General features: G+C 46.6%; 5 protein-coding genes across 6 annotated transcripts; 3 read left to right on the forward strand and 2 right to left on the reverse strand.

Moving 5' to 3' along the window:
* Nucleotides 1-158: 158 nt before the first annotated feature.
* On the reverse strand, nt 159-8,393 carry LOC115404486 (up-regulator of cell proliferation-like). Its single transcript, XM_030113828.1, has 3 exons — nt 8,317-8,393; nt 8,158-8,227; nt 159-5,548 (listed from the first exon to the last, which is right to left on the reverse strand). The coding sequence occupies exons 1-3, from the start codon at nt 8,341-8,343 to the stop codon at nt 885-887; spliced, it is 4,761 nt and encodes a 1,586-aa protein (XP_029969688.1). The 5' UTR covers nt 8,344-8,393; the 3' UTR covers nt 159-884.
* Nucleotides 8,394-10,057: 1,664 nt separating this feature from the next.
* On the forward strand, nt 10,058-13,886 carry klhl42 (kelch-like family, member 42). The gene is made up of 3 exons (XM_030113864.1): nt 10,058-11,138; nt 11,217-11,410; nt 12,163-13,886. The coding sequence occupies exons 1-3, from the start codon at nt 10,375-10,377 to the stop codon at nt 12,615-12,617; spliced, it is 1,413 nt and encodes a 470-aa protein (XP_029969724.1). The 5' UTR covers nt 10,058-10,374; the 3' UTR covers nt 12,618-13,886.
* A 2,051-nt stretch (nt 13,887-15,937) lies between these two features.
* On the forward strand, nt 15,938-39,184 carry nrip2 (nuclear receptor interacting protein 2). 2 transcript variants are annotated; one of them, XM_030113882.1, is made up of 6 exons: nt 15,938-16,514; nt 28,560-28,874; nt 34,405-34,487; nt 34,779-34,894; nt 35,224-35,276; nt 37,245-39,184. In XM_030113882.1, the coding sequence occupies exons 1-6, from the start codon at nt 16,359-16,361 to the stop codon at nt 37,359-37,361; spliced, it is 840 nt and encodes a 279-aa protein (XP_029969742.1). In that variant the 5' UTR covers nt 15,938-16,358; the 3' UTR covers nt 37,362-39,184. The 2 variants fall into 2 exon arrangements, with proteins under 2 accessions (XP_029969742.1, XP_029969744.1); XM_030113884.1 differs by having other exon boundaries at nt 15,941-16,514; nt 34,797-34,894.
* Nucleotides 39,185-48,399: 9,215 nt separating this feature from the next.
* On the reverse strand, nt 48,400-54,608 carry itfg2 (integrin alpha FG-GAP repeat containing 2). The gene is made up of 12 exons (XM_030113867.1): nt 54,208-54,608; nt 53,747-53,842; nt 53,582-53,623; nt 53,329-53,506; nt 53,112-53,251; nt 52,057-52,205; nt 51,883-51,977; nt 51,745-51,798; nt 50,973-51,064; nt 50,766-50,883; nt 49,811-49,984; nt 48,400-48,537 (listed from the first exon to the last, which is right to left on the reverse strand). The coding sequence occupies exons 1-12, from the start codon at nt 54,301-54,303 to the stop codon at nt 48,470-48,472; spliced, it is 1,302 nt and encodes a 433-aa protein (XP_029969727.1). The 5' UTR covers nt 54,304-54,608; the 3' UTR covers nt 48,400-48,469.
* A 3,045-nt stretch (nt 54,609-57,653) lies between these two features.
* ascl1a (achaete-scute family bHLH transcription factor 1a) lies at nt 57,654-59,149 on the forward strand. Its single transcript, XM_030113886.1, has 2 exons — nt 57,654-58,275; nt 58,358-59,149. Exon 1 carries the CDS (start codon nt 57,654-57,656, stop codon nt 58,260-58,262), a length of 609 nt encoding a protein of 202 aa, XP_029969746.1. The 3' UTR covers nt 58,263-58,275; nt 58,358-59,149.
* Nucleotides 59,150-69,752: the final 10,603 nt, after the last annotated feature.

The following is a 69,752-nucleotide window of genomic DNA, read 5'->3' on the forward strand; positions in this document are numbered from 1 at the left end:
GAGGGCGAGAGCTTTTTCTCCTAAAATTCCACATGAAGAAATAAAAAAAATTATATATACAGTATATAAATGAAGTGATGATTTTTCTGTTCACTTTAGGAGTTCTGTACACACTGTGACTCTGATCTGGGAATAATTAAAGACACTGAAAGCCAGTCTGCTCGTCTTGTCTCTTTATTCATTCTGACATATGATTCTGTACTACCATATCGAATTAAGGCCAAAACATTTAAAATCAACAAGATTCAGATTTTCACTCTGACATTGTGAGTTCATGGATTCTACCACATTCCACCTTTATTTTTGAGCCTTGATTAAACGTTTCTAAAGTACTTCAGAGTGAAACACAAATGAACGCAAATTAAATTCTCAGCATGAAGTCCAAATCATCCAAACATGTTGAGGATGCAATAAATCAGCTGAATGAAACTTTACATCCTCAAAGGTATGAAAACACACACACACTTTTTATCACGGTGATTAAAATAAGAAAATAAAAACAGATCACACGTCACTAACTTCATTAAAACTGATTTTTTTTTCCAGTATCATGATAACATCACCCACCAAAACCAGAAAAGCAACAAAAGATGGTTCAAACTAACATTCAACATGTTCTGAAAATGGACAAGGACATTTTAATGTTTCTTAATCAAAATAATCATGAAATATAGCCATACAGGAAAAGTGATCAAGATAATGGTGATCACATCGTTGCAAAAGCTGATTAAACAAAGTACCTCTGTGCTCTGATGGTGTTTCTGTCATTCAGGAGAAAGTTACTGGGAATTTTCTTCGATAAGAGTCGGATCTAAGAGAATATGATGGTGACTAGTTCAAAGGATGTCGCTCTACAGTCACAGGAAGTGAAGAAAATTAAAGTCTCATTGCATGTAAAAAGACTTTTTAAGGCTTTCTTCTGCCTGCTGATATGTGATCTTTCTCCAAGTTTGAGGAATGTCAGCAGGCTTTGCAAAATACTTTTTAGCAAAGTTATGATTGTATTTGGTCATGATGTACTTCCAGTAGTCTGAAGCTTGAAGACTTCCATCTGGAAGAATATCCCAGTTGGGGAAGATTTCCCTGTATCGTTTGTAAGGATGCCTTTTATTGTTTGTTTCAGGACAAATAAAGCAAATGTCACTTACGACAGAAGACGAGCAGATGTCAGTGCAGAGTTTTTCTGTGTAAATCCCCCGGTATCTACCCAGACCCTGTGGCCGGTGTAGCGAAGCCCGGTGCTGGGTATGAGCTGCTCCTCCAGCCTCGCAGGGAACGCCGCAGAACGGACACTGCCTGCCACATCCGATCACCCTCTTGAAGAGCTCGTTCTGAGGCTGCAGGTGGAGACGCTGCAGTTTGTCCTCAAAGGTCGAGCTTCTGAACTCCTCTCTCAGAGTTTCCATCATGTCCTTCACAGAAACCGTGAGTGAGTCTGCAAACTTGTCCTGGTCGGCGTTGTTCAGGATCATAAACGCTCCAAGAGCATCATGGGATATGACCAGTTTATCACCAAGCCCCCTGCAGATGTCCTCCACAAGAGTTTGCACGTTCTCTCTGCTTTGTGTTTTGGCCGTCTGGATGGCGTCGTTGATGTGGCTGACACTTTTCTCCAGATGTCGGTTCTCAAACTCAAATGTCGTGGAGGAACTTGAAAAATGTTCCTGTATTTTTTGGAGGATCCAGTTCTTGACGAAGCTCTCGTAGGAGGAAGTGAATCTCAAGTAGTCACTGAAGTTTTGCTCTAAAAGCAAATCCAGTAGAATGCAGTACTGGAATTCCACTCGTGTGCTGAACTCGCTCTTCTTCAGCATTTCGTCCACGATAGAGAGACCCATGTGACTATTGACGAACTGCTCAACAGCAGGCTTCAGGCATTTGTTGACAAACTCTTCGGCTTTCTTCTGGCACTGATCTCGTTCATGAAACACATCTTTGAAATCAGCGCAGAACTTTGCTTTGTACTTCAGAAGACATCTGTGAGGATCTTTTTGTTGTAGGAAATCTTCGTGCATCTTCTGAAACTTTCTGGCTACGAATCCACAGATGTGCAGTTTCAGAGAAACTTCAAACTCTGTGTCCTTCTTGAGCTCTCCGTTTGTTTCCAGATGCTGGTCGATGATCTGGAGGATCTCTTCAATGTACGTGTCATGGTAATTGTTTTTTTGGTTTTGCTTTTCATCCACATATTTTGCACAAGTTTCGATGATGAAGTCGGCATTTTCTTGCATGATTTTGGTGTGCTTTTCAATATTGAAATAGTTCAACATTTTCCTGAATAATCCTTCTGCTTTATATTTAAATGGCTCCTTCCCACAATCTTTCAGGCTTTTCTTGTGGAACATTTGATGCGCCTGACTTCCCCTGTGAGCCAGATTTGCTCGCAAATGCTGAGTAACATTTGCAAAGACATCTGTCACCATTTGTTTAGGAAAAGACAGTTTGCTCAGTGTTTCAGTCCACATCTTGTCGAATTTCACCTCGAGCTCGCCGTCGCTCATCTGAACCTTCTTCTTTCGACACACGTCAATCAGCTTGCACACTGCTTTTTCTATTTCCTTGGTGTGGTTTTCCTTAATTCTGTCGAGCGTCGCCATGCCCTGCTTGATGTCCACCGCTGCCTGGAGCTGATCGAGTACAGACCTCTCCGTTTGCTTTCGAAGGCTTCTTGCACTGTTTGCAAACTCTTCTTTGTATCCTACAACCAGATAGACGTGGCCGCCTGTTTGCTTGAAGTACCGAGTTACATTGTCCAGTAGCTTGGACTCCCAGTCAGACATCACTATGACAGCTTCACTTTTCAAATAACTGTGAAATTCTGCCAAGTCAGATATTGGTGATTTTGCAGCGAGAGTACCAAAATTGGAAATCTGTGTTTCTGCATTTGTGACCCAGTCGTACATTTCTTTCTTGAACTCCCATTCCCACTTTTTGAATTCCGTGCAGAGCCTCACGTAGGCGTCCGCCACGAGGCTGTTTCTGAAGCTGAAGAGAAAGTTTTCATGCTTCACTGCATTCCACAGACTTGTCATCCATTCTTTAAACTCCAACACGTTGTTGAGAGAGGAATCGGTGTTTCCCAGGAGCTGGACGATGTTTTTCTTCAGCTCGTAGACGGCCTCGCTGTATCCCGTGTTGACGGGTGCCATCGGGGGGTTTCCAGTCCAGAGACCAGGGATGTAGCAGTTGCCAGTGTCGGGATCGTAGGCCATCACGTCAGTGAAGCTCTTGTTCTGTTCTTTCTTTTCCATTCTGGCTGCCGCCTGCGTCATCTCGTTCAACTGTTGGAAGAGCAGCTTCCGATCTCGTAAGTTCTTCTCATGGGCTGAAACATCGGAAACGTTTTGGTGAACAAAGTAACATTTTGGCTTTTTGCCCACTTCCTTCATCCGGAGGAAGGCATGCACGACTATCTGGAGGATGTCCTTCATTTCTGTTGAATTCTCCATTGCAATGTTGATGATCGTGACGTCGCTCAGGCCCACGACAAGCGTGGCCAGCTCGTTGTCGTGTTCGTAGCTGTTGTCCAGCTGGGTGAGTTCTGGAGACTTCAAGCCTTCGGTGTCAATGATCATCATGAAATCACAGTCCAGCTCTTCTTTGAGCTCTTCATCAACCCTGATGAGCAGCATGAAGGCACCGCGAGTGCATCGACCGCTGCTGACCGCGAACTGCACTCCGAACATGGTGTTCAGGAGAGTGGACTTCCCCGTGCTCTGAACTCCCAGAACCGTAACGACCAGGATCCTGTTCTTAGGCCCGACCAAGCCATTGAGCTGAGAGAGAACATCACTGACCCAGCTCAGGGGGATGTTAGAGGCGTCTCCGTCTACAAGCTCCAGGGGGAATCCGTCCAGTAGCAGCTGTGCACAGAGTTTGGGCAGGTGATCGAACTGTTCCCGTGATGAATGAGTTTCTGGAAGAGCGCGTGAAGCTTCGTAGATCTGACCCATCTCGCGGAAGAAGTGTTCGGTGCCCAGTGAACTGCTGGAGAGCTGTCGGTCGATTTCCCTGATCTCTTCATTGTTCTCAGCGTTCTTGCTCTTTTCTTTGTACTGCTCCCTCAGTCCAGACAGTTTTATGCGGGACATGTTGTCAAGGTTGATTCGCATCCACTTTAGAAAAAAGCATCTCTCCAGAGCGTGGCTTGACAGTGCGCTGATAAAGGACGTCATCGCTGTGGAAGTTTCATAGGAGTTTTGTTTCTTTCGCAGTTCATTTTTCTGCAGCTGCAGGTCACTTTTGTACTCTTCTATCTTTTGATCTCCGACCTGTCGCAGTCGAACTTCTTCCTTCTCCAAGGAAGTCAAATCTTTCCATATTTGGCCTTGCAATGGTAGTTGGTCTTCTTTGTATTTCAGGATGTCTTTGATTTCCGCAGTGATGTTGTCTGCATTTTTCTTTGCAGCCTGGCACTCTGCAGAGTCTTCATCCACCAGGATTCCCAGTTCATGGGCAACCTCAGCCATCTGCTCGATTCGCATCTTCACCTCTGTTTTCTCAACCACGTGAGTAACTGCTTTCCTCAGACGTACGACAAAGTCCGCTTCATTGATGGACTTCTTCTTCAAAATGATGTTGTTGTTTGTCAAGGACATGCCCGCCGCTACTTGTTTTAAAGCATCTGGGCTAAAGCTCCCGCTCTGCTGATTGCCCACTAAGAAAATCTCCGCCTTGCTGTTCTGGTTTGTCAGTAGTTTACACTCGGGGTCTAGACTGTCAAAGAACACAAAGACCGCTGCAGATGTTTGGCACAGAAAGGAGAACTGTGTTTCGAAAGAGGCAATGTCTCCCCTGAGGTTAGCCAAAGCCACTGGGTGGCTGAAAATATCAATGTTTTCATTGCCACAGGGAAGGTACCAGGTGATTTCAGCCAGTCCATTGGATATCCTCCGTGGAGAGTCTCCACAGTCCATGTTGTGGTGAACAAAGGTGTCGTGGTACTGCTGAGAGCTGCTCAGAAGCTTGTTGAGGATCTCTGACTTGGACAAAGAGCACTCACCCAGCCTCACAAAGGAGATCAAGGGCAGCTCAGACAGAACGATTCTGTCTTCAATGAAACCTTTGGATTCGGAGAGCGATTTGGGTCTGTACTTCTTGACAATGTCTCTCAAAGCCCACACCATCAGGGTGCTCTGATTATCGTCACAACCAGCAGGAAGCAGCAGAGGCACAGAAAACTGACACATGGACATTTTCAGGGCCAATTCCTGCTGCACAAAACCATCAGAGCACAGAAAGAGGGCAGTGACTATGTCGAGAGGGTTCAGCGCGTCAGCAGAGTCCGAGCTGCTCATGAGATGGTCCAGATCGAACCCAGTGTTCTCCAACTCCCCACATTTACATTCTGATGTACAGTTCACATTTCTCGCTGTTACATTCACCATCATCAGTTTTTTTAAGAAATACCAGGGGAGGTCTGCTTTACACCTGGGAGGCTCGTCGTCAGTGGTCTTCTTATCGATCTGAAGTATCTGACTGAGGGAAAGCTTCTTTTTGTAGAACTGCTCCAATCCCAGATCCTCCAGAAAGCTCTCCAGGGGGGTCTCTGTGGAAATCAAGTAAAACGTCAAAATTCATGCAAATGTGAAAGTAGTGTTACAGATGAGGACTGACGTCTCTCTCAGCAAGGGTACTGAAGCCTTGCATTCCAAAGTGTTCCAGTAACCGAGGGTCGACCCTGTCTCATTTACAACCCCAAACTATTTTAAAACGAGACTGTTAAAAACATCAGTCAAATGGCAATGAAAAGTAATCCAAAGACAACATGTTGAAAGTGGAAACAGTGAAATTAAATGGATTTCAAAATAAAAAGCCCATCTGGAAAGTATAGACCAGGAGTCTGCAGCCTGTGGCTCTTTAGCCCTGCTGTAACGGTTCCCTGCATTGACGACTCCCTGAAGCTGTTAGGAAAAGAAAAGGTATCTTAATTTTATTTGCACATTGGCAATTTCCATTTTTTAATGACTTATCTTCTGATGAAAAATGGATGAAAAAAAAATCGAACAGCTAAAATGACAAATGGAAAAAATGCTCAAATGCCTCACATTAAAAAATGTCCGATGTTCTAAACTGTAGTAATGAAACACCTGACATGCTTCTTTAAGAAAATTTCTCAATGGCTTCATGATGGGAAATGTCATTTTGCTCCTTATTCATTTTAGCTGAACAGGCTTGAACTTGTTTATATACTATAATGTAACATGATCATCAGGAATTTTTCAAGCTCTGCCGAATGTCTGACAAATATTGAAAAAGGATTTTGTGGATTATGTCAATCACATTGCGAGTACAAGATGAAGCAAACCACATGATATTGCTGCAGTTACTGTTTCCCATTTCAGAGTTAAACCTTCCAGTGGATTCATGACAATAAACAATAAAAATGATATTCAAAGACTTGTTTCTAAATTCTCAAGAGCAACGGCTCATCTCACTGAGTTTGTGAAGCTTTGCAGTCAATAAAATACATCATATTCAAAGACAAAGTCTTTTCTGTATTATTACAAAATAGAAAATAGAATTCTCATCAGAAAGTCCTTAGGAATCTGCTTTGATGCAAACTTTATTCCTTTTTGGTGTTTATAATGTTTCCTAAATTTTAATCACAAAGAAATTTGGTTTAAATTTTTTTTGTATTTTGGTTTTATCTTTATCCGTTTCTGTGTCATCTCCATTGATTGTTGTATATAGTTCTCATCTATGCATTTTGATAAGAGATTCCTATCACAGTCCTGATTAATGAATTTTAAGTATTTCACATAATTGGTGTGTTTCATGTAGAAATTTGCTAATACTTTTTTTTTTAAGTTCAAAAGTCTTCCTATGCTCCTTTACAGTGAACTTTGTAGTCATTTGTGGTTGTTTGTGGAGGTTAAAATAAATAAAAATGACCAAAATCCTGGCCGTTGGTCATGTTCTGCAGGTCAGTCGCTTGTTCAGGTGATATTTACTGAGAAACATGTTAATCCAGGTCAGAAGTCACTTGCCAGGGATCACTATGAAAAACATAATCTACGTTATCGCATGTAATGAATTGTTCTCGTACATCACCTTGTTTGACAGCGGCACTTGTGGTGCGACTGTTTGTTCTGTTCATGGTGAAACATATTGGGCTGAAACTTGCAAGACCCATTAGGACACCCCTGAACTGCCTCTTTCTGTCTCCTCCTGCTTCTCCTGTCAATTCAACCCAGGAAGTCACATTTCGTTCACTACACAGAGATCTGAAGGGATTGTGGTCATATTCTGATTCTGTGTTATCCCGACACTTCTGCTCTGTTCAGAGCTGATTTCCATTATTTCATTTAGACAGACTGAAATTGTTTGTCATTTATCGTCAGAAAACAAATGTCCTGTAATTTATGCGATGTCCTGAGGACAATATTTTTCTTCAGAAGAGACATGGTTCTACATATGGAAACTAAAGTTGTGTTCCGCCATGTTTGACTTTATTTTTGTCACTTCCACAATAGGCTGATTTTTCTAAAATGTTGACTGTGACGAGTTGGTGTCATGGAGGGCTGCAGAGCCAACTCTGTCTGAGCGGCACACCTGAGAGCCATCTTTAACAACAACAGCTTAATGACTCACCTAACCAGTCCCTCTGTGTGTGTGTGTGTGTGTGTGTGTGTGTGTGTGTGTGTGTGTGTGTGTGTGTGTCAGTTTTCATTCTATCTGTGCTAACCGCGGCATTATGTTCGAACCTTTCACTCAGCAAACACAATGCCATTCATGTTCAGAAACAAAGTCCATTTTTAAAGTAAAGGGCACGTAAGGAAATAAACCAAGGTCAAAAGGTTTGTTAATTTGAACAATATATATTTATATACGTAGAAAAAATTAAAATTTGAAACTAAATGTTCCAGCTTTGAAAATAAGTGTACGAAAGGATTTCAAAAATTCTTTTGATAAAGTCTCTTATTTATATTTCATTCATAAGCACATTTTTTTTTAAATTAAGGTTTTTTTTCCCACTTATTTAAATGGAAAAAAATGATCATACTCATTTTTATTTTTAATACAGTGGGTTAAAAAAAATCAAGATCAAACTACATTTTTTTTCCCCCTCAGTCATTTGAACCTGTCCTTTGTAAATAGTGAAACGACAGCGTTGGCTGATGTCGGGGTTATTTGACCTGCACTCCAGTAACTTACTGTCACATCGAGAAGAGTCTGTTTCCTTCAACTCCTGATCAAATGAAGCATCCAGTGCATCGAAGAACACCTTGTTAAAGACAAAAAGAAAACATAATTGCTCAAACTCTCCTTTGACCTTTTCAATCCATTTGTTGTGATAGAGTTGTGTCTGTTTACCTCTCCCTCCTCCTCTGAGCTGTCCATCCTGTCTTCTCTCTCGGTCCTCTCACACTGATCTGGATCAAGCTACTGACTGAAACAGTCTGAACTCTTTCACTTTCATTTCTACAGCAGCACTTAAACGCTTGATCCAGGAAAGCAGAACTTAAGCTAACAGGGAAAACCAGTTGGCTTCTTGGCACTGATTTCTAACAGCCAATCCACATTCTGAGTCATATTCAGGAGGACACAATGTCTTCTAGTGTTGCAGGATTAAATTCAGTAAATTTGTGTTAAGATTAGGACATTCCAGATCCTTTCTGTGTGGAGTTTACATGTTTTTACTTTGGCCAAAACTATACAAGCTGGACTATTAAATGTTGATATGGTGTTTCTCTGCTGCAGTGTGCTCTCTCTCTGCTCTCTCTGCAGGACATCTGGAGGTCCGTGGTCTGAATCTGAGCCAAGTCATGTCAGCCAGTTGCTTTTTATCTCTGTTCTGTCCCGATACTCACACCCAGGGACTGACGAAAAAAAGAGAAAGATTCACAAACCATAGCACTTTGTCTGGCAAATAAAAAACGTGCCCATCAAACAAATGTGCTATGAGTCAGAGACAAATATCCAGCGGCGTCTCCATGTGCAAACACTTGGAGGGGCGAGGCGTGTGTGTGTGTGTGTGTGTGTGTGTGTGTGTGTGTTTACAGTCAGATCAAGCTCAGAGCCGTCAGCACCACTGAATGCCACAGTGAAGAGAGGACAGACATATATAACCATGAACACTGGATCTTCTGCCGTCATAAACATTTGATTGATTTCACCACTAAGTCCTCTGGGGTCTGACCATCATTGGAGTTTCTGGTCCCTGAGTTCCCTCTCGTGGTCCCTAACTCAGAACATTCCCCTTCTGCCATATCTCGTCCTTCTTTGCTCTCTGATGTCTTGGATTTGTTCACATGACTGCTGTTCTGGTGATGGTGAGCTCCATTTGGTTTCCAGCTTTGGTTTGAATGGTGTTGTGAATTTGTCTAAATTTGAGTCCTGGGGGTTTCTCCGTTCGTCCACACATAGTTCTACTTTTCCTTTTTGTTCAGCGTCTCTGACAAGAACATCTGGAGCTGCTGTGTTTGACACGAGACGCCTGCTGGACTTTTGCCTGGGTGGGATGTTCAATGCTCCTGTAACTGGAGCCTCATCAACCGCCTCAGATTCATGCTTCAGGCTCTCAACACAACTGACTGCATGGAATAAAACAGCCTATTTACAGGAACACCTCCTCATGTCAGACCTGACTGTACCATTTTATCTCCTGAAAAGTAGTTTACCATGTCTTGAATATAACTTTAACACAAACAGCACACATTCCTGTCTTACTATTTATTCATGTTAGGAATAAGAGAACTGCCACAAACTGAACATATTCAATTAAATGTGTGCATATGCTGTTATGTAAAAAAAAAAAAAAAAAAAAACACACACACCTGAATTAATCACAAACAGGTAAAAGTGACTTGAGATGACCGTGTTGTTTGTATTTATTTATTTACACAAATAAAACAGAATTTTCCATAATTACTTGTTTAGCAGAAGTATCTAATGATGCCTCACGTGGTTGTCGTCAAAACATTGTTGGTTTGTGAGAAATTTAGACATAATTTATTTCCCGTTTCAAATTGCGGCGCTGGGGGGCAGCCGAGAGCAGCAGGAGGCAGCAGCGTCATAGACATCCTCCCACGAAGAAGAAACCCGGAAGTGACGCGCGGTGCAGAATCAAAACAGTTGGAATCTGACAGCTCTCCATCGTCTGTTTCTCTCTAAAATATGGTTAAAATCTGACTGACACGACCAGAAATCGCCGTTTGCAGCTAGACTGGTTTCTACAGCGCCTGGAGCAACATTGTCACAGATGTTAAAATCCGTTTTGTGGGTTTTTAATCACGTCTCCGGCGCTCCGGGTCGATCCATGGGCCGAGCATTACCATATATAGCCCGGCCGCAGAGCTCCCTGTGCGGGGAGATGTAAACCGCTCCAGGCTGACGGAGACACCAAAAAGAGACCAAACCTGCAGCTGCACCATGTCATCCGACCAGGTTATCGCCATCGTCATGGAGGACAAGATCTACGAGGTGGACAAGAAGAAGCTGATCGAGAAGAGCGACTACTTCCGAGCTCTGTACAGCTCCGGGATGAGGGAGTCCACCGAGGACTCGGTCCAGCTCCAGGGGCTCAGCGCCCCCGGCCTGGAGCTGGTCCTGGAGTTCATCAACACCTCCAAGGTGCAGGTGGTGAACGAGACCCTGGAGGACCTGATCGAGACCGCCTCCTTCCTGCAGGTCACCTCCATCCTCAAGCTGCTGTCCTCGGAGATCCGCCTGGAGAACTGCGTGGAGCTCTTCAGCCTGTCTGAGATCTACGGGACTCACGACCTGCGCACCGCCTGCCTCAAGTACATGACCTGCTACTATCACCCCATGCTGAGGAGGCCCGAGTTCAGCTCCCTGCCCCCCGCCGTGCGGGACCAGGTCAAGGAGATGCGCATGAAGGGCACCGCCACGCTGGTGGCCATCGGGGACTTCGCCTGCCTGTCCCTGGACGTGCCGGACCAGGACGAGCCCTGGTCCATGCTGAGGTATGGAGAGGTGGAGCAGCGCTGGAAGCCGCTGGCCAACAACCTGCCTCCAGATATGATCAACGTGCGAGGGTACGGCTCGGCCGTCCTGGACAACTACCTGTTCATCGTGGGCGGCTACAGGATGACGAGTCAGGAGATCTCGGCGGTGCACTGCTACAACCCCTGCAGGAACGAGTGGAACCAGGTGTCCCCGCTCAACCAGAAGAGGTAGCACATCACAGAGCCGCACCGAGCCCTCCCCGATGCTCCCACACTCACCCCGCCACGCCCCGCCCTCTCTTTCAGGTCCAACTTCAAGCTCCTGGCGGTGCAGGGGAAGCTGTACGCCGTGGGAGGTCAGTGTCTGGGCACGGTGGAGTGCTACAGCCCCGAGCTGGACTGGTGGACCTGCGTCTCCTCCATGCCCGACCCTCTGGCCGAGTTCTCCGCCTGCGAGTGTCAGGGGATGATCTACGTGATGGGAGGATACACCGCCAGAGGTGGGTGAGGAGTCTGGGAGAGCATCCTCACAAAGACACATGTGGCCTCCACTCTTCTACCGATTCCTCTTTTCAGCAGATCACAAAGCAACAAACATTTCAGATTATCTCACATCGCCGATAAACTCCTAAAGACAGGTATACATCTCTATCGCTTATAGACATAGCTCGAGTACTCACCTCTTAAACTGCATCTTTACTCGAAAAGTTACTTTTTTTTTTTTAGCAAAAGCTGAAGATGTGCAGATTATTCCTTCTCAGATGCAACAAATGTAGTTTCTCCCCAACAAAAGAGATCAGCTGGCCACAATATAACATCACTCAGTGTTCATCAGCATATTTCTGTTCAATAATAAAAATAAATCCTCAGTTTTCAGTTGTGAAATTTTCTAACTCTTAACATTCTGATGAATTTCAGTTTTTTGCAGAAATTTCTTCTCAATTTGAGTAAAATATTCCTTTTAACTGTTTCTTCTCCGACCGTACCACAATGAAGAGTTGTTGTCGTCTCTGTAGATCTGTCACAAAATGTACAAAGAGCGTTTCAGTCTTTTATACCGATGACTTTGATAATATCTCTCAGTTTTTTCATCCTGAATAGCTCATGTTAAACCTGTTAGTTAGCTCGTTTGATGGTTTGTTTGGCCGGATCGGAGCCCCCTGCGAGCTGCTTTTGGCCCACAGGCCTTATGTTCGACTCTCCTCATTGTGGAATCAAAGCGGGAATCTGTTTTTTCTGCGCCCTCTGACAGACAGGAACACGAGCGTCCTCCGATACTGCCCCACCTCCGACACCTGGACGGCGTTCCGCGCCTGCTCCGTGCACATCCGCAAGCAGCAGATGCTGTCGGTGGAGGACACCATCTACCTGGTGGGCGGCTACACCCACGAGCTGGAGGCGGGCCGGCGGCAGCGGCGCCCCAGCCAGACGGAGGACGTCCTGACGGTGCAGTCCTACAACGTGACCACGGGCGAGTGGGTCCAGCTGAAGGAGAACACGTCCAAGTCGGGCCTGAACCTGACGTGCACGCTGCACAACGACGGCATCTACATCATGAGCCGGGACTTCAGCCTGCCCACCAGCCTGGAGCACCGCGTCTTCCTCAAATACAACATCTTCTCCGACGCCTGGGAGGCGTTCAGACGCTTCCCGGCTCTGGGTCAGAACATGCTGCTGTGCTCGCTTTACCTCCCCAACGTGCTGTGACTGACGGGAGCAGGGCGCCACCTGAGCGGCGTGCGGTGGCGGCGGCGGCGGCGGCGTGGCTCCCCGCTGACCTCTGTGCCTCACACACAAACGCACTACACTCTACAAACTGCTGCGAATGCAAAAACTAAAACTTCAGTCAACAACACCACAATCTGCTTCTCTGAATTCTCCAGACTGGAGGTCAAGTCGGTCGTGTTACTGTGTGTGACCACTAGAGGTCACTGTATGATGCCAGAATACCGGCTGGATTATCTGCTAGAGCAGTTAATCTGAACCTGCAGAGTCTGACATGCTCTGACTTCTAGTCTGGAGAATACGGTGATCAGAAGCTCGTCAATATCTTAACGGAAAACGCTCGCTGCTGCTTTCTCTTCAGAAATGGACTCTGACCAAATAATCAGCAGGTTTTTGGTTCTTTTTATTGCTTTTGACCAGATTATGATAGCCTGAACGCTCAGTAATCCATGAAAATAATTAACTGGGTTTACCTTCATTTGGAAAAGATCAAGTTCTTCATCTGGAGCTTCAGGAAAGCGGGTGGGTGGGGGGTCATCTGAAATCACAAAGGGGAAGAAGTTAATTATTTTATTAGAGCAGAATTTACTGTAAGTGTAAAATGATAAAGGTTGATCTAAATCCCTCAGATAAATGAGCTAAAAACACATTTTTTTAAAGAAGAGTCGAGATGTAAAGTGTCATTAAAAAACCCACCGAACTGAATAACTCTCGACTGAGCAGCTTGGAGGAGTTTCTGGAATAACAGAGCAGCAGGAAGTGTTTTTGACGGCCACCGATGAGCTTCGAGCTTAACAGCATGTTTAAAAAACTCTGCGGGCCATTTATTCCTAATGTTTACACTCCAGATGTGGCATTTCCCACACTTCCTCACTACACTCCTCGTCTTTATGTGCGGAGCGGACGGTCAGGAGGATCAGTTCGGTTTTACACTGCCAGTCTGGGAGACTTTTCAGAGCTTCTGGTGTTCTTGATCAGTCTTGTTTCAGAGATACTCCAAGTGGAGCCGCTCCTCCTCCTCCTCCTCCTCCTCTGTGGGCAAAATCAGATTTGCACATGTCAAAGAAAAGCAGAATCAGAACCTTTCTTAATAATCTGCCCGCTGATCGTTTGGCTTCGCTGCTTCGGATCAGACTCGGAACTGAAAGAGGAGACACCGAGCCAAGAACAGCCCGAACCACGATCCTGTGAAGTGAACGACGCACACGTGCCTTCTGCAGCCTCCGTTAACTCCAGCTCCGTCTTTAAAAAGTGAAAGCAATGCACAAGACGCAGGACTGTATTTAACTCTACATTGCCAGCAAACTGACCAAAACTGCTGTGGTTCTCTTCGTTTGTTAGGTTCTCTTGAACGTTCTTGGGGAAACGGTGTCGTTGGGTGTTCTGTTTTAAGAAACGAAAGCCAGTGTTCAGTAATCAGATTACCTCTGTTGTTTGATTTTCAGAGTTTTCTCGACGTCACTTGTTTGGAAACTTGGGTTGTGATAATAAAGATGGAGCTGGGCGAGTCTGTCTGGTCTCATTGATTCACTGGACTGAATTCACTTACACCAGGGGTGTCAAAGATAGGGCTCATGGCCCAAAACTGGCCGCCCTGAGGGTCCAATCCGGCCAGCTTGATGAGTCAACAATGTGTGAAGGTATTTTTTTAATAAAATTACTTTTTCTTCGTGTTTCTGCTAGAGTTGGTGAGCAACACCAGCAGCAGTTCTACGAGCTGAAAGGTTTGAGTTTGTGCTAAATGCTAAAGGATGCAAAAATTAACCTGGAGAGAAACACTACAGCAGCTTAGAAAATGGTCAAAACTGCATAAAATGGAAACGTGTACTCATATTTTATGTGCACAAATGAAGGAAAGATTTAGGAATTGTGGGTATTTATCGATCACTCTGTTCCAGTGAAGAGCATTCAGAAGGTTGAAGCGTCTTTTCTCTTCAGTGTAGCTTCTAGAGATCACAGGCTTTTAATAGCATGAACCATGTTTGATGGGAAAAGTCCAATATGTCCGAAACGGGACCTGAAATCTGAATCCCGTCTCTGGAGGATCGTCTGCTTCATTCCTTCCCAGGAAACATTGGCATGAACTCCTACGTCGCTCTCAAATTTAATCTGCCGTGTTCCAGAAAACACTTTTTAGAGCTGCGAGAATGAAGGATGCTGCTTTTAAATATCTGAAACAAAGCGAGGAAACTGCTGAAGTTGATGAGGTTTTTCTTTTTAACAGACCCAAAACTCCTTTTACTCAACTGAGAAGCTACGGCGGCCACAAAACTCTCCAAGAAGACGTCATTTTAACAGGATGTCATTTAACAAACACTGTCAGATTGTAGAAATGTTTTTCATGAAAAATTCAGTTTTTCATTTCCATGTATTCAATGATCATAGTGAAATTTATTTCCTTGTTTGGGAAAGATGCTTTGCATACAAGTATTCAGAATCAAATCCCTGTTTTTGGTGATGCAAATGAATGTGGCGACAGATGTTGATTTAACAGTGATTTTAGTCAAAGTCAGTATAAAGGACTTTAACAGCGGATCCACTTAAGATTTTAGTACTTTCAAAAAGTACCAAATAAATTGTGATATTTAAAAGGTATCGATAAAGAATGAGTAAAGGTTCAAAAGTATTGCTAAAGAATCAAGTGTGGGAATGAATGTGATGATCAGGTTTCCACCAGCAGGGGGCAGCACATGCTTTCCAAACAAACAGCTCAGGGAGGACTCAGTATTTTCCACTTCACCTTCACAAGGTCCCCTGCCTTCACACATTCTCTCTGTCAGAAAAAAACATCTTCCTGTTGTCGTCTGAAGCAGCAGAAAAGACTTCGTCAAAGCTCACACGCCTGCGGGCCGAATCCCGCACGAGTCGTGGTCTGAAGGTCGAGGGATGGAGGGAGGGATGGAGGGATGGATGGTGTCTGTCACTGGAGGGGATCGATATTCTCCATCAGTGGTGTGGATTGATCCTCTGTGGGGTCAGACGGCAGCGGTCGCTCTCACGCCTCCACAGAGCGCCGCTCCGGAGGCCGGAGGAGGAAAGAGAGGGAAACGGGATGAAACGTGATGTCTGGATGTTGACGAGACGCTGGGCCGAGGTCTCTCCACCGGCTGACATCAGAGCAGGGACAGACGAAGACGATTCGAGGAAAATGGGCTCAATGTTTCTGTAGAGTCTGTCGAGTGTGTGGTGGCAAAAGGAGAGAGAGGAGGAGGGAGGGGGTAGAGAGAGCGAGAGAGAGAGAGAGCGAGCGAGCGAGGGGAGGAGAGAGAAAGTCAGAGAGAGAGACAGAGAGAGAGCGAGCGAGGTCCAAGGACGAGTCTGAGAGGAGGAGGAGAAACGCTCAGATTCAGTCACACCATCCTCTGAGACTCAGACAGAAGACGTCCTGACATCGAGTGAGGAAGATGATCATCAGAGGAGCATCCAGGACTGGACAATAGCACACACACACACACACACACACACACACACACACACACACACTGTCTCTCACACACTCTCTCAGCGAGGCAGCAGAGGGAGCCCAGAGGGAAGGACGGCAGAGAGCAACACAGACTGCAAGAGGATCGTTCTGCTTCTGAACGGAGCTCAGCATCAACCTGAGGAGGGTTTCTCCTCCTCCTCCTCCTCCTCCTCCTCCTCCTCCCTCCGTCTGCTCCTCCTCCTCCTGCTCCTCCCGCCGGGCGACAGTCTCCGTGCGGCGTCGGAGACGACTGCTCCACCATGAGCGAGGCCAAGAAAGGCGAGCTGGCCATCCGGGACAAAGCCATCCTGCACCAGCAGCGGCGTCTGAAGCAGGCCACGCAGTTCACGCACAAGGACTCGGCTGACCTGCTGCCCCTGGACGGGCTCAAGAGGCTGGGGACCTCCAAAGACCTGGTGAGTGCCGCCAAGCCGTCCGATTGGACGGGGCGTCCACACGCTCAGGCCGAGCTGCAGGAGCGGAATGACAATCGGGAGTCACACTTCTTTGGAGGATGCATTTATGGGATGAGCAGCAGTCGAAACGCTCTCTCTCGGGCTGGCGAGAGGCCAAACGAGGGCCTCACGTGGTCCACGGACCACGTATTGCCCACTGCTCCAGGATAACGTCACGTTCTCCAACGTCCCTGTTCCTGTTGCTCATCCCACAAATGCATGCTGCTTTTCGGTACATAAGAGATAAAGACACACCTCTGTCGTGCTCAATCGTTGATACAAACTGTCACACTGCCGTTTTACCAGCGAAGAAGTGGAAATGTCAGAAACACTGACATGACAGTTTCCATTGTGCTGCGTTCAAGTGCTCCAGCCACAACCCAGAGTTATCGTGCTTAAGAAAGAGAATCCAACAGCAGAAACAAACTGCTTTTTTTAAGAGATGTTTTCTTGTTTTGGCTGTTGGACGTGATTGAATAGGCTTGAAGCGACGGACTGATCGCTCTGACAGACGGGACAGAGAGGTCGTTTTCCAGGTGCGAGTATACAACGCTAACATGACGGGTCTTCCTTGTGCTGCCTTCAGGTGCTCTTCCGACAATGAAGTCCTGCTGACAGTTCTGGCGCGTTCATGTTGTTGTCTGGAAGTTTGCTTTTGAACAACAGTTCAGTTTTTAGCTTCCTTCACATTTCTGATAAATCCAGTGTTTTTAGTGCAGGAAAGAAAAATCTGATCACCTTCAGCAAAGCAGTACGATCGCATCGGTAACTTCATCTTCCTCCTCTAACATCCAGATTATAGAGCATCTTCCTCCCTCTAACTGATGTAGCATTTGCTAACACCTGCTCAAAACAAGCAGTCTTTGTGTTTTCCTACTGAAACTGTGTCCGTTTCCGATCAGTCTTAATTTCCGGATCAATTCTGTCTGTTTTGTGTATACACGAGTGGGATTTTGTAATATCTTCTTTTTTGGTTCATTCATTGAGTAACTTGGTTATTATAATCTGAGCCGTTGGGACTGTGGCTCAGTCTGCGTGACAGAAAGTTAGTAATTGTCACCTTGAAAGCCTCACTGATGATTTACCATTCAGATAAACTATGAGAGAAACAGATCAGTCATCAACCTTGGATCCTTTTTTATGCTGTTTAAAACAGTAAATATACTCAATATACAGTTGAATCAAAGAGCAGAAAGCTGCTAATTCTCTCCCTGACCAGCATTCTCTTTCAGCGTTGAGGCGTTTCTGTACTATAGGTGCTGCAAAGTGCAGCCTTGAAATGTAAATTCTTCATCAGACGGAGGCATGAAAGATTCAGAGAGCGGCTCTTTGCATACAGAAGTGGGGAAGTGGTTACAGTTCACTGTGTGGTGGCTTCACACACACACACACACACACACACACAGTAGCTTCGACATGTAGGATGAATGACAGCGCTGTATGTAAAGAGCGACCGTCCCTTCCACTGCTCCCAGAAGCCTTTGCGAACCCGACCTGCCGCGTGCTCTCCGGGGGAACTCCCTGTGATAGTCTCAACAAATCATGACTGCAGCTCTGCTCCCACAATCCCCCCCCCCCCGAGCCTCCCCGAACCCCGGCTTCCCCCGCCAACGCCACACTGCGGAGCATTTAGCGTCTGCCAGATCTGAACCCCACCGTGTGCAGCTTGAAAAACGCTCCTCCGGAGACGTTTTCCCGCCTCCGCTCCGGTTCCTCCCGCCGTCAGACTCCCCCCCCCCCCCCGCCCGGCGTCGTTTTGATGCTGGGAGGAGAGACTCGAGACCCCCCGCTAACTGAAAATGAGGATTCATGGGATGGTTCCATCCAGCTCGGGGTCTTTTCCAGCTTCGCGTTTTCACTTGAAAACGTCATAAACGTGGAACATAACGACGCGTCGCTCCGCTCCATTAAGACAGGCAGAAATAAAAAGTTATGGCAAAAGGCGGATATATTAAAAGCATAAAGCAAAGTAACAGCTGTGCAGTAACTGCGTGGTGGGAATAAAGCTTCCCAGCTTCATTTCACCCCCCTCCAGCTTGTTTTTCTCTTCTCCGCAGCAATAAAGCTGCTCTGCCGCAGGCGGCCATGTTGCCTGCTTGGTTCTGTCTGGAAACGGGATCTTCCCAACTGGTAACTCTTCCAGTTTGAAATCAGCATTAACGCACCTGTCTGCCTCCACCGTGATGCATTCAGGGTGTTAACGGCTTGCAGGAAACTTCGCAGCTCTGTCAAAAAGGTTTCCGATTACTGTAGATCTGCTTCTTGGTTTTAATGAGCACATGTGTGTATTTGTGTGTGTGCTCCATGAGGAGAGGGGGCAGATTATGGGCTGCTTGTTAAATGTATTTCATCTTTCTATTTGCCGCCTCGTTGGCTCGGTGACCGTTTTGAACGAGGTGTCCAAACATTAACTTGTGACTTTGGACGCAGGCTGCTGTTGTACTCATGACTCTTTAAAGGCAACACAGAGAAATAATGAGGAAACAAAACCGTACATTTCCATAAAACTCTTATATTCGGGGGCTTAATGTGCAGAGTCATCCGAGCAGCAGACGTGATTCAGAGGCTCCTGCGGGGCCCGAGGGCCTTCTTATCATAACACCAATTATCTTCTCCTCAAAGACGGAGCCGAGCCGCTATCGAAAACTCAATCTGCAGCACAGACGAGGCCGCGAGGAGCTCGGCGTCTGGAACGAGTGTTTTCAGACGGCGCTGTGGGGAGACCGACTGATGGAGGAGGTGAAACTGACCACTTCACTCCTCCACCTCTGTGACCATGCGCTCTGCAGATCATCACCTGTATGCTGGAAACAGCCTCTGCACGCTGAAACACTCTTTTTATATGCAAATCAGCCTGTTCTCTGTCTTCAGTGCATGTCAGTGCTTTTCTATGTTCTTATTTTTTATTGGACTCATGGAACAGTGTGCCGGCATGTTGTTGATAAAAGCAGGATTTTCCCAAACTGGGATTCATGAAGAGCATCTCTCCGTGTGGACTTTGCAGCGTGACCTTGTTTGTGCCGGTTCTTGCTGGCCGCTCCGTCCTGGTCAGTGTGTAATTCAGGCACACAGCCTGTTATGTAAGTGTGAATTTGTTGCCGCTCTTTAGCCTCGGGTCCTTTCAGGCTCTGCAGCAGCAGCAGCAGCAGCAGCGTTCCAGCCGTGTTGTTGTGCCATGGAATCGGGGGAACAGTGAGAACCGAGCGGTGGAGGGGAAGGAAAGACGCGATCGGAGAGGAAAACAGAACGTATGGCTGCACACGCAAGGAAAATGAACAATTCTGGTTCATTTCCACCTGAGCTCAGCGTGGAACAAATCATTGGATAACCTCGCTGATTTTTAGTCTCTGCTGATTTACATCCTGCTTGTTGAATTTGAATGGGAGTAAAATATAATTAATGAACTTACTTCATTCCTGTTAAGATTAAACGACATAAAATGATCCATATTAGATTAATATTCTATCTTATTGATTGCATGACCACTGTAGTTTACCTGAAGAAGCTGGTTTTTTGTTTTCACCTCAACATAACTACACAACATGAGTCAAAGTGGCTCCAGCGCAGCTCTCCACACAGCTAAGTGTTGCTGGAATGACCCTAAATGAGTTCTTTGACCAATTTCCAAAACACTTTCAGGAGTTTGCTCCAGTGAAAAAAAACATTTTATTCACTTTTCGTGCTGCTGTGAAGTTAAGCAACAAATCACGACACATAATGAGTCGAATTAGCTCCACTGCGGTTAACTTACGGAGTAAATGCTGCAAACGTGAAGCTAAATGTGTTATTCTGCTTATTTTACGGTCATTTTAATTGTAGTTAATTAGATAACAGCACACTGAGAGTCAAACTGAGCTTTTCTGCCGTTAACGACAGTAGATGTTTCTAACATGATGCTAGTTTATTATTTTCCAGCGTTGCCACTAATCATTGTGTTTATATTCAGTAAAATTGATTATTTTTGTTTTATTTGCTATAAGAAAATAGAAATTTCCTGACATATTCATATTTCTCCCAGGCAGCATCACATTTAGAAGCATTTACAGCTTTCTTTTTTCAGTAATCGGGAGTTTTAGTGTCAAGATCGTCTCGATGTCGGGATGTTGAGGTGAAGGGAAGGAGAGGATGGAGTCAGCAGAGTGAACTCTGATCGTCACTGGGTCATACTTTTCTCCCCTGGAAGGTGAAGCAGCACTTTGCCAGTGCAGGACGGAGAGCGCGGCCGGGCTCGGCCCGCCGCGGCGAATCCACTCCGAAGCAGCTGTTATTCTTAGCTCCGGGACAATTAGGTGGGCCGAGCGTGAACCCGTCTCTCTCTCTGTCATCTGGAGCCCGTGGAGGGGCGGCCGCACCGCCTCAGCTGCGAGGAGGAAGACCACCGCGGCTAAAAATACCGCGCCAAACAACAAGAAAGCAACAAAACAAGGGAGGGGGAGAGGAAAGGAGACGCCAGCACTGGAATCTTCTGAGCTCTGACACTCGACGTGTCTGCCTGTAGCCTGTAGCCTGTAGCAGCTCGGAGGAGTTCAAAACTGTTTAACTGAGAGAAAAAGACAGAAGTCAGAGAGCTGACCGTGATCGGAGTCTGAAGTATGATATATCATCACACTGCGAGAGTTAAACAGGAAAGTAGAGGAAATAGATGAAGTAGATCAACTGGGTTTTAAAGGTGAAATAGTTAAAATGGAAAAAACAAAAAGAAAATAGCTTCATTCTCTCACACACCTAAAAATACTAAGGAAACTAAATGGGGGGGAATAAAAGCTAAAATTCCATTTAAAGGGACTTAAGGCAAGATTTGTGAAAAACTATACATGCATTTCCAGTTTATTCAATGCCAACGGGCCGTGAAGCATTGAAAACCTAAAATAACAGGCCAAATCCGCGTATCTCTCTGTTGCCTTATACAGGCTGTGTGCCACACAGTTGGCTGCAGTTCGGCGTCCGAATTTCCCGCGCAATCGTGGGGATGCGACGTAAATTGATGCTGTATCAAACGACCTGCATCCACTCAAAGCCCACAAAAGAAAAGAAAAGAAAAAAAAGGACTTTATCAGCGTTATCTCGTGAGTCAAAAAAAAAAAAAAAGTGTTTGTGCGCGCTCCCGTGCCGCCTTGGCTGGTGGCTGCAGTTCCCCACAGCGCCTATAGCGGCAGCACCGAGGTAAATTTTGTAAAGTTGTCTTAAGTACCTTTAAAAAAAAAAAAAAAAAAAAAAAAAGGGGGGGGGGGAATTAACGAAACTGCTGGTAGAAACTGTTCGAGGAAAAATAGCACATTAAAAAAAATCACACGTGGAATAAAGGCTGCTAAAATTGTATCTAAACATTGTTTGAAAATAGTAAAAAAAAAAAACAGTAAAAAATAGATAAAATAAGATAGTAAAAAAAACAAAAACAAAAAAAAAAACAGCTCAAACACCTAGAGGAGTTTCATCGGCTAAATCAGCAAAAGTGGTTAAAGTGGCTCAATGAAGGCACAAAAAACCCCCCAAATAAATTAATCAAAAACTGCAAAAATAAAAAATAAGCAAAAAGAAGAAAAACGAAACTTTGAGCAGGAGTTAAACAGCCCAAGTAGCTCAAATTGATAGAACACCTAAAATGGCTTAAAACGGCTCAAAAAGGTCAAACTTAATGAATTCATGAAAAATTCTATAGGCTGCTTAACTGTTAGACTAAAACTTCTAAAAGTGGATAAAGTTACTGAAACCTCTAAAAAGAATGTGAAAAGAAAAAAAAAACGGTTGAAATTGTGAAACACAGCAAAGGAACAACAGCTAAACTTCTGAGAAAAAGTAAAAATAGCTAAAACTGGTTTCAAAATATAAATCAGGGAAACCTTCTATAAATGCTAATAATGGTAAAAGAGCTTAAAATAGATGAAATAGCAAAAACCATTCAAAAATAATAAAAGGGAAACTCGGAAAAATGGCTAAAATGACAAGAAATGCCTGAAGCAGTTAAACCTGTTAAAACAGCTAAAACGGCCGAAAACGCTTTGCAGCTTCGAACTAATCTGTCGTCTGGAAAAGCAGCTCGGTGTTTCTGTCCTGCAGATGTTTCATCTGAGCAGGAAGACAGCAGGAAGCGCAGAGAGACGGTTTCCTCCCCAACGTCTTCCACGCCGCCCGGCATTCGCCTCCACGCCGCCGCCGAGTCGGGAGGAGCCGCTCATGATAATGCTGATTTTATGCCAACAGCTTGTGGAACCGTCTGCTGGGGGACGGCGGGGAATTCAGGCTGGAAGAAACAGAAAGCTTAAACATCTTCGGATGTTAAGAAAATGAGTCCGAATCCAAAACGAGACAAGAAATCTCCATAACCGGACGTTCAAAAGAAATCGAACATGAATCAATTCATGCATTCAGCTCCATTAACTCGGCTCCAGCAGCCTGTCGGGTAAAAATCTGGAGGATTTTATCAAAGCAGGGTCAGGGGAAGTTTCCTGGCATGATTGTGGATTTTTAAGAAGAAATCCTGATAAAAAAAGAGCTAATTAGAGCTAAAACTACGCATCATTTCATCAAAACACCAGCTGAATTTATTGGAAATGAACACTGGAGACATGACAACAGCAACACACTACATAGAACAAAATTCCAGGTGTTTTAACTCAAGAGCATCAAACTCCTGAACAATTCGTAGCTGAAATGTGCAACGCAGTGATTTGCTTTATGACCAGGAGCATTTAAACCAAGGTTCCGCTTGTTAGACCCCGTTTATAGAAGAACCATCTGCTACAACTGGTTTTGGTTCCGGGTTCATTTCCTCATGTTCACCAGACTGAGGCAAAAATACTCAACAAGCACCAACCTGTGTTGTAGTCAAGGCCAACTAACCTCAGACCAGGTCAAGACCAAGACCAGAGCATCCCAAGACCAAGACCAAGTAAAGACCAAGATCAGAACATCAAAGATCAGGGAAAAAAAAAAAACAAGGCCTTAAGGGACCAAGACTGAGTCAAGACCAAGACCAGAGGATTATAAGACCAAGACAAAACTGAGATTTTAAGGGCTGGAGACCAACACAAGACCAACCTTTAAGGGGTCAAGATTAAGTCATGACCAAGACTTCAAGGGGTCAAGACTGAGCCGAGACCAAGATGCTGAGTTTGAGACCAGTCTGCCGTGTTTTCAGTGTTCATTTACAATAAACTCAGCTGGTGTTTCCACTGATCAGTTCTTTATCGTCATGATTTCTTCTAAAAATCAGACAGAAGCACCTTCTGCAGCAGCTAAATACAGATTTTAACAGAGAAAGAAAGATTTCACAGGATTCAGGAACTCATTACAGAAAAACTGAAACATAGAGGAAGAAGCATGATCCAGTAGCTTTACCGAGTTCATAATAAAGCCAAAGGAAGTGGGGATGTTTGAGAAGCCGGAGGAAAAAAAAAAAGATGGAAATGGAGATGGAGAGGAAGTGGAGTGTCAGGCGGACAACAGATGTGAAACAGCTGGAGCTTCCCGGTCGGTGAGACGGGAAGTGAACCGGCGGGGACGTCCATCAGAGTGAGAAAGAGGACATTAAGAGGCTCACGTGACCGGCGGAATGAGAGGGACGAGCCTGTTGCAGTCAGATAATTAGTCCACATGGCAATCAGGAAGGAGGAGGAGGAGGAAGAGGAGGAGGAGGAGGAGGGGGAGGAGGAGGAGGAGGAGGGGGGTTTGACTTCATGACCCACCGGCGGCAGACCGGTTTCGACCGGCTGGTGTTCAGGGGTCGCCACAGGACGCACATCAGCAGAATCAGCAGCTCGCCACGTCTGAGCGGAGTCAGAGGAACACCAAGTCCCGGCGGACGGCGTCGGTCTGGACTCGCTGTGACCCGGTCATGTGTCGCCCAGCATGTGTAAACAGCTCCGCCTCCATGTTCAAACACCTGGACCTGCTGAGAGAGGAGCCAGATCCCCGATCCAGTCCGGACACGACGGAGAGACGGCGGGAGAAACGAGAAAATGACCCGGTTCAGGTTTTTCAGTGAGTCATCGCCGTGTTGAAAAGAGACTGACTCAGCCGTGGACTCAGTAAAACCGTGCCGCCGAATAAAGACGCGTTCGCCTCCATTAGTTCTCCACCTTCTTAACGGTTAGTACAAACCAGCTTTTGGTCAGTATGAGGGACATTTTATGTTGTTACTTCATCCTAAATAGATGTTACCACTCTTCTTCACAAAACTGTGCTAACGTGAGTCAGTTTAGAATATTTTATTACACTGCAGAGAAATATTCTAATGCAGTGTTAAAATCTACATAAGAAAATTCATATTAGTCAAACGTGGTCAAAAATGAGACCTAAAAGCAGCTGACTGTGTGACGAGGAGAGCGTGTACAGGTCTATTTGTTGTAGCTTTTGTAAGATTGAATGAAAAATATCACCAGAGATCTTCAGTCCTGTTCAGAACGATACCTGCAGCCCTTCTGATCATGATAAATGCCACTGAAACCCGCCTCACACCGACTCAAAATGCTTCCAACGCTGAAAATAAAATAAAAAAAAATAAACACGGCATCCAAAATCTTCCAGCACGCTGCGAAGAACAAACAAACAGATTCCATCTCAGCGATGCCAATTCCAGCTAAGCTGCTTCAACACAGAGAGAAATCCGTCCAAACGGCGCCGAACAGGAGGCCCGGCGCCGCGCAACACGCCGAGTCTTCATTCTCATGACATTAAAACCACCCCGGACTCGTTACCTTTCCATATGCATTTCTAGGAGGGATGTTGAAGACCGTTTCCGTTCAGACGGACATTCTGCAGCGAAGACGAGCTCGCCGTTTCTCCTCTGCAGCTCCCCCACCTCGCCGAAAGGCTGAAAGCTTTGGCATTTAATCAAAAAGTGTGTTGACCTCAGCCGGGGCGACTGACAGAAAGAGACGGCGACCGTCGGAGAGGGACACACGGCGAGGCTAACAGCCCAAATCACATTACGCTCATTGTCTATCAGATTCGGTCTCCGCTCCCCCGCCGTCCGCTGAGAGCTCAAACGATCTGGAAGCAGCGGTCCTCCGATCAAACCGGTCTCGCCAGCCTCCCCGCCGTCTCTCTCTCTCTCTCGAGCAGAGGCTCGGGCGTGCCGCCGGCCTCATTAAAATAAAGACTCCTCGCACTCGAGCCCGTTCGCACTCGCTCTCCCAAGATGTTTGTAAATGAGGATAATTGCTGTTAACAGATGCTGCTTTTTGTCGGTTAGCGCTGAGAGAGAAAGAGGAGAGGAAAAGAGCGACTCTGCAAACATGTCAGGAAAAGGAAAAAAAGATGAGTCTGCTTTAAAGTGGAGCTCCTGATTGAATTTGATTGCTTGGGTCCAGCGTGAAGGATCCTATTTTAGTGGAGCTCCTATAGAGAGGAGAGGCAGAAGATTACTTTTAGATTAGGATTAGGTTAGGCCCGGGGTTTGGGGAATTAACGCAATCAATGAAAAGAGGAGAAGATAAGAGAGGCAGAGAAAGGGATATTAAGAAAATGGTAGGCAATAGGAAGGAAAGAAAGGCGGGAGGAAAACAAGGTAAGAGGCGGGCGAGGGGAGGAAGGAGGATGAGGAGGTCAGGATGGCCGTCTGCGCCGCCACAGCTGGAGCTCAGACGGTCTGATTAGGAGTTTGAAGTGGAAGCCCGGCGGACCGCTCTATGAATACCAACAGTCTTCTGCAGAGGAGTCGTTTTATTTACGGTAAAGTCGCCGGATTTCTGCTCCCGAGAGTCTGCAGAGGCGTCGCATCGACACGCGGAAATGTAACGCCGCATCCAGCAGACATGAGCAGACATGAGACGGCGTGATTACAGCCGTGTTGAGGTGACGGCGTCTCGTCTCCTCCAGGCTCGGCTGCCTCTCCCGATTCATTTCCACTATCTGTCCCTTTTCGTGCTTCATTCGGTCTTCATTCAAATGCTGGTCAGGAGTGTTTTAACAGCACAGCTCAGTGCATGTTAATGAAAAAACAACAGGAGAGCGGAAAGTGGGGAGGATCTCAGACACAGGAAGGTCTGATGGGATCGTCATCCACTCCTTTCACCATTCCAATCATCCTCAACGTGTCCAAAGGGCCTTTTTTCTGGGATGTCAAAGAGAAGTGGGAGAAGGATGGATGTGTGTTGGCATTCTTTAATCCGGTCATGTGTCGAGAATTACCTGAATTTTTTTATCTGCGAACTTCCATGGCGGCACATTTCAGATGAAGCAGCTCCTGTCAGCAGCTTAAAAAGCATCATTCATCACCGATTTCAAACCTAATACATCCCAACATATTGACAAGAATATGAAAAAAGGTGTGAAGGTTTTATCCACCATGTCTCTCCTCAGTGAGTCCGACTCAGCGAGTAACATCAGTGAAAACAGCAAACTGTGGCCATGTTTTGTTTTAGCGTTTCCACCACAACGGTGGCCGACGCTGCTGAAAATGCAACTTTTTGGAAACGTCTCCCGATGTCCACAACGGAAACACTGCGACTGCTCATGAGCTCCACAGCCGTAGAAAACATTCTGCTCATGCTCAGTAGACGGAGAACGAGAACAATGTTTTCCTCCAGAATGTCGATTCCCACGAAAACAGAAAAACTAAGTGTTTCCAGTTGAAACATCGTGCAAACGAGGCTTGAATGCCTGTTTTTCTCCATGGCAACACGGTGAATTGGAGAAAGGGATGGCTTTGTGCCGCGGAGCAGTGAGCGGCGAGCCTGGTGGCTGCACCAGAACAGACACGGCACCTCCCGTACAGATCCGCGGCTGCCTGACAGACTGATACAAGGCTCCGGAGAACAAGAGGTGGGCAGCTGGAGACGTGTTGTGAAGCCTGGCGCTCACCCAGCGCCTCCTGACTGCCACTTCACGGCGCTACAGATGCTGCTGCTGGCTGGCAGGACTCGCTTCTCTGACTTTAACCACGCAGTGGATCCTTTCCCAGCGACTCAAATCCAGACGATTACCCCGAACAGCATGGGGGGAGCAGCTGAGAGGAGTCTGGCCACTTCCAGCAGTTAAAAAAAGTGGTAGGTTTCATGACGACCTTCAAATGAATGGAGGCTTTCAATGTGTGGAGTTTGCATGTTGTCCCTGTGCATACGTCCTTCTCCCCTCCCACAGTCCAAAAACATGCATGTGAGGTGAATTCACTGGTGTCAAACATGTGGCTAGCAGCCCAAAACTGGGCCTCCAGAGGGTTTAATCGGGTCTGCTGGATGAATGTAAATGACAAAGAAAAGTTCTGAAATCGCTTGAATGAGATCTCAAAGTAACTGAAATCATAAGATTCACAGTGGAAAACACGGAGCACAATACACTCGGGTGTGAACTTGTGACTTTAAGTTGTCTGCAGGTGTGACCGTGTGTGTGATACAGAAGAATAACCTTGCTTTTTTTTTTTTTTTGTTTTCCTCCATCGTGTGAAAAACCTCCGTGTTGCTAAATGATCTGTTTGAAAAGCTGGAGTGGATATCCAGGAAACCTTGGCAGGAAGCAGAAGCTTTGTGTTTTATCGACGCTGGTGGTGCGGGGCGACCTGCTCTGCTCGAAGCAGCCTGTCTGGGACTCAGACTCGCTGCTGCTCCAACGCCAATGTGATTACAGAGGAACAGCCAGCTTAAATGCAATTTACTTCTTATATGATGCAGAGAGAACGGCTGGTCACCGGCCGCATGTTGTTTTGGAGCAGGGGAAAATCTGCCGACGTCCCTCCATTCAATAAATACAGTCAATCTGTGTCTGAAAGGCTGCATCGTAGATATCGGCAGCTTTCTGTTATGCAAGACCAAATAAAATTACAGAACATTTCTCAGAAAATGTTCACCAAAAAAAAGAAATCCATGAGATCAATGTGTTATGCAGCGTGTTTAGCTGCTCTGGCCTTAAGAGAGATGCTAAAATTAAAGGTTTAGAAGGGAAACCTTGTGTGAAGTGCTTTGGTTCAGCAGACTATGACGATTTGAAGGTTTCACCAGAATGTGACGCCTCGTCGTGTCGATTCTGCAGAGAAAACCTCTCCTGAAAAGCTCTCCTCTCTGTCCGCAGCAACCTCACAGCATCGTGCAGCGCCGCCTGCTGGAGGGAAACATCACGCGGCTGCGAGGCGAGGCCCGGGACCCCGGATCGAGGGTCCGCTCCCCGCTGGCCGACACCAAGGACGGACCGGCGGACGCCGAGGAGAGGAGCGAGAGCACGGCCGACGACTCCACGGAGGAGAGGGAGTCCCTGGAGGAGAGCGAGAGGAGCCTCCGGTCGGACGAGGAGGACGACAGCAGCGAGGCCGGGGCCAGGCAGACGGCGGAGAAACCCGAAGGCGCCGACGACCCCACCCCCCTCACAGCTCTGCTCGTACAATGCAAGGTAATGAAAACCAAACGCCGGACCCGGTGACGCCGCTTTCAGCTGCCGCACACAAACCCAGAACAAGAGAAGACACAAAGAGAGCGCGACTGCGCTCACATGACTCATCACTTTGAGGCAGGCTCTTCATTTCCTCTCCCCTTAACGACACGCAAAGAGCCGAGCAGAACCCGGCAGCTGCCCGACAGCATCAGGACCGCAGGAGAACTGAGTCACGGCGACGTGAAGCTCGACCCGGGTTAGACTGCGGTGCCACTCCAAAATCCACGGGGAGCAAGTGTGTGTGAGAGGGAGGCGGAGACGAGACCGTGGTGCAGGCGAAGGCCTCCTGCTGAAATAACCTAAATATGAGCAAAGGGGGTGGAGCCAGACAGCAACAGGGGGCGGGAACATTCTCTGGCCGAACTTCTGTTTTTCTGATGTTTCTTCACGACCTGATATGTCAGAGATAGTGAGTTTTGGAGTAGGGGTGGGCGATGTGGCCTAAAATTTATATCACGGCATAATTTGAACCTTACACGGTAGAAGGTGTACATCACGGTATAATTTGATATATAAATTACAGCATAACAGTTTGATGGTTAGCAGGAAGTAGTTTTTAAACTACTAAATACCAAAAGTCAAGTTACTTTGAATCCAAACCATGTCCAGATTATAGATCAGAGGTCGGCAACTTGATTTGGCTTCGGGTCATTTATTTATTTATTTTTTTATCGATCCCGTTCATCGGTGGCTAACAGCTAAGCTAACAGCTGACTGAGGCACCGGTAGCGTCCGTCTGCAGGCTACTTTTACAAAGCGTCCCTGAAGGCAGCAGGAGCTGCAGGTTGTTCACTGAATCAGAGGGTTCCAGGTGTTTCACAGGTAATGAAGGCGGTTCAGGAGGAGCTGGATACTCACAGGGTAATGGACGGCGTTACTGCCTCCGTGAAGCAGCTGCCTCAGATTCTCAGAATCATCCGGCGGGACAGACATTAATGTTCGGCCGGCGGGCCGCCAGTTGCAGATCGCTGTCTTAGATGTTGCACCAATGTTTTTCAGGAGCTCGTCCTCCGTCTGCTCTCCGCTCGCCGCCATCGCTGTTGTTGTGTACTTCTTCTTCGGGGAACCGGGCATCTAAAAAGCTGCATTACTGCCACCTAGAGGACGTAATGTGCCATCGCGGTTGGGCGGTATGACCAAAATCCCTACCGTGGGCCAAATTTAGATCGCATGCGGTTTATACCGTTTATACCGCCCACCCCTATTCCGGAGTACAGACCCATCTGTTTTAGCATCTTCAGCACCACGGACAGCGCTGCAGACGACGGCCATTCAATGCTGTTAAGGTGGTTTTGTTCTCGTCTGCTCTTGAGTGTTAAATTACTGACGGCCTCCTTATGGAGGAAAATAATTTAATAAACTTAAATTTATTACAGCTTCTTAATGTTTAATTTGTGTGTAGCTTATAGTGCAGCATACACAGTCAGCAGCCTAATGAGTGTTAATACGATACAGGAGGACGTCCCTCAATCGATTACCAGCCCCGCCTACCTAAAACACCTTCCCACGTGCCTGTTGGAGTTTTATTTTGAATGGGAGTCAATAGAGCCGGAGGCTTTTTGGAGCCAGCGTCTGGTGGATGCTCAACCTGTGGCCTTGGATTGATAAAACGTGCAGGACGTTGGCCCACGAGGCCCCAGGAGTTCAGTAGCCTTGATTTAAGTGACGGTTGAGTCAGAATGTCCAAGCCTGCAGCTCTCAGTTCCTGGTTTATTGAAACTGGTCAATAGAAGCAAAGATGTCTCAGGGATGATTGTCGACACCTGAAAAACACAACAAGCATGGCACAAACGCGTCCGCAACACATGAAGTAAAAGCGAAGCCGCAGTCCCCGTTTCATCAAATCAAAAGCGAAATAAACCGTCTGTCGACTGAAACAAAAGAGGAAGGAGATCAATGTCGAACCTGACAATAAAATAGGGAAGAGACCGCTCTGACCACGCATTGAGCCGTCAAACGCACATCTCACCCCCTAAACCTGAGAAGAGACAGACGAAGGAAGTCAGGCCTGCCAGGAAAACCACCGTCCCAAAACAATTCAAGCTGCTGCTGCTCAAGTCGGCGTGCACGAAGAACAGAGTCAGGACCTTCAAAGAAGAAAACACAAAAACTTTCACTCAGTATCGAGTGTCCGTTCACACAACAGCGGCGCTCTGAGCCACTGAAAACAGCTTTTGTCCATGTGAATGTCCGTGTTCTCCCATTGTTAATGTTTACTGTGTGTTGCTCCCTCTGTGTGTGAATTCATTACAAAAACATATCGGCACCAACTCTTCACCTGACACGCCACATACTTTGTTTTCAACATTTCTGCCGTTTCTGTGGAAATGGAAATCCTTTTTAGTAATGCCATTTAAAAGAAACGATGCATTTTCACTTGAAATGTTGAGTAAACAGGGTTTCAGTCGGTATATTTGAGGACTTCTACTGAAGTAGAGGATATCAGTTCTTCACCCACTTCTGTTTAAATGTGATGAAACATCGTCTTTTCTCCATCTGAGACAGTCGGCTTCTTTTTGTCACCTGAGTATCATTTTTTAAAGTTTACTGTGGCATTTCAAGCATGTTCTGACATTTTCCATACCTACCGAGGTATTGAACTTTATCATTAGCGGAGCTGTTTCATTGCTAAATGATGCCGCGTGCTTTCCAAAGACAGCTTGAGCGCTAACCCTAATCCATCACGTCCATATGTGTTCAAAACTCCATTTTCCTCTGTAATTCAGCCTTTTTTCCTAAATGCATCTCATGAATGATTACATCGGTGGCCTTTCTGAAAGTACGCGTTCTCGACAGTACAAGCACAATTTCCACTGGATTCAGCATTTTCCCCCGACTACCCAGCATGCTTTGCCCACTTTTATCATCAACTTACTAACTGCAAAGTGTTCCTGGGTTACTCATTCTGGCTGCTATTTTTACCCGTCAGGGTCAGAGAGGGATCTGGACTGAGACAAAAGAGGCGGTTTGTGAGAGCGCCGATAAGCCGCCGGAGCCTGCGGGGACAAAAGGAGAATCGCTCTGCGGCTCAAAACGAAGCGCACGGAAACCCGAGCAGTTTGTTTCCAGGAGGGGAGAAATGTCCCGAGTTCAGGTAGACGAGGGAAGGATTCATGAAGGGGAGGAGGAGGAGAGGAGGAGGAGAGGAGGAGGACTCCCAGACAGCGGGGAGAAACAACAAACCAACCACGGTCACAAATAAGAGCCACTTCACAAAATCAACATCTTATCGACTTGATTAAATAATAAATCCAGCTCAATACTTCCAGTGAATTCATTAAAACGATCAACACCATTTAAAAGAAAAGCGAGCAACATCTTCACGGTGATTCAATACAAATTCAATGCATTAAATATTTAAATTTTTCTTTTATTCTATGTTTAATTATCTAAAATTCAAATAAATAGACGAAGAAATAATCTAATTTGTGAAGCATTTTTAAGTATAACTGAATACAAATTTAACAAATTTCTTCATTTTACAATAGTTTTAGCTTTACTTAGTTCAACATTTATAAAAAAATCAATACATTATTCAGTACAATTGATTATTTCCTACTCCTTTTGAATATTGGACCTCCATGTTTCCTGTTGAAAGTTTTAATCATTATTATTATTAGATTAGGTTATATGCAGGTCTTTTGTCTAGTATACTTATTTACTTTTATTTATCACTTTTATTTTTACACAACTACATTAAAGCCGACTGTTATTGCAGCTGCAGTTTAGAGAACAAATCTAAAAGCAGCGACAGTGACTAAGAATCGATATATATATATTTTCATATGCAAACGGTGTGCTGTGTGTTTGCTGCTGAGTGTGTGTGGGTGGTTCCAGCATTCTTTATATTATCTAACATGCAGAGCAGCCATATGTCGGATGCACAACGCTCCGTCCTTCTCTTTTGTTCTTCATGCACGCTGCCGTTCCTGCCAACGTGACGGGAACGCGAGGACGAGGACGAGCGTCCCCACGAGACGCCGCGATCTGCTGCACTTTACATGAAACGTCTTCGCGACACGAGTCGCCCTACAGGCAGCGGAGCAGCGCTGAGATAAAGGAGACAAATGTCAGAGGAAATTAGGGCAGACCGCCTGCTGGAGTCCCAGCTGAAGAGCTCAGCTCTGCAAGATACTGCTGCAATTTAGCATGACGGGAAAAGGCGGGTCCTGAAGAGTGACTTTACGCTGACGGATGGAATAATAATATGGACTATTTTAAATTATAGAGGAGTAAAGATTTTTTTCTCAAATTATGGACTGTACGAATTTAAAAATCTATTTACACAACAGCATTTTCAAGTGAAACTGTCATAGCTATCCACAAGCTAACAGAAGATAAATGTGTTAAAAATGCAATAAAAAAGCAGTACAACAATAGTTTAGGTGACCTCCTAAACATAAAGCTGATATTCTACTTTTGGCTCCGTTCAAGTTTCATTAAATAGATAAATTTAGTCTTAGAAGCACTAAAGTTGATGATTTTTTTAAGCTAATTTAGAAATAAAACATGTAGCTGTAGCGTTGCTCTGCTAACACGGCTGGTACACGAACATAAAGTGGTAGAAGCGAAAATTCCCCAAACAACAGCAAGAACAGCTTTAAGTTTTGGTCAGTTAATGGTTACCAGATTAAATCAGTTCTCATTCAGACTGTGAAACTGAAAATAACTGAGAACACTACTTGTCAAGCTACACAGCGGTTAACTCAAAGAGGAAACAAGATCGTTCATGCTAGCCTGACGTTAGCGCTCAGCCATTTACTGAAGCTGAGAAGACAAGTGAAGTTGAGTTTTCTGCCTCTTTAAAGTTGAAATCTGTGAGCTCGGGATGGATGGTAATGACGGTTATCCGTACATAAACAGCCTCCGGTCAGTAAATATGGGCGACAGGCTCAAACAAAATGACAGAAGAAAAAAACATGCCAACGTTTTCCGGTGAAATGACTTTCAGCCTCGCATCACATGGAAACACTTTGCCTGCGCACACAGCAGACTTGTTTAGCCAATGGTTTAATGGGCTTCGGAGTTCATGCTCTAGTGGTGCTGAAAAATCAAAGTGCACTCAACAAACTGAAGAATCAGCTTCTTGTCTCGGCCGCACGCGCCCGACACATCAGCAAATACCTGAAGAAAACGCCTCCGCCGACCTGTGAACACGCGCAGGATTAAACGCTCCGCTTATTCTCAGCTCATTATTAAGTGCTGAGCTGTAGAAGCGCCTGACTCACTCCAAATATATGGAAATATTGGAAATATTCCACTTGGACGAGGTTTGCCTTGTTTACACGAGTCGATCGGCAGCCGGCGAGCAGACGGCTTCTGAATTTGGCTGAATTTGTTTTGAAAGAGACATCAGTGGCTTTCAGGAACTCCCCTGGGCTGCGTGACGCTCCGTTTACTGGCAGTGGCTGAAGTGGAGAAACCACAGCATGACACTAAATCCTCCTTCTGTCCCCAACCCCGACCCCTGCCCTCCCCCACCCCACAGTGCTGCGACACCGAAGTCAAGGCGTCCATCAACACCGGCAGCCAGCACAACCACATCTCCGCCTCCTGCTGCCGAAGGCTGGGGTGAGAAACACTGAACACACACACTGACCCACCAACACACACACTGAACACACGCTCAACACACGGGAGGGGGCAACAAAAGAGCTGGAGCTTAGACTCCAAAGACAAAGAAGAACTTTAAAGTTTGAAATTAAAGGTTATTATACCTGTTTCACTCAAGATGGAAAAAAAAAGAAGAATTTGAGTGCAAAAAAGAAAATTCAAGTAGATGATCTTATTAGGAAATTAGGCAGCAAACTGAGCTGAAGCGCTGCTGCAGCCGATGTTGAGCGAAGTGTGTATTCCTCACAGTGTGCGGTGTGTTTCCAGACTGGTGCCCACTCAGGACAGCTCACAGTGCGGCTCGGTGACGGATGTGCAGCTGCAGCTGGGCCGGCAGACGGTCCGATGTTCAGCCTTGGTTAAAGGTGAGCATGAAAATCTGACTCTACGGCGACGATGTGCTGATTTACGGCTGAAATTAGTCCGTTAGTCCTTTATAATGAACTCACTGGAATATCAGAAACAGACTTTCTGAAACTCTAATCTGTGTTCTGCTGCTCCGTAATTCCTCCTCAAACTTCCTGCCTTGAGTTGCATTCACACTCGTTCTCACGGCTCCGTTGGTTTAACGGCACCGGTTCTCACAGGAAGTCGTACCTCCACGGCGCCGATGCATGCACAGCGGAGGGTGTTAACTAACGGGAGTCCCTGCAGGCAGCGTGTGTGATCGAGTGTTTCTGTTCTCCTCCTTCAGAGGACGAGGCGTTGGATCTGTGCCTGGGTCTTCACACTCTGCTGGAACTTAAAGTAAGGCCCTTGTGTGAATTGCTAATGTTTGTTATCGAGTGTCTTTCTGCATACAGTATGTGTGAAATGCAGGCAAGAAGAAGAAATTGTTTGAAGTTGCACTCAAATATTAAACACACCAGTCTGTTTTCTGACCACTTCTGTCTCTCGACCATTCAACCTCTTCTTAATAAGCATTGTCGATACATAGAGTGCTAGCAGCAGGCATCGTTCAGTGCAGGTTGAGGCTAACAGGACATCATTCATCCTGAGCTCCATGTGAAAGATTGGTTAGATTGGTTATTGACAGGAGACCTGATCCGAGTGATTATTGGAACAACTGTAACACAAAGCTGAAACATTTCCTTTAAAAAAAAACACACACACACACACTGCTGTTCCCTCAGAAAGAGACGTGCAGTTCGAGGTCTGATCTGCAGAAAAGCCAGCGGTTCCTCTTTAAAAGGCGCCGCCGCCGTTCAGCCGATCGCTGTGTGAATAAAACCCAGATAAGCTCAGATCCAGGACGTTCTGTGATGTGACTTCTGTTCACTGTGCACACTGGAAAAAAAAAAAAAAAAACAACAAAAAAAACATGGGAGCTCTCCTCTTTTCTCTGCAGTGTGTGCCTGGTTATCATGAGAGAAATCTAATTAGACCGGGACTTCAGGGTGTGAAAGGAACATGAGCTCTAATTTAGTGAATCAGCCCCGGAGGACTTTAAGAGGAATATTTCAGCTCCTGTTCTCGGCTTTCTCTGCACCCGTCCACGAGCTGCGTCAGTAATTAATTAGGATTAGGAGCATTTTCCACTCAGAGGTTTAATAGAAATGTTGTTTAACAAAAGGACTGCAAAAAAAAAAAAAAAAAGAAACACGGTCCTGCTCACAATGCTGCGAGGAGAAAACATCTTCAAATGTGCGTCGTCACCTTGAATGTTAGAATGAGCTTCATGCTGAATCACATTCATGAATATTTTAATCTGAACAGTGCGTGCATCATTATTTGCTGTTGCACATCCTGACTGGGAAAGAGATTAATTTTAGTTTTTAAGAGCTTTGCAGTTTTTTCTGGGTCAATGTTTAAATTCACAGGAACGATTCTCGACTATTTCTGTTCATTTTGTGGCTGAAACAGGCAGAAGTTTCCAGTGAAATCAGTGAAGACTGAAGCACCGAGAGCAAATAAAAGGCCAAAAACATCCTCCTGGAAACATTACAGGCTCCAGGCCTGTTTACATGACAGAGTTTTTAAGAGAAAACACAAATCTTTCATAGTGTTTTGGGGATCTGTTTACTCAACGGTGCTCATATACTGAGTTTAACATCTTAGTATAGGTTTTTAAATAAAACAACGATTGACGTTTTAAATGCTCTGAATACAGTAGGACTGGAAAATCTCCGCTCCAGTAAACTGAGGCACCTAAATCCCTCGTGTTTCAGGGAACACAGGGAACTAAAACCTGTGCTTTGCTTACTGTGTGAGTTAGTTGTTCCTACTGCTGCTTGTACCCAGAGGAACTGCAGCCACGAGCTTCTCAAAAACTTGTATTTTCTCTATTAATTCACATAAACAGTGAAATGTAGACGTGAGATGCATGATGCCTGTTTTAAACTTTAAAAGGTGACCGACCTCCTCAACTTTCTTCCCTCCTGCTGCTGAATAGATGCCTGTTCATGTGCTACAACCGAAAACATGCAAACTGCACACAGAGAGGCTGTAAGCTGCCTGAAATCAGGGATAGTGTCATCGTTATTCAACAAGCGGACGTCACTCATGACCGTCAGACTGACAGCCGCTGCTTTAACGGCGCGGCGCTGAGATAAAGTGTCGGATCCTCCTCCAGGTGTTTCTCCAGTAAAACGATCCGTTATGTCGCGGCTTCGTCCTGCATGCTGCATATTTAATCGCCGTATCCTTTTAGCCGTGGCTCAGATTAGTCTGCGGCGTTAATAATTGAGCGCTGTGACTCTGTGACTCCCGTGGCAGTGCTGCCTGGACCTGAGCCGCCGGGTGCTGAAGCTGCAGGGCTGCGGCGACGAGCTGCCCTTCCTCCGCCCCTCCGCCGACACCCAGTGCCAACACGACACCAACGAGAACCTGTGAGCCTCCGCCGCCGCCGCCGCCCCCCCCGTCCGGTCACAGCGTCTCGCACTGCCAGAAGACGGACTCGCCTCCTTCCTTCTTCAGTTTACATCGCTGTGTTTGGGAGGGTGAAGACGTCCCGCCATCTTTATCTGTTCTGTTCACCCAGGACTTTATTAATGCTTCACCGAAAAAAAAAAAAAAAGAAAGTATGTTCTGATCGCCTCCTCGATGGAACTGCCTGACGATCAACACAACTTCTACAAGGGGGGAAAAAAATCATTTCAGTTAAAGTTTAGTGGAATTTTTTTTGTGATTTGACTGAAAAAATTACTTTAAACATCAATAAAATGTCCCAAAAAAAAAAAATCAAGAAAAGCTAAATATTTTAGGTAAAATTCTCATTAAAGGAACAGTTTATTGTTTGGGGAGTGTTTCCATTTCCAGATTTAAAATCTGGAACCTCATCGACACTAAATCAGCATTTATAGGAGAGAAAGTCACGACTCCCGACTACAAAGTCTCAACAGAACATAAAATATTCACTTTTTCTTACTTCAGTAGTTTCAATTAAACCTGTAATTCACATCTATCTGGTGAAGAATCACAGGTTTGAAGCGACGGACTCCTGCAGGAATCATTTGTGTTTTTATATGGTAACTTCTCTATCTGGCATTTCTCTGACCGCCTCAACAACAAAGGAAACAATAAAATTTTCCATCATGTTTAAAGTTATTACCACCATGGACACAGTGCAAACGAAAAAGTTCACGAAATGAATGCAGCAGCTGCAACACGCATGAAAGTCCACAAAGCGGATGAAAAGACTCCAACGCTCCGACACAGAATTGAAAAACACGACAGCAAAAGCCCGAAACATGATTATAGAGCTCCAACATTCATTAAACGACAAACGCGCCTTCACCGACGCTGCTGCATCGTTTGTGACCCTTTCTGAACATTTCCCCGAACCCCAAACTGCTCCTTTACGAATCATCTGAGGCTGATCTGAGGTCTGGTCTCAGGAAGCTCGTGTGAAGAGGAGCCGAGCGCGAGGAAACCAGCGGCGACGGCGGCGTCTGCAAAGCCCCGTCACTCCCGTCTTCCTCGCCGTGAGACCGATATGGATCGGCTTCCAGCGCAGCGCAGACTGAATTATGACAGTTCCCTCTAAAAAAGCCCCTCCGATAAAAATAGCGTCCGGGCCGGCGAGTCGAGCTCCACTGAGTCAGACTCCGAAATATCTAAACATTCCATCTGCATGACTTTGTGAAGTTCTGCCTTTCCAGAAGTCTGCATGTTTGTGTACCAGTCTGACTGTGTCACATCGAGCGTGTGCGCGCGTGCGTGCGTGTGTGTGTGTGTGAGTGAGAGAGAGAGAGAGAGAGAGAGCGAGAGAGACGGGGGTTTCTGCTCCTGTTTCACGTGGGAACAGGAAGGTTCTTAAGTTCCATCTTCTCCCAGACGGTCCATCGAACCAGCTGCCAGGAGTCGATCCAGCTGCCCCCCCACCACCCCCACCACCCCTTTCCCCCCCGATCTCTTCGTTTCACAGTGAGGAGACTGAAGAACTGCCTGCAGCGTCTCACTGCAGGCCGTCCCGCTCTGCTTTAAAAGAATAACCACCCCCCCCGCGCCCCCCCTCACCACCACCCACCCGCTTCTGACTGTGCGTCGGTTTGAATCCATCCTCTTCTTGGTGGTCATGTCCGTTTCCGTTTGATGTGCTCGTGACCTTCCTATGGCCTGTGAGAGGAGTCGGTGTACCACAGAAATTTATTTTTGGTGTTTTTTCTTCTTCTGGACAGTATTTTCTCTGCCTAATAAAATATGTATTCTGGCTAGCTTCCCTTGTTTTAATATTTTGATTTCAATTACTTGGAAATGAGCAAATTACGAATCGTTGTTGATAGTAAAGTTAACAATCGGACCTGTTTTATGCAGCTTTAGTGGTGGACTGATACACAGTTGCTTTTCTGGGGGTTTTTTTTGCATGTTTTTATGCAGTTTGCTGCTCTTATATAATTTTTTGCAGCTTTAGCAGCAGATTGTTTTTTGGTGCTACAGTTTGTATCTCAGTTGGTTTATTTGCACTTTGAGAGGTTTAAGCTGCAGATTGGTGTAAATTTATCACTGAAGTTGATGATTTTCACTGTTTTTGTGCAGTTTCTCCAGCAGAAGATCTTTGGTGGTTTAATTAGTTTCATCTGAAATGTTTGGGTTCAGTGCAACCATTTCTGTGAGCTTTGCACGGTCGAATCCTCCAAACACTGATGGAGCCCGACAGGCGCGGAAACACAATACAAGATTAATGAGCGCAGAAAGGGAAACCTCAGCGAGGAAACGTCTGAGAAAATCAGTCACAGCAGAAAAAAAAAACCATCCAGCGCTGCTGCCGCTTCTGCTCAGGGACACATCTGGACCCGAGCAGGGTTTCATTTCTGGTTTGACACGGATGTTTTCTCACCCAAAAAAAAGAAAGAAAGCGCCTTGATGTTGTCTGAGCTGTCAGGAAAAAGCCTTATTCTGTGTGGGCTGCCTGCACCGGCGAGCCGGGGAACATTGAATCGAGAACAAACCTGGTTTGAGCAGAGCGGATCCCCTTCTCTCCGTCTGCGTCACTTTCCGCACCACATCCTGTCGCAACCGTAGCGCTCGGAGGAACGGAGCAGGAAACACGGCGCGGTCGCACTTCTGCAGGCCCGAAGCAGAAAACCACAAACTGATCAGGAGGAGGGGGAGCCGTGACCTTTGGTGCAGAGAGCGCGGTTCTCATCCAGGTTCCTGCTCTGGACCCGGAGGACTGAAGACGCGATAACGGCGTTACTCCGATCTCCGGCGGCTCATTTCCCTCCAGCTACGAGACCTTTGAGGCGTGCGCGGCTGCCTTCCCCTGCGAGCCGCCGCTCCGCCGCCTCTGGGAGAGCGAGTGTGGGTCATTATGGGAAAATACATGCAGTATTAACAAGCGACCACTCTCCAGTTTGAGTTATGGCCTCGGCCTCTCCGCCGCTTCCTGCACCGACGCCGTTACACACCGGAAAAAAGGTCACCTCCTGCATCAACTCACACCCTGAGCAGGCCGTAGATACCATGAAAGGAGGGAGAATCTGTTGAGTTTCCTCTGTTTCCGTGGAAACGGACGTCCCGCCACGTTGACGTGAAACAAAAACGACGGGATTCCACCTGAAACGCTGCCGTGTAAACAGGTCGGATTAATTAACCCCCATCAGAAACACCAGGAATCTGAGAAGAGGGAGGTTTTACCGGAGCTACAGATGAACGAAGACGCTGGAGCTGAGCTCCTCGGGTCAGAGAGGACAGGACGACGCCGTCTCAGACCTCCGATGCGAGACGGGCCGCTTCACTCCCACACTGCCACAATTCATTCACTCCACAAATAGATCCCAGCCTCTCCTCCTCCTCCTCCGTCGGTCCCTCCGCCTGCAGAGGCGATGCAAACACACGCCGTGAATTCCGACACAGCGGGAACGACCCGCAGGCATTAACCCCACAGAGAGGCCGTATCGATCAGGAGAAGCCGCATGTGGAGGCAGCGAGGAGGAAAACCGCCACAGGCCGTCTCCAACAAGCCAGTCCAGGCATCAACCTCCCTTACACACACGCACGTTTTGACTGAACTGTGAAAATCTCTCAAATCATTTAAACAAGACAAACATTTGTTCAGATTTTAGTGTTTGGAGTCATTTCTCTGAACAGCAGCTGTGGCTCCTTGGAGGGGAAACGCCTTGCTCGTATGAGAATCATGTGATCAAGATGGTATTTAACACTAAACTACAGGCAGAACATAAGGTCATTAGCGTAGCAGCTAGCAGGCGGCAGGAAAATGAAGCAGCGAAGCTTCTAAAGCTGGGTACTAAAAACTTTTGGCTCCATTTACACATTTTAAAGTGAAAATGCAAAACTTCTGTGCTGCTTTGGGGGTTTGTTTGCACGACGACGCTGATCGGAGAAACTGAAAATGCAACTTTCTGGAAAACAGGAAAACTACTCTGAGGGTGGAACTTCCTGAAAATGCTCCGACTCTATTTCCATGGAAACGGTGGGTGGAAACGCTGCTCCTGGTCCTGCAACTCCACAGCCATCGAAACAGCAGTTCTGCTCGTGCTCAGCAGAAGAACAACAAGAATGTTTTCCTCCACAGTGTCATGACTCTCGGTACAGATTCTCCTGGACCAGGACCTCATTTTCTAAATGCAAAAATGATACATTTTCACCTGAAATGCCATAGAAATGGGGCCACAATACTTAGTAACACTTTAGCTAATTTGCAAAGCTCGTTGAACCAAAGCCTGGATTTAACAAGAGGGATTTTTAATTAATGATCACACATTATAATCAAGAAAATGCTGATTGACTCATTCTCACTCCAATACGGTGGATATCTCTGTTGTAGGAAGATTACATGTGTTTTATGTCCGTTAATTCATTCAAAGATTTTCTTGAAAAAAAAAAAAAAACTGAGGAAAATAAACGCAGATCGTGTTTGGAAATGACTCAATTATCACGGTTCTATGCATACATTTGCTAAAAGCTGCTGAATGAAAGCTAAATTAAGAGTGCAGGTGGAGAAATATGCCTCATATTAAGTTAAAAGGAAGAGGAGTGATTAAAACACTGTGGAGTCGGAGGTACTGCAATCACTTTGGCTTTCATACTTCAAAGTGAACGCTTCTCTGAAAGCTGCGGGACGGCAGAGGAATAAAGAAGAAACGCTGCAGAAAAGCTTGTGAGTCAACATTTGTTATCAAGGTAATTATATGCATATTTAAAGAACATGGTGCAGAATAACAAACAGCTGAGAGCAGCTCAGAACGCCGGAGAGCGTCAGTGGAAATTCAAATCACTTCAAAGGAACCAGCAGAAATGAGTCTGATGGAACAGAAAGTCTTGGTCCAGCTCAGGGTCGTGAAAGAAGCAACCTGCAGGAAACGGTAATTTCCATCCTCCGAAACTGAAGTGAGGACGACTGGAGGCGCCTTGCTGGGCAGCGAGAACACGGCCGTGATGAAACGCCGCAGAATTAAAGCTCATCGCGTGGGAAACGAGGAGTCGTGATCAGCGGCGAGGAGCCGCCGAGGGAACGCGACGGAGCTCATGTCAAGTCTTCTTCCACTGTGACCGTCAGTCAGGATCACTTCCACGTCTCACGGTCACACGGGGCTCATGGGTAAATCCACTACAACACTGTATTTCGCTCTGAAAACACGCTTCTTGAATTTTTTGCACCTCCTGCAGGCTTAAGCGTAGCAGGTGCATGTATTCCTGTGAAATCCCTCTCAGCAGGAGAAGACGTGAAGTCTATTAAAGACGAATATCGAGTGTTGTAGAGATTAAACCAGACGTGATGACAGCTGATGGTTCTGACACGCTAAACCTGAGGATCTGACTCCTCCATCAAATGTTATTGTTTAGAGTCTGAACTATAATCTCATCAGTTTAGACTTTTAACAAACTGAAAATCCACCAATAACCTCTTCAAAGCTGGTTGGATGTTTGATATGGTTGAATTTTAGTCTTATAAATATGAACAGAATCAGGAGAGAACGACCACATGAATGCGACAAAATAGTACAAATGTCTAAAACAGCCACAATATGCAAAAAATAATTATTCTAAAGTCACCAAAAAGAACACAAGTAGAGAAAACGACAGCAGAAATCACAAGACGAAGCACAAAGAGAGCTCAGAGGAACATGAAATAAATATAAAGCTAATTAAAATTACTAAAAATAAGAAAAATAAATAAGCTGAAACAAATAAATTCACCGAAGAGACTTTTTGTACAACTGGCTGAAAAAAGTTAATCATGAAACAGTCACAGAAAGTAAAAAAAAGACGGAAATCATTAAATGAGCAACAACTATAAATGCAAGAGATTTAAAAAGGTACAGATACAAAAAAGATTAAATGATATGTTCTCTTTTCTACTCTATAATAAACACAGACTCAAATAAACTTGTATTCCACTGACATGTTTTAAGTAAAAATAAAAAAAACTTTTTTTTTTTTGTTGTCTTTTCGCTGTTCTTTTGTTCTTAAATGAATTTCCTGTTTGTGCAGGAATCTGAAAGAGATGCATAAACCCGTGTGTCACAGCATTCTTTAAATAAAACTCTGTTTATGTAACCTATCCGAGTGCCTGAAGGCGGCAGGGCGACATGCTGTCAGCTCCTATAGACTCACACCAGCTGACGGGACCTTTTCACTCCTTCATCCACTGCACAGTCTGCATTTACGCCGACGACTCAGCCATTTACCCGCTAGACACCGGATATTAAACCTCACTAAAACAACAGTGACATTATGTTAAAGGTTTGATTTTAGCTATTAAAAGTAAAAAAAAAAAAAAAAAGCAGACAAACTGCTAAAACACAGCCAAGAGATGTCTCCACTTTGAGGACGCTGGCCTGCAGCATTCGTTTTTAACAACATGACGAAGATGTGGAGTAATGGAGGCCGTGTCAAAACGTAACGTCTGAAACGTGTTTTAGAGACACGGCAACCTTCAGCGATACGAGTCTGCACACCGACGACAGCATCCCTAGCGGGAACATCCCCACGGCTTCCAGATGGCGAGTATAAAAAGCCACAGCGGCCTCCGTTTAGAGCCACCGACAGAAACATCACGACGGGAATAGATGCAGATAAATCCACCCAGAGGTCAGTCGCATCCTGACAGGGACATTGACCCCGAGTGGTCAGGTCGCGGGGTCGCATGTCTGAGATGAGTTTCACGCTCGTACCAAACCCCGGGGGCGGGCAGAGGGAATCATGGGAGCTAAAGTCTCAGTCACACAGGAGTCATCAGTGGAAACTAATAAAGACCAAATGCAAGCAGGAGATGGATGAACGGGCTGACGCAGGCAGCCAGAATCCATCCATCCGATAGGATCTATAAGAACAACACCGCCACATATCAGTGCGTCCTCGTTTGACCATTGATGGTCAGGAGCGCGACTTGGCCGGAGCCAACTGCTCAGGAATGCTGCTCACTTATAAGGACATGTAATGCTGCAGCTGCACACAGGAAGCCTTGATGCTGCGATAGGAGACAATTACATCAAATCACATCAACGGCCAAAGCAGGAATGACCCATGGGCTCGTTTGTGAAGAACTGAAGAGGAGAGGAGGGCGATAACTCCCATCACTCCATGGTGGAGCGAGTACTGCGGCCACACATTCATCATTATCACCATTCAACATGAGCAACATCCTTACTGTGTAAAACTGACTGAGCTGCTCAGCGTATCCAGGAAGGCGAGCATGAGGAAAGAGGAATGTTGTGTCAACAGGTCATTACCCTGCGGATTCCTCTGTCTGTGGATTCTGATAAAGTTCTGACTATCGTTACTTGACCTTAGTTTTTCGCTGCGAGCAGGTTGGAGGTCAACGCCTCCAGGCGTGGCACCACTTGCAGTCCTTGGTAATATGGCCCTTTCTCAAGCATCTGAAGCAAAGATGACTTTCATGAAGGAAGGTGATTTTCGTCTCCATCATCTTCTCATTAAAGATGGCGTCTCTTGTCACAGTTTATCATTTTGACAAACCAGACAAGGCGTCTTTGGCTTCATGTTCTTCTTTAAACTGATTTCACTTCAGCCTCAGTCCGTTTCACTCTTCAGGTTATCAAGCATCACCAACATGCTGGGCGCGTTCATGTGGAGACACGACGTGGGAATGTTTATGGCGTTTGTGTTGGGAGCGCGCGTCTCCGCGTGTCCGTGCAGTGAACACCCCGGGTCTGCATTGTGGTTCTACTGCTCACAGTTTCACCCGCATTCAGGCTTCAACCCGAACTTCCAGCGAAACTCACCTCACGCTTCCGGCTCCTGCTCGTGCTCGTGCGCCGGTCCCACCTCTGCCACGCGCACGCCGCTTGTTCACCTGTCTTATTGCAGATGGCGCAGTCCACTGTCTGGAGGGGGAACTGACTGCATATTTAAATGTATGACTATATTTCAGGGAAGAGTTGATAGTTAAATTAATATGCTTTATATAACTGGAATGACTTTATTTTCAATTTACTATTTCTCCAGTTATTGTGTTATTTATTTGGTGAAATTGGTGAATTTAGTGTATTGCAAACACCCCTTGGAAATTTGGTTCAGCCCGGCCTGTGCTGATTGGACCAATTTAGACTTCTGGGCTTATATAAAGAGGGTGACAGGGTAATGAAAGTTAGTTTGAGGCTGGAAGTGTGTCTTCATGACACTTGACAATTTTGTGGAAATGTTTTTTTTACAAATGAAGTTTTGGAAACTCAGAATTTCCACCTTGTTTTTTCAAACCCTGGATGGATGGATGGATGTCTGCTTCAACACCTCCTCTCCCTCTCTCCCTGCCATGCGTCCCAGCCTGTTCACGCCCGCCACCACATTATAACATATAAAAAAATGTGTTAATTTTTCCATTTTGGTAACATAAAAACAGCTGAACTCATCAGAGGAAAACTGTTACTGAATGTAAAATTACAGTCCTGTCAGTTAGTTTTTCTCAGTATTTTTTCATTGCACAATTATATTTAACAGTGATGGGCGTAATTGCGTTAAGTAACGGGTAATCTGATTACTTTTTCCAGCATTACAACACCATTAATCTTTAATGACAATAATATGAGGCTTGGTTCGGTCACTATAATTCAACACTTCATTTTTCTTCCGCTAGGGTCCAGTGGAGTCGGCCACTTGTCTGATATTATCACAAAGGTTGAATAATTTATAGTAGTGTTTCCTGCTTGTAATTTATTCTGTCAAGTGTCCTTTTATTTCGCTAATAGTCTATTCAGTTTTAGAATACATGCCTCTTAAAGTTCCATTAAGAGGGAATCCAAATTCTTTCACATATTTAAACATGTTTTTTTTTAGTAATGCAACAGCGACTCAATGTGCATACTGTGAAATTATTATATTTACATCAAATGTTAAATAATTATAATCATAAAAGTCATCTTAACAAACGTCATCTAATTTGCATAGCTGCTCATTTGCATATTATCTAGGTCAACTTGGATGATGACGTCATTTAAAATGATACATTGTTGCAACTCCTCAGTCATGAACGTTCTAAATGATGTCATCTGATCTCCACAGCTGCTCATTTGCATATGTAGGTCAAATGCAGTCATGACCAGTGATGGGCGCAATGGTGTGAAAATAAATGGAGTTACTAACGGTGTTGCTATTTTTAGGAACAACAAATCCAACTGATGACTTTTCCCAGTGTTGCAACTGTTATCCTTCATCATAAATGACAATGAGGCGCGGTTCCATTACCAAAAGTCACCGCTTTCAGTTTGGGTTTCCCTCCAACCAGAGCCCAACTGAGCCCACGGAGCATGAAGTTTGCTTACAGAAAGAAGGAACCGTATTGGTCCAAAGTGTGTCACGTGATGTGATAGAGCTGCAACCATAGAGCCCTGATCGTTAGAGCAGATAGAGATACAACCATAGAGAGCTATAACTCATTACTTTTTAAAAGTAACTCACCTAACACTGACTCTTAATGATGATATTCAATAGTTGTGATGTGAATTTCCCCAGTGTGGGACTGATGGAGTTCTCTTATATCGCATAAATAAAACATGAGGAGATGAAATGGGGGACAGGAAGATCAGCAGCAGGGCTCAAACACAGATTACTGCAAACTACACACATCTATCATGAAAAAACACTTTGGTTTTGGGCTTTTTCAAATCTCCTTTCACTTCATGTTCAAGTATCTGCAGCGATGACTTCAGCTCAAGGCTGCAGTTCTGTTATCGGCCAGACTGTCAGTTTTCCGGTCCCACCACACCTTCACCCAGGGTCAAGAAGAAAGACGGCGCTTCCTCAGATTGGTGTGGAAACCTCAGTTTTCACTCAGACTCCTCCGGGGTGGTGAAGTGAGGCCGGACCAGAGCAACGAGACGTCCAACAATCTGAACGTCTTCATACTAATTCAGCTCAGCTCAAAAAGATATCACGGAATCTCCCCGTTAGCTTTGACTTTTTTTGGGTTTTGTTTTAGGCACCGAGCCAATGATGCTTCAAGTGAAAAGGCATGGTTTTTCCTTTTTGTTCACTTGACGACAGAAACGATGAAAACTATTTACTTTTCATGTTGATGCTGCTGTTTGTACGTGTGTGTAGCTTTATAATAAAAAGAAAGAACAACACACTCTAAACATTAACAGTCGAGAACACTGATTTTCACATGTCGAGACCATCGAGTTGGATTGTTATTACGGTGACATTCAGCTCTAAAACTACCAAGTCCTGGAGACTCTGGACTGGAACCAGGACCAGAACCAGGACCAGAAGCGACACTTCCAGCGTCTACTTACAACAGAGCCTGAGTGTTTCCAAAAAGCAGCGTTTCCAGTGACTCTGAGCACCGTTGTCTTGCACACAGACTCCCAAAACACAACGAAAACGTAGCGATTTCACTTGAGAACAGAGATTTACAGTAATTCACGTTTTCCCATCAAGAGCTCATTAAGAACGATGGTTTTTTTCTGACTCTGCACGTAAAAAAAAAATGAGAGAAGAGACAAAGCGCGAGTCCTGAGGCTGACACGTGAAGCCACGATCTCCAGAGTGAAGTGTGCCAGTAGCACGACTCCAAAGGGCAGAGGAGCGGAGGGAGGCCGATTCTCACCACGACACCCGAGCCTGTGTTTGCCCTCAGTTAACACACACACGCACACACACACTTAATATTGCATGAGAGAGTCAGAGGCAGTCGATATAGGAGGTTATAGGATCCTCCTCTTGGGAGCAGCGGGTGAACCCCCCCCCACCCCCACCCCCCCCTCACCCCGCGGGCGGCTCGCCTCACCAGTCCTCCCGCTCTCATGCTGCCATGCTAATTTCATTGCGTAACAAACGGATTATGTAATATCTGAGGCGCGTTGCGATCCTGCTCAGGAGGAGCGGGGAGCTCCTGACAGATGATTATCTGGGGACGGGCCCCCCCCCCCCCTCAAATACCTATGAGACAGCGACAGTGTGCAGGATCAGAAATCAGGAGCTGCGAACAGACAAGTATCAGGAGTCACACGGTCACTCTTTATTATTTACAGCTGGGTGGGAGGGAGGGAGGGAGGGGGGGGGGGGGTGTCGCTGCGCTACGTGTGTCCATCTCCATAGAGGACGTCTGAGACCAGCGCTCTGACTGCAGCCGGGTCCTCGGCATCTGTGGGGCAAAATACAGAGGGGGGCGATTAAATCAGTGTGCGAGCGGTTGAGGTGGCTCATGTTCCGGCGTGTCGCCGTCTTCCTCGCCGCTCTGGGTGACGTGAGGCGCTCCGACAGCCCGCTGGCCCGTGCGGAGCCGGCGGCTCCGGACTGGTTTGGAGCTCATCTTCCTGCGAGGACGAGCGCCGACGGAAAACGCAGCGAGGCAGACCGACGTTCACGTCAGGCCATTCACAAAGAGAATTAGCAGGAAGCAAAACAATCCGCCGCCGTTCGTAATCATTAACCGACGGAGCGACCTGAGCTGCTTTGGATGAAAGAGACTCCGAGAAGGAGAAGTGTGTGAGTGTGTGTGTGTGTGTGTGTTTTACTCCTCTGTGTAAACACTCCACCGTCACACTCTTCACATTTCAGTATCGAACTCGATCCCATACTCACACTACTACTGCGATACAGAGAATAGAGAAGAAAAAAAAACAACAGTGTTACTTTGAAAATCTACATTTCAATTTCTATTACTCGACACTGAATTTTATTTTGAAAAACGCCTCATTTCCGTCACTTCCTGATTGCTGCCATGTTAACCACAGGATGCTCACGCTGTTTACGTCGTGGTCGCTGTCTGTCGGTTCTCCAGCAGGTCTCAGTGGACGGCAGCTGATGTAAAAATGATCAATACGGCGATCGGCTGGATTCATTAGTAACATCACGAATATCGGCGCCGCTCCCATCATGGCCGACGCAGATCTGTAGGAAACAGCTGAGTTTCCCTCCTGAGCTCCTCTCTCGCGTGTTTGTAGCTGCAGCCATGATATAAAACGTTATTTAAACGGCAGCGGTGAGTCAGAGCAGGCAACTGGAAGGTTGCTGGTTTGAATCCCGATGGAGCTTTAACTCCAAGCTGCTTGGTTTCTCCCAGGAGGGGAATGTTTAATGTCCTCCACTGGATGGATGGAGCTCTGACCGTCAGTGTTATGGAAATGGGTGAATGTAGCTCCACAGTTTTCAGTCTGTCATCATACGGATATCAGTAGAAACACTCGACTCTGAGACCCTCTTCCTGTTCTTGTGCTTCAGACACAACGAGCGCCGCGGTGAAAATGTCAGGGTTTCCTTTACACGCTCAACCTGTCGGCAGGCCGGATCTTGTTAGCGGGGAAATCTGTCACCGGGGATCAGCTCCCTCATCAATATTCAGCTCGGTGTCGGCTCGTTACAGCGAACAGTCACGGGGGCTGTCTTTCCTGCGGTCCGGTTCGAACCCCACTCACCGACTCCCAGCGCCGCCAGCTGCTCCCCGAACCCGGACCGCCGCTCCAGAACCCGCAGCAGGTTGGTGGACTCCATCCGCTCCAGCTCCACCTTCCAGTACACGTGGATTTTGTGGTTGAAGCTGACGTACACCAGGCAGGGGCTGTTCCTGCCCTCCTTACACGTGTACTGTCCTGCACACACACACACACACACACACACAGAAGGGTCACTTGAATGCATCACGGTGATCGTCAACAGGAAGAGGAAAGAAACAAACAACTTCCCATCGTCTCCCTCAGACTCCTTCAAACTGTGAAAACATCAGAGGATCAAAGAGCTGAGGCAGAGGAGGGCCGAGGACGCCCCCTGCTGGCAAGAGTCTGAAACGTCTTCTGTGGTTTGATTTATAAATACAGTGCATCAAACATTAGCGTAGAATAGAAAGCTTCAGGGTTTTCCCCACCATTTCTTCACTCACACAAATTAAAATATCTTGTGACGTTTTGAAATAAGATTACATTCTAATTAAATATTCAAGAATATAAATATTTGCATATTGTAGCTTTTTTTCCAATGAATTAAAACAGTGAAATACGTTCTACATTCACTGCACAAACTGAAATATTCTGAACCTTTTCACCACATCATCTTATGACTGACAGAAATGAAAGATACAGAATCTCAAAATACAATATTTTTCAAGGTGTTTATTCCATTTTTTAACCTGAAGACAAGTAATTAAAATACATTTTTTTTAAATGGTTGAAACTTGATAGTACAGATATTTCATGACTAAATGTATTCTACCAATAAATTAATAGAGAAATAAATACAAGGTATTTAAGAGGGAAAACTGAAAACATGTAGTCCGACTATGAGCTGAAACATTTCCTGAGTTGGTAGTTCCAACTCAACAGTTTTCTTCAATAAGTGGAGGGCGGGAGGGCGGAGTGACGCTGGGAGATTTCTCACCTGCGCAGAAGGCGTTGACGTTCTCGTCAAACTGGAACCGAACCACGGTCCGGTTGTGGTCGATGATGTAGGTTTGCCCGTCCCAGGCGCAGGCCACCACCTCCTCTCTGCCGTCGCCCTGCACGCCCACACACACACACACACACACGTGTGATCATGGAGTCCAGATGCGTTTCCGTCCAGCGGCGTGGAGAGACGGAGACTCACGGTGACGTCCAGCTTCTGCAGAGCGAACAGCTGATGATCCACCTGGACCGACCAGAGCAGCTGCTCGGAGCTGTCCATCAGCTTCAGGGTTCCTGCAGCAGGAGAACCAGGCCTGGATTCACGTCACGGCACAAACAGCTCAACATTTCAAGGACTCGTGACCCAGTGTTCGACCAGAAGGACAGACGGACCCAATCAGGGGCTGACCATCTGACCTCTGCTAGTTTCCCTGTCAGGATTCAGACCTGTGACCTTCTTGCTGGAAGGCAGCAGTGCTAACTACTACTCCACAGCGCCTCCTGCTGTTTGCTGACAGTGAGGCGATGTTTCTAATCAGCGTGGGTCCGTCGGGGGTCCGGGGAGAGGGGAGGGAACCCGGAAGCCTTCAGTGGTGATAATCCCACAAGATCCTCTGCTCCAAATATCGAAGGAGCCTCCTGCTGCTGCCAGAGTGGCTGGCGGTGATGAGGCGCCGCTCTGCTTCTTCACTGCTCCGGCTGAATCCACGCCACACCGACAACAGCATGTAATATGGATGTCTAATGTTTCAGCTTCATGTAAATCCAGATACCTTTAAACAATCACCAAGATTAAATAAAATTGCTGAAAAATATAAAAGTCTTCCAGACTGTAATACCAGGTTGCACCACAAGATGGCGTATTAAGTCATTAAAGACCACATGAATGCAGAAGTAAGCTTGTGCTCATGGATTAAATCAGATTATGTCTTGTTGACATGATGCGCTTGAAAAAGTGAAAATAATCGTCTCACCATCTAAAGTGCAGAGCGCGAACAGCCCGCATTTAGACGACTCCTCCTTCGAACCTGAAAACAGAAAAGACCATGAAAAACCTCCGGCCACATGAGGCTGTCATGACTGGAAAAGTGAAGCGTCAAGGAGTGTGGAACCTTTGCTGATGCTGCCGATCAGGTGAGTGGAAACGTTCTTGTTGTGGATCCGCCCGGTGGTCGGATGGAGAACTACATCTCTGGAAGGCCCCTCGCTGTGGCCAATGAGAGAGGGGAGAAAAGGTGAACCAGCGGGCCTGACAGAAAGCGCGATGGTGCACTGACGGGGTTTACCTGCCCGGGGTGGCAGGGGCCTCGTCTCCGGACCCGCTGGAGTCCTGCTGGGTCCAGGAGCAGAGCAGGATGGCGTAGCCACAGCCGGGCTGGGACACCATGAGCTCCGGCAGTCCCTCCACGCCCGGGTTCACCGACAGACTGTCCACCTGCAGCCGGGGGGACAAAAACACTGAGCCTCAAGCTGGAGGAAACGGTTCGATTCCCAAGCACACAGTATAACGTGGGAGTGTGTTGAGACAGCTGAAGGACGAAGGGACGTCTACAGACTGCAGCTCATCTTAAAGGGTGGAAAATCAGACTGAGACACTGGATAAGGAAGATTATCAGACCTTTTAGCGAATGGACGAGGGAAAAGACAAGAACAGCAGCTCTGAACAACTGATTCTCTCCTGATTTTCAGAGTACATTTCCAATATAAACTGACAGTCAACAGAAACGCTGAGGTACAAATGTATTCCTATCTCTACCTGCAGGGGGGTTTTAACTATTTATTACGGCTTTATTGATGACTTGGTGCTCGGGTAGTTAATGGGCCAGGCAGCACCTCCGGTGGACGCAGCAGTGCTGGGTGGGTTGTTGTCAAATGAGAGCTGTTTCTATATGTGGCTATAAGGCGTGCTTAAAATCCTTTAAGTTTCTCATAAATCGACAGCGTACAGCAGACAGCGATGAACCGCAGAACACAGTGATACATCGAGTCCAGTTTCTTTAAGTATTTTTCAGCAGCATTCATAAACAGCACATCACCAGAGTCCAACACTGGCAGGACAGTTGTGGAGATAAATATTCCCTGACCTGACTTGAGAAACAGGACTTTTGTCTGTTGTGAGCTGAAGAGGAGCTACTGAAGAGTAAAACATTTCTTCCATCGAACAGAAGCGTCGGTTTGATCACACTAATGTCAAAATAATTATCAAAGTGTTCTTCAATTCAACTTTGTATTTTGCAGCAGCTCAACAGAAACAACAGAACAAAAAATTTTGACAAAGATAAATTAAAAAATGATAGGAAAGCAGAAGAAGAACAGAGAAAAGGGGATCCCCCTCCCTCACCTGTCCCTCCAGGAGCCACTTCTTCAGCAGGACCAGTTGTCCCGATCCGACCTCTGACCCCTCGTAGGGCTCCTCCCAGCGGAACGCTCGCACCACCCGGTCGGTGTAGCCCACCACCAGCTCGCAGCGCCCGTCTCCGTCTGCAGAGAAGAAGAGAGACCTGCTTTTAATATCTGCTCATTCTCACGCACGTCGGCCACAGAGAGCTTGAGCTTACCGATGTCGCTGATGAGGATGACCTTGGTGTTGGCCGGGATGTGCTGGGTGAAGAAGGGCCTCTGGTCCTCAGGCGGCAGCGACTCGTGCTGGCTGGACGACTCCGCCTTGTTTGCAGACGTGGCCGTCAGGTCGAACAGGTGGAACCATCCCTCTGCTCCCACGGCCACCACAAAGTTCTGACGGAAAACAGCTCGTGAGATCCCGCCAAGGCCTCCAGAGCAGGATCAGCTGCTTTACTGAGCGTCTCTCACCTTTCCTTTGTTGCAGACGTCTCCAACTGCAACACACGTCAGCTGGAAAACAAGTGCAGGTTAAATTATAGGACTGACTCTGTGGAAGCTGACGTTTCCGGGTGTGTGTGTGTGTGTATGTGTGTGTATGTGTGTGTGTGTGTGTGTGTGTGTGTGTGTGCCCACCATGCCCACACAGGTCCGGGTGATCCAGGGTTTGGAGTCGTCGTTCTTGTAGATGAGCAGCTTCCCACTTGTGTCTCCGACCACCAGCTCGTTGAGCTGCATGAGGAGCAGACAGATCTCACTCTGATCAACACACACTTGCAAAACAGTTCTGAGCCTCATTTGTGTGGAAAACTGAGTTCATGTGAAAAATGAATGGAAAGCACTAAAACAATTTGAAAGCCAGCATAACGGGTGGATAGAGCAGAAGATTAAGAGCGAAGGGTTGATGGACTGATTATTCGTTTCGAAAAATGAATAAGGTAGATTATTTGTTGATAATGAGTTTAAAACCAGAATAAAGTTGATTGTATATTAATAAATGGGTTTACAAACAGATTAAAGTTAAGTGTTGGTCAATAAATTTGTAAAAACCAGAATGAAGATGATTATTTACTGATAGAGATAATAAAGTGGATTACCGAGTCGTTGTCTGCGTCTCCCAAACAGATGGCGTGAGGAAACAGAGTCCCCGTGAAGTCCAAGCTCACTCTCTGGACGTAGTTTACAGACCGCATGGCTCGTTTATATCAGTAAAAACAACAATATTTACAGTTTAAATCCAGCTCTTAAAGAGCAGATTTCATTTCACGGAACACTGTTAGCTTCACGGCAGCTAGCTTAGCTTCTAGAAACTCTCCACAATAAACATGACATTAACCGCAGCCAGACTTCAGCAGCCTGAAAGACGAAGCCCGGGTCCTCATTCTTTAACCGGTGTGTGAAACGAGGCTCTTCACATCAACTTTAAATCCCGTAAACGTGTCTTTTGGTGGCTAAATTGAGGCTATCACTGCTATGCGCGCGTGCTCATGGTAAACAAAACCACGTGACCGCAAACTACGGCAAATCAGAGAAGACATAAAAGTTACTTCGCAAATGGGAAACTTGTCTTTATTTGTGTAATTTAATTGAATTAATATTCATTTGCATTTTGATTTGTAACTGAAATAGAATTAAATAGAACATAACTTTATTGTCATTGCAACAAGTACAACGATTATTATTGTTTGACAGAAAGACGTGACTGAGGAGGCAGGACCGGTTTAAACTGGAAGGTTAAAAAAGCGAAATCTAGCGGCGAAACCGCGAAACAGCATGTATGAGCTTATACACAGTTTTATGTTTGTTTTATTTTCTTTGAATGAAAGTTTGATATATTTTACATTTTTTTACTTTTATTATTTTTGTTCATGAAAGAAACATTTTACTGTATGTATAGAGGTAGGAATTATTTAACCATGTTCCATTAACATTTGTTTTTCACAAGTTTCACAATTAAATTAATCTTGACGAATCATCACTACTAGTTAGTTTTCTGTGCCTTGTAATTTCTCTAGGATTAGTAAAGTATTATTATTCTATATATGTGACTGCTTGTTTAAACATCCTGACTCAGTGATATGAACACATTTGTCCTCTCGAGGGCGCTGTATAATTACTTGTCCTTTTCAGGCAGATCTCATACAAAGCAGAAATCCTACAGAAAACTACAGAAAGAGTCATTCCAAACTTTCTCTTATTGTTGGTGATATTTTATTAACACGGACATTCAGAATTTTAAAGTCAGAAATAATGGATCTGATATTTTTTTATTTTTATTCTTGAACGCGTCAAAGTTTCTGTCTTTCATTAAAGAATCATCTTTCAGTGAAAAGCGTGTCACAAAACACTGAGAAAACTGCTTTTAATGACAAATAAATTGAACGATAATCCCCCAGTCTCACATGAGTGTGGACGCTTTTTAAAAGTTTTTTGTTTTGTTTTGTTATCTTCCCTCACAGCGAGCCCTGCAAAGAAAAGAGAAAAATACAGAAAAGAAGAAAAAAAAAGTGTTTAAATGGGAGCTCGGGCGCCCAGATGTCATATTAATTATTACAGCCAGCTTTGACTGGAAAGCCCCCTCGAGTAAAGTGAGCGCGCTCCTCCCGGCCTCTGGAAGCGCGCGCGCGCGCACAGTCCGCACAAAGCGCTAATTGGACTCTGGAAGCGCGGTGACAGGCCGTGGATAGGTTTCAGAAAGCCGGGCCGTGGGGAAGGGGCGCGGGGGACGCTGAATGGAACCCACGCCTCTTTTCTAAACTCTCTTGCTGGGCTAAAAACAGGGGAGGAGGAGAGGAGAGGGGGGAGAGAAAAGAAAGTATAGATGCGTGTGTGTTTGTGTGTGTGTGTGTGTGTGTGTGTGTGTGGGGGGGGGGGGGTGCTCTTCAATACAGGCTTGATTTTCAATGCCACTGCCAACACAGAAAAATTGCACAATTTATTACAATCCCCACTACAAGACGCGCGTGCGTGTGCGGACGCGCACAGAAATAAAAGAAAAGAAGGGGGTGCGCGCGCACACATACACGCACACCCACAGCGGCGGGGAAGGTGTAAACACAAACGGAGAGAACTTCGTGCGTAAAACTGAACTTTTAAAATGAGCCCAGAGGCAGATTCATCCTTTAATAACAGAGCAAACGATCACGCACTCACTCGAGAGAGATGAACAGGTTATTTATTTGTTTTATAACAGATAAATAATCCAAATTATTTTGGATGAACCTCATAAACAAAATTTAAATCACCATCAGAAACTTTGATTCCCTTTACTTTTGCGCATTTTGTTGCGCATACAAACAAACCGGACCTGAACGGGCAGATCTTTAAAGTTTTCGCGGAATTTTTTTTTTTTTTTTGCTAACAGAATCATCCAAACACGCACCGGAGTGTTTTGCAGTTTGATCCCGTTTTTGTTCCCCGCTGAAAGACGTCTTTCATCGCTCCCCTCGCCCCGAAGCGACAATAATCGACAGAACGCCCGCGTCCGCGCGCTACTGTAAGCATATCGGGTGTATCAAATCACACACAAAGCCTCCTCCGCGCGCCCCCTCCTCCGCCGATCTGCGCCCCTGCGTTCCGCCTGTGCGGCTGATGATCTGCGCTAATCAAAGTGGAAAATTCGGCCTGTGGTTGCAACAATAGTGGATGAAATGAGAGTCTGCATCATGTTGACAGTAAAACCAGACGGAGCTGAAGGCGCAAAGACTGATTTACACACGAAGGCGAGGCGGCCCAAAAATATGGATTTAAAAAACAATATATGAAGTTTTAGTCACTTTTTTATAAGTAACTTAAACCACAATTATTGAGTCATAAAAATGAAAAATCTATCACTGATCTCAAAGAAGCTGTAACTCTTCATACTCGATCCACCTGTTGAACTTTGAGCTTTAAACGGATATTTTCTGTTAAAATTTTACTGATAACTTCATCATTATCACTCTTTTTAACTTTGTGTAAAACTTTATCCCAAGAAACTTCATTCTAAAGTGGCATGCGGGACTGGAAGCTGTGATTTCCTCTCCTGGAGATGTAGAATTGGAAGCGCACGTGTGCGTAAAAGTTGGAAAAGTGAAGCATCAGCGGATTGAACACAAACAGTTTGACGAGATGAAGCAGTGGTTTCTCCTCGGTGCAGCTCTGCGTCTGCTCTGCACCTTGTCGAGCTCTTCATAGACAGAGAAAGGAAAAGAAAAAAACCCTCACCACTGGCTGTTTGTTTAGTGCTTCAAGTGGCACGCGTCCGGCGCGCGCAACGCACCGGTACCGGGGCAGGAGCCCAAGGTGAATCCACGCGACCGGAGGGCGTGGCCAGCCCCTCTTCCAAGCGCGTTGAAAAGCAGTGGCGTCCTCCTTGGAGGACTCAGAGCAGCTTTGAGGAGCGCGCAAGGCAGCAGCCGGAGCGGACGGACTGCCCTCCTCCACCCAAACACAACACGTGAACGGCACGAGCGGGACGCACCGCCCGGACCTCTGCGACCCTTTCTAAACTTTGAGTTTTGTTTGGGTTTTTTTTTTTTTTTTTTTGGTTGTTCTCCCGGGAATGGACCTGACGGCCAAGATGGAGCTGACGGTGAGCCAGCAGCAGCTGATGCCCTCCGCGTGCTTCTTCTCGGCCGCGGCGGCGGCGCAGAGCATCCAGCTGAGCCCGAGCGGCGGCGGCGGCGCGAGCGGCGGGAAGTCCGCGTGCAAGCAGCCCAAGAGGCAGCGCTCCTCGTCCCCGGAGCTGCTGCGCTGCAAGCGGCGGCTCAACTTCGCGGGCTTCGGCTACACGCTGCCGCAGCAGCAGCCGCACGCCGTGGCGCGCAGGAACGAGCGCGAGCGCAACCGGGTCAAGCTGGTCAACAACGGCTTCGCCACCCTGCGGGAGCACGTGCCCAACGGCGCCGCCAACAAGAAGATGAGCAAGGTGGAGACGCTGCGCTCCGCCGTGGAGTACATCCGCGCGCTGCAGCAGCTGCTGGACGAGCACGACGCCGTGAGCGCCGCCTTCCAGTCCGGCGTCCTGTCGCCCACCATGTCGCAGGGATACTCCGCGGACATGAACTCCATGGCGGGCTCGCCCGTGTCCTCCTACTCGTCGGACGAGGGGTCGTACGACCCGCTGAGCCCGGAGGAGCAGGAGCTGCTGGACTTCACCAACTGGTTCTGAGCATCCGCGCGAGGTAGGAGCGAACCAGCGACTCCAGACACTGATCAGTGAGAGCAGGCGGGCGGCGACTGAACCTCTTCCTCGTTCCCTTGCAGATATGAGTGGATGGACTGAACTGACCGTCGTCCCGCCGCTTGGGATGGTCCCGGAGGAGAACCACATGCACTGCACACGCGTTTTGGTCGGCGCGTCCCGCGCGCACGGTCCTCCCCATGCGGGGCCTGAGACACTGGAGGGGAAAACCAGGCCACAGATCAGCGCCAAAGGATTTAAAAGGAAGTCGGGTCTCCTGACAGCGTGGGAATCCCAGCTACTGTGCATTTTGTCCATGATAAACACAAAAAACTCAATTCATGCGCTCCAGCAGCACATTTAAAAAGAACATTATTTAATACGTCGCTTTTTCAACTATGCTAATCCAATCACACAACACCAACCCTTTGGCAAACCTCTCAGAAAAATGCTTCCAAGTTGCGGATTTATTCTATGAAATTCTATATCAAACGCTTTTTTTGAAATATATTAAGATATTTTTGTATGTAAGAGATTTATAGATGTTTTGTACACATCCTTTTTGTATATATTTTGTCAATATATTGCGAAGTTGCTTCTATACCTCCTGCCTGTGTAGACGTGTAGTCTATTATTCTCTGGCTCTTCTTGTTTGTGAGGTTTCCAGACGGGGTTTGATACTCCTGATGTGTTTATTCGAGCACCGACGTGTCTTATTTAATAGTGAAACCATGTTTTTGCATTATTTTGTGTCACAATGATCAAATCCTTATGCAGCTATTGTCCAAACAGAGTGCAATAGCGATGCATTGTCTCCACATGTTGGAAATGCGAAGTCCTATAACCATATTTTCTACACTCTAGTCCAAGAATAAAACGAGATGCTATTGAACTGCTTTGCCTTATTTCTTTTTTGGGGGGTTTATTAGAGAGGGGTGGGTACTAGACTGATGGCAACAAGTGAGCATCAGCTGAATGTAGACGCAGGAGTTGAGGTAAACTGTCTGTGGGGTTTATTTCTGGAGGGAAATCACTTTTACGCACAGTTTACGCACAACATATTCCCCGACTTCTGTTTCTAAATTTGACCCAAATTAGTTGAACAAAACCTTTTATGACAGATCAGCCCAAAAAACACCAAAATCCAGCTCTGCTGTCTTTCTTTCTATTGTCACCGTGAAGCAACAGGACGCACGAGCAGCGTCTCTTTTCGGTGCGTAAAACGGAGGCAGTTTCCAAATACAACAACCCAGCGATATATCACTCACTGGTCGAAAGAATAATACCCTTTTTTCCAAATGAAAACGCGTATATTGACACGTTTATGACAGAAAACAACTTTTTTTCTTCTTTATTTATTCCTGACTGTTCGAGTTAGATGCGTAAAAACCGCGCAAAATGTTTAACTTTTGCTCCTCAGTCTCAGTCCTCTCAAGGAATTCGCTCTGAAGCGACTAAACTGCGCCGCAGTGACCGGTTTGCAGGTCAGCTTCAGACTGTGAGGTATTCGGGGAACTTTTGTTTCTGCACAACTAAGTTTGACAGGTAGGGCGGAGGCTGCGGCCGGGCGCGTGTCCGCTTTAATGAGTGAATGGGGGCCTGGATGGTGGTCGAGTGGAGACACGGAGCTCAATTGGCTGATGGCGTGTGCCTGCTGACAGCAGCGTGCCGCCGCGCGCACAACAGCCACCACCTGGGAAGGGGGGGGACCCAAAGCTCCTCTCCTTTAAGATTCTACTCTGTTTGAAATCACATGAGAAGTCACTATTTTGTTTCGAGGACGTTGTTTATATGACTTAGAAAAAGGATCTTAGAACCGTAGAGGGGTGGTGCAACTTCACTGCAGAACAGTAACTAAAAAAAAAAAAAAAATACAACACACAAACAAACATTAGTATTTAAAAAAAAAAATCACTTTTATTAGGCTTCTCAGAATTTCATGTAAAAATCACAAATGATCACATCGACATTGGTTGAAAAAAAACAAAGTAAGAACATTTGTGGCATCGCTTCAGATCGAATTATGTAGTTCTAGCTTTATTTGGAAGCGTTTCACATGTATATATTGTTTCAGCCTCCAGCTCTTTTGTTGCAGACTTCTTTCCTCACGCTAAGTCTATTTAATAACTGTTAGTCGTTTTGAAAAGTTTAGTCCTTTATTCACGTTTTCATTGTTTAAGCATTTAAAACAATTTTAGCTTTCTTTATAGTTTTACCATTTGTTCAGTTTTTCATTGTTTTAGTGATATCAAAATCTCCTTGTTGATGCTGTGACGAACATCTTTAACCTGAAAATATAGATATAAAAAAAAAAACACTAAAAAAACCTCTAAGCTTCATTCTGTACAGGAGAGAAACGGCACCAGTCGGTTTTAGGAACTGTAGGACTGTAGCTGTATAGTGTCAATCACAGGAGTCAAACATAAGGTCTGTGGGCCAAAACCAGTCTGGGGGGAGTTTAGAAAAACACCCAGAATGCAACAGCAGGAGAAGAAGTTTCAAGAACATCTGCCTGGACTTCACAGCAGATTTTTCAGTTTCATCAAAACTGGACTGAAGTTGAGGTTAGAGTCATTTTCGGGAGCAGCTCTGCACCAAAGAAAAGCTGCGACGCTTTGAGTTTCTGGATGTAGCTGTTTTTGAAATGAGTTTCAGCCACTCTGGGCCGAGTCCGACGCTCCTCATGGCTTCAGCTCATCTCCGGAAAACCTTCGGGAGGCTCCTCTCCGCGAGCGAACGGGCCCGCCTCGCTGCCTGTCAGCCTCCATTACGTCGGCCGGGCGGCGCGCTGTCAGCCGTGCACGGGAGAGCGCGGCCATATCTAATTGACAAAGCCGGGCGATACAATGGAGCAAAGCACATCAGCGGAGGATCTGCCTGAATATCATTCGTCAGTGTTGATTAAGTTGGATGGAGGGGGACAAAAGCTGGCATCAGCTCCGCCGCCACATTCACTCCAGTGTTGTTGTTTTCAACAAAAAGCACTTGTTGCACTGAATCTCTCTCTCTCTCTCTCTCTCTCACACACACACACACACACACACTGCAGGTCTTTCGGTGCAGCTGCAGAAGATTTCAGCACCGTTTGATGCAGGTTTATGTTGGAGAAGCTGCTGGAGAGGAAAGACACGCGCAGGGAGAACATGCAAACCTCCCTGAGGTCCACTGCCGATGGCTTCACCGCGGAGGTCAGAGGTCATCCCAGCGGGTTGCTGATGATGGACTTGTGAATGAGCATGAAGAGCGGCAGGTAGGCCAGGAAGTCCAGCAGGTCGAGCGGCGGGACGCGCTGCAGCTCCAGCCGGACCCGGGCCTGCTGGTCCAGCAGGACGCCGCCGGCCTGCAGCTCCAGCAGCAGCTGCTCGGTGCTGATCAGGCCGGGCCCCGCCCCCCCCCGCCCCTCCAGGAGGAACAGGAACAGCCGCTGCAGCGGGAGGAGGAAGCAGGGTCACACTGCAGCGTGTGTGCGTGCGCGCGCGCGTGTGTGTGTGTGTGCTCAGATTACCTTGGTGTGTTTCTAGTGGTGTGTGAGCGCACCTGTTTGCACGGTTTATGCAGTGGAGGTAATAATTGCCCTGGGGGGGGGGGCAGATAATCCCACCTCCAGCAATTAGCCGGCTCCCCTCCACTGATCTCTAACAGCTCTGTAATTATAAATCCTGCTCCACCCGCCGCCTCCACCGACACAAACATGGCCGCCGGATTTCATCTTCCTGCTGGTTATCGCAGGATCAGGAGGAGAACCAGAGGAGGAACCAGAGGAGGAACCAGAGGAAGAACCAGAGGAAGAACCAGAGGAGGAACCAGAGGAGGAACCAGAGGAAGAACCAGAGGGGGAACCAGAGGAGGAACCAGAGAAGGAACCAGGAGGAGGAACAGGAGCTGCTACAGAGGAGCTTCCTCCCCTCCTGCAGGAGGAGGTGCCCCACCCAGCCCAGTCCGGCCGGTCTACCCCGGTTCCTCCCGGTTCCTCCCGGTTCCTCCGGAGCTGAGCCGTGTGTCTCAGTCTGGTTCCCGGCTGCGGGCGGAGTGGACTTCATGTTCACTGCTGGGTTCTCTAATGAGATTATCTGTGTTCTAATCTGCGAGGAGGAGCAGCTCTGCTCCTCTCAGCCTGACTCAGCGCCTCCTTCTGGAGCTGCTCCTCATCAGGACGCCTGCAGGGCAGGCGCGAAGAAAGACGGGAGAAAAGGAAAGGTGGAGGCCGTTTGAGTCGCGACGTGACGGATGAGAGTGAATCCAGGTTGTGAAGGAGAAGAGGCAAGAAGAGGAGACGAGAGGAGACGAGAGGAGACGAGAGGAGACGGGTGGAGGACGGTTACCTTGGCCTTGAAGAGCCTCACTTCCAGAGAGTGAAAGTCTGTGCTGCTGATCAGCGACCGCATGAAATCACTGCAGGACAGAAACAGCAGAGGGAGTCACGGCCGGAAACGTTCATCATTTACAACAAAAAGAGAGAAAGTGAGACACAGAGCGTCTCCTGGGGCAGATTTACTGATGTGGTGAAACTGAAGAAGTTCTCAGGAGGTTTCTCCTCAGAGCTCATTGTTAAATTCAGACCTTTAACAGCCAAACACATATTTAACTCTGATCTTCTAGATTTTATTCAACTTTTTACTTTAAATCTGCTTTTTAAAGTTCAATGTAAACGTGGAAATGAGTTTTAAAGCCCTGAATTAATTTCATTTCTCATGTTTTTACTTACTGCTGTTAACATATTGCATTTGTGTAATGATGATGCTGTACTTCTGTTCTTTTAAATGATGTAATTTTACTCAAATATAAAAAAAAACACTATTCCTGTCTGTAATTTTCAGAGCATTTTCTTAAAAATGTAGTTTTCCTCTTAAACAAGTACACTTTGTATTTTACTTAATGGCTGTGGACATCAACAGGAATGATTATTGTGATGTATTATTATGTTATTATATTATGTGTTCAAACAAACAAAATAGATACAAAATATGTATTCAATTTGTGAAACACTTCACATTTATTTATAAGTTTTAACTGATTCAGACAGCATTAAAGTAAATTCATTTTTAAAACTTTGCTTTGTAGATGAAGTCTTTTCCAATGAATAACATATTAAAATGTCTAATATTCTTAGAACTCTGTATTCAGATGAAGTCTACGTACAGGCAGTAAATGCAATTAAAGGTTGTTTATGTCGAGTTTAAACAGCAAAAAAAAGTTTGTCGTCTTTAAAAACAGTCACGTGGTATAAAGACTGATTGTTATTAAATGCAGTTGTGAAGCTTTTCTGAGCTTCGGATGTTCATCAGTTTAACATTTCAACACGGTTTCTGGGCTGTTTTTTTATTGATTTGTGTTGTTTGGGTTGGGAACAGTGATCTTATTGAGCGTCAGGGAGTGTCGGGGTTCCCTGAAGATCACGGCGATGTTTTGACATCCTGAGGACGTTTCTGATACCAAGCATGGTTAAAATCAGAGCTGGAACCGGGGAGGCCTGCGCTGGCGTGTTTGGGATGTGCAGGTCGGAGGTTTGGCGGGTGATTTTTGGCGGGTGGGCGCGGCGTGGCGCTTGCGGCGATGTGATGGTAAAGTGTTCTGAGCCCTTTGTGGTTGCTCACCGTGGCCTGGCTGCCAAACAATGCGTGGGCACACGGGGACATCCCGCCACAGTAACGGATAAAAACTGGATTCTGGGGGGTTTTCGGGTGTGTGTGTGTGTCTGTGTGTGTGTGTGTGTGTGTGTGTGGGGGCGGGTCAGCCGGAGCAGGGTGAGCGGCAGGGTGAGCGGGGTTCGAGCCGAGGTTTCAGGGGAGGGGACCGAGCGAGCGGGGCATGCTCTGCTGCAATGTGAGCGCCGGCAGAGCGGCAAACTGCGGGACAATTAGAGGGAGACACGAGCGATTGTGTCGGGACAGACCTCTGCTGTCCAGCGTGTGGCACGGCGGCGGCCGCCCCGGCTCTAACGAGCGCCCCGGTGTTAATGAGCCCCTCCTCGCCCGCCGCTCAATGGCCCGTCGGAGCCAAGAATGGCTGAGCACCAGGCCATCGAGTGCAGAGCACGCCTGAGTGCTCCCAGCGCCCGGATTGGCCGCCGTCCTCCAACCGCGGCGGAGCGGGCCGGCGCTTGACGGGGATGAGGCCAGACAGGACAGCTAATGATCATTAATTGCACTTGGGTTGCAGTAAAAGAGTCCAAATGCTGGTGCGCCGAGGACACTGGCGTGATAATGGCCGGCGTAAACGAGGGGCTGCGGGCGGGATAATAGCAGCCTAACCCATTTTCTTTTGTCGGGGGTCCTGCGGCTCCCCGCTGAGGCCAGCGCAGCAGACTTCTCGCTTACGTAATGCCCAGAATTTTGGCGCTTTTCTTGTAGAGAGGCGGTCGGCGTGGAGGGATGCTAACTGATCCTGACCTAGTTTGATCTGACTGAACCAAGAGTTGTTTTTGGGGTATTTTGAGCGCGCTGCAGGGACGCCGCACGCTCGCTGCTGATGGTTCGATGCCCGTCTGACACCTTGAAATAAACATATCGCTGCAAAAAAATAACTTAAATTAACGACTGAATCCTCATTTGCACAACGATGTTTCAAGTGTTTCAGAAAAGTTTTGTGTTTGAATGCAACGTTTTGAAATGGCGTAGTGAGCATGCCAGGCCACTAGTTGGTGCTGTTATTTGTTTTTGCACTGAAACCACACACACACGCGCTGCAGAGAACAACACACTCTAAACATGACCAATGGGAGAACATGGACGTTCATACGGACGGATCAGAGATTGTTTTTTCAGTGGCTGTCAACTCTAAAACTACCAGGACCAGGAGAATCTGGACTGGGACCAGGACCTTCTGTTGTCGTGGAACTGGATGCCAAGAACGCCATCAAAGTTTTGCGTTTTCACTTGATGTAGTTGCCGAGCACCTGAGACCCGAGACCTGAGGCTGATTGGACAGTTTTTACAAACCGACTGCCTTGAAGAAAGCTTCAAATGAAGCGTTTAAACCTGCATTCAAACCAGGCTCACCAATGAACCTCACTAGATTGTGGGAGGAAAACCTAAAGTAACCCAAGAGTCAACCTGGAGGAAATCCAGAGAAAACCTGGATTAAATGTAGAGTAAACCTAGAGCAAACCGAAAGTCAACCTGCGACAAACCCAGAGTAAACCTGGAATGAAACTGGAGAAAACCTGAAGTAAACCTGGACAAAAGCCTCGAGTACACCTGGAGTAAACCGGGAGAAAAAACTTAGAGCAAACCGAGAGTAATCCTGAAGTCAAGCTGGAGAAAATCTAGAGTAAACTTGAGCAATCCTGGAGCAAACCGGGAGAAAACCTTGACTGAACTGCGAGTAAACCAGGAGTAATTCTGGAGTAAAATGACAGCGATCCTGGAGTAAACTGGGAGAGAACCTGGGGAAGACCTGGGGTAAACCTCAAGGAAACTGTGAGTGAACATATCGTAATCCTGGAGTAATCGTGGAGAAGAACTGGAGTAAACTGGAGTAATCCTGGACAAAACCGACAGTATCGAATCCTCGAGTAAACTAGAAGAAACCTGGGAGTAAAATGAGAGTAATCCTGGAGTAACCCAGGAGAAAACCTGGAGTAAACCCATCATAATCCTGGCGTAATCCCACAGAAGACGTGGAGTAAACAGAGTAAACCTGGAGTAATCCTGGAGTAACCCCGGAGAAAAACCGGAGTAAACCTGGAGAAACCTGCAAATGTAATGATTTGAACGTTTGGTATTTCGAGTCGAGCACATTTGCTGCTAAATATTTATCTTCATCACAAATGACTGAATTTTGATCATTTATGGCTCCATGCTGTAAAATTCTAATGAAAAGCTACGTTTCAATGCTTTAATTTTTATATCACGTGACGATGAAGTTGGAGCGTTGTCAAAAAGTTGTGTTTTCTGTTGTGGTGTAAACGGACACCGGCGCTCATGCTCAGCTGAAGCTAAGGAGTCTCTCCTGGCGCCGCTCGTCGTTTTGCTGCGTCATCTTTCCTCCAGCGTGAGAGCTCGCCGGCCTGCTGAGTCAGTGGAATCCCATTAATGTTCAGACACACGCAGACTTACGGTAACTCTCAGCGCACGCATGCATGGTCACAAACCGGCAGCGAGGGGCGGCGGCGGCGGCGGTCGCTCGCCCGGTGTGGCGGACCCTGAGGGAATGTGGCGCCGTGTGAGGTGGACTCTTGTCCCACAGCACAATGCTGCACAGGGACAGATGGGCTGAGTCAAGGGCCAGAACAGCACGGAGGGCCAGAGGGAGGCCGCCAGATGAGAGCGCCGCACAGTTAGAGGTTGAAAAGAGAAGAGAGAGAGGAAGGGAGAGGGAGGAGGAGGAGGAAGGGGTGCAATTAGTGCGAGGTGAAACTGCATGAAATGAAGATGAAAACGTGGCATGTTGGAGCCTCGCATGATCAGAAAGGCTGATTGTGTAACTACTGTTGCAGCTCATGTCTAAGTCGGGATTAAAGACAACAGGATTAAGTGAAACAGGTAAGAGGATCAATGCAGCTGAGCAGGGATGAGATGACAGAGGGATGCTATTGTTTTCCCGCGACGCTGATCTGCTCCCTTCCCTTTCATTTGAGCAGCAGAAGGGAGTTCTGTGCTGCACAACATTCATGGCGGCTCCTCTAATTGCCCGGGCGCGGAGCAGACGTCCCGCTCGCTGTGCGCCAGTCCGCCCGGCTCTCCCGGCTCGGCGCACAAAGGGCCGGCCGTAAATCAGAGCCGGCCGTGACCCGGGGCCTGTCCCGGCTGAGAGGGAGCTCTCACGGCGGGGTGACGGTCCGGGCGCAGGCCCTGACCTCCCGGGACCTCTGCAGCGGCCCCGGCTCCACACACTCCTGCCTGTCGGAAGCCAAACACCCCAGGGCAGGGCAGGCGGGGAGGGGAGGGGAGGGGGGAGGAAGCGCCGTGTGTGGGAATCCGCGGCATATGGGGGCAAAATGTAGACACACGGGGGGACGACGAGGCCGAGTTCAAGTCAGAGCGCGGCGGCTTTCTGCCCGAGCCGGGTTCAGCCGGCGGTTATTCTCATTATCGATCACACCGAGTCACCGCAGCGCTTCAGCCCAGGAACGAACAGAAAACAAGAAAAACGAACAAAAAAACTCAACGATGCAGCAGTTAGTGTGACGCTACTGAATCTGAACTCAAGTCAAATATCATGATGCAGGTTTGGAGATTCTTTATATTAATGAGAATAAAAAAACGCAGGATAGACTCTAAATGATGTTAATAAATCACCACAGGTCGCCACAGTAACTTTCTATGTAGTTTTCACACAGGATTTGTTTCCTGTTTCATCTGGGATTCGAACCCACGTCAGTCACACTCAAGGTCAAGACTTAACCTTCTCAATGTCAACGAATAAGTCAAAAAAATAGGATAAAATCTTCGACAGAAGGATGAATCCTGCTTTTTCCCCCCGATATAAACTACAGATAATCATACAGTCAGGGGTGGATGCAGAACATACATATAAATCTATTTGTAACTGAATGTTGTGGTTTGAAATGTCTGAAAGGAAATAAAATTCACAAAGATCTGGAGGCCCAAAACCGAGTTTCTAAAAAGAAAGAAGAGTTTAAATGAGGCGTTTTGCAGGTCCTCGTAGTTCTTCAGGCCTCAGCAGGTCAGAGGACGACGCTACGAAGCCAAAACTCTGACCCCTGAAGTCAAATGAAATGTTTCCTGAAAGACACGCGGCGATCAAAGCGAGTCCCACACACCACGACGGCACCACTGCAGCACACTTACGTACGTACACACTCACACACACACACTGACTCTTATTTATGGGAGGTCAGTGACTCCTCTTCCCGCCTGAGGGGAGAGGACTGATTCTGCTGCTCACTTACTCCATGGACGACACTTTCTGCGCCAGACTGGCGATCACGGCGAACAGCCTCAGGTCCACCAGGCCGTCCGTCACCCGGAAGTCCACCAGCTCCAGGATCTGGACGGGGGGCACGGACGGTGTGTTACGGCGGTGTCAGAGAGTGTGAAGCGAGCAGGAGGCGGGCGGGAGGTCACTCCACCCTGTAGACGTAGATCTCCTCCTCGTCCGACAGCAGCTCAGGAGGGATGATGGCTTTCAGAGCCAGCAGGACCTGCAGGCAGGAGATGTACCCGTCTCCGTCCACGTCCTCCTGCAAACAAACACAAACTGCAGATGTCAGTCACATCATTCACTATCCCTCATTTACATATTTATCTCCAAAAATATTCTCATTAAAAGATTTATCACACATCCATTTTCACCACATTCTCCTAAATATACAAATAAAAAGAAGTTAATTTAACTAATTTTTGACAGTTGACAGTCACGCAAATATGAGATGAAATATGAGAGAAAAGCCATTGTGGGACACGGCGTCCCCCCCCCCCCCCCCCCCCCCCCCCCCATCAACCAGGCTCTCCAATGCAGGTGTTTTTAGATATTTTCTTTGCCAAAAATGTCACTTTCTCATCCACCTGTTTTTAATGAAAGAGCATTTTTTTCTTCCTTTTTTGTGTGTGTTAAAAACAACAAAACCAGAAGTTTAAATGCTCATTCTGTAAAATAAGAGTATTTGAATTATTACAGGGCGGACCTCGAGGTATTTTTTTCCCTCAAGCTGTAACGTAAAGAAGATCAATCAACTGCATTGGAGCCAATATCAGCTTCATTTATTACTAATTATATTATTATAATAACTATTACTAATAAATCTTTCTAATTTTTCTACAGCTGTTTTAAAACTTTGCTGATCGCATGTCTTTTAAAATCCTTTAAATCCAAGAAGCTAGCATTTCAAAGCTCCTTTACCAAAACAAAGTTGACATTCTGGATGTGTCCGCTTTCCATCCCAGACGCAGCGAGCGCCGACTTTTTGTCTCCATTGTTACAGTTTTGGGGCAGAAAGCACCTTATTTGTGAGGACGGGAGGGCGCAACATATCACAGGGAGTGAAACAGAACACCAGAGGAAAGAAAGGGAAGAGAAAAGGACTTAAATCCCTTTTCACTTACCGCTTCAAAAGCTCTTTTGTACTCGGCCAGCTTCTCCTGACTGAAAATGCAATACTTTGCCAAAAAGTCGACTGTAAAGAGAAAGAAAACAAAAGAAGGAGTTCAGAGCTCAGAGGAACGAGGGAAAACTTCCCTCTGACAGGCCAGGATTTACCATCTTTATGGGCTTTATCAATTTTAGAGGTGATTTCCAGCTCTGTGTGTGTGTGTGTGTGTGTGTGTGTGTGTGTGTGTGCAGAGTGGATTAGAGCAATATTTCTCCGCTCTGGTCGCACCGGGGTCACGCAGAGGGGACAATGCGGGGCGAGCGGTTCACAGGGCGTCCAGTTGGCCTGCATGTGGGGTGGAGTGGACGGGTGGGGGGGTGGAGGGGGCAAACGGGGAGGTGGGGGGGGGGGCAAGGGGGCACTTGGCTGCTGTTTCGCTGTATAAAGACGGAAAATGAGACAAATAGAGGCTGGAGAGGAAGTCG

The sequence above is a fragment of the Salarias fasciatus genome, chromosome 17 (assembly GCF_902148845.1).
Source record: "Salarias fasciatus chromosome 17, fSalaFa1.1, whole genome shotgun sequence".
NCBI classification, from domain to species: Eukaryota; Metazoa; Chordata; class Actinopteri; order Blenniiformes; family Blenniidae; genus Salarias; species Salarias fasciatus.

What these genes read in the sequence shown, in the direction of transcription:
- LOC115404486 (XM_030113828.1), bottom strand. Translation starts at nt 8,343, where the DNA reads ATGGACAGCTCAGAGGAGGAGGGAGAG. An exon ending in GCTCAGAGGAGGAGGGAGAG is followed by an intron (nt 8,228 to 8,316) that starts GTAAACAGACAC and finishes GTCTTTAACAAG; the next exon opens with GTGTTCTTCGATGCACTGGA. An exon ending in AGACTCTTCTCGATGTGACA is followed by an intron (nt 5,549 to 8,157) that starts GTAAGTTACTGG and finishes TGATTTCCACAG; the next exon opens with AGACCCCCCTGGAGAGCTTT.
- klhl42 (XM_030113864.1), top strand. Translation starts at nt 10,375, where the DNA reads ATGTCATCCGACCAGGTTATCGCCATCGTCATGGAGGACAAGATCTAC. An exon ending in TCCCCGCTCAACCAGAAGAG is followed by an intron (nt 11,139 to 11,216) that starts GTAGCACATCAC and finishes CCTCTCTTTCAG; the next exon opens with GTCCAACTTCAAGCTCCTGG. An exon ending in GGGAGGATACACCGCCAGAG is followed by an intron (nt 11,411 to 12,162) that starts GTGGGTGAGGAG and finishes GCCCTCTGACAG; the next exon opens with ACAGGAACACGAGCGTCCTC.
- nrip2 (XM_030113882.1), top strand. Translation starts at nt 16,359, where the DNA reads ATGAGCGAGGCCAAGAAAGGCGAGCTGGCCATCCGGGACAAAGCCATC. An exon ending in TGGGGACCTCCAAAGACCTG is followed by an intron (nt 16,515 to 28,559) that starts GTGAGTGCCGCC and finishes CTCTGTCCGCAG; the next exon opens with CAACCTCACAGCATCGTGCA. An exon ending in TCCTGCTGCCGAAGGCTGGG is followed by an intron (nt 34,488 to 34,778) that starts GTGAGAAACACT and finishes TATTCCTCACAG; the next exon opens with TGTGCGGTGTGTTTCCAGAC.
- itfg2 (XM_030113867.1), bottom strand. Translation starts at nt 54,303, where the DNA reads ATGCGGTCTGTAAACTACGTCCAGAGAGTGAGCTTGGACTTCACGGGG. An exon ending in GCCCCTGCCACCCCGGGCAG is followed by an intron (nt 51,978 to 52,056) that starts GTAAACCCCGTC and finishes CATTGGCCACAG; the next exon opens with CGAGGGGCCTTCCAGAGATG. An exon ending in GATCGGCAGCATCAGCAAAG is followed by an intron (nt 51,799 to 51,882) that starts GTTCCACACTCC and finishes TTCTGTTTTCAG; the next exon opens with GTTCGAAGGAGGAGTCGTCT.
- ascl1a (XM_030113886.1), top strand. Translation starts at nt 57,654, where the DNA reads ATGGACCTGACGGCCAAGATGGAGCTGACGGTGAGCCAGCAGCAGCTG.